Below are 71,625 nucleotides of genomic sequence, written 5' to 3'. Positions count from 1 at the left end.
CCATACATGCAAAGTAAATTACAATTTAATTGCGATATCAGCTAATCACTTGAGATACCATTTTCCACCAAATACCACTTTGTATCAGTAGTCCTAATGATGCATGACTCACGTGGCCAAAGCAATACCACAAAAGAAAAACATATTCTCCAGTGTCCTATTTTGCATGCCTACTCTTTGTGCTCTAGATGACATTTAGATAATTTTAATATCTCGTTTAAGAGATAAATATATGATTTAAAAATCATAATTTTATCCTTTAAATAATAATTAAATATTATCTTAGCAAATCCAACAGTTTAAAATTCACTCATTCAACAGCCTTGAATGCCTACGCCTGTATTGTAAAATCGGGTCCAAATATTGTCTTCCAATTTCCTTGAGCTTCGACTTGCTCAGTCGAATGGTTGAGGAAATTAAAGTTTTAAAGCTGGGTCGCAAAACTTTTAAATTCATTTTTCGACTTTGGTTCTTCAAGCTTCTCGGTCAAAAAGGACAAGACCGAAAAAATAATATCACTGAGCTTGGTAAAAGAACAAATAACCCTCGGTCATCGAATTCATATCCTAAGCAATGCATCAAACTATCATAACTTTCTCGGCCTGGTGCAATTAGAAAATTTCTTGGACCAAGTGACTAGCTCTCTAGTCACCACTTCGCAAAGCTGATCGGCGCCAGTTGTAAGAGTTGAAAATAGTGATGGAAAATAATGATCAATAGTCTGAGGTAACCCAGCCTAATCCTGCAGTTCAACTCAAGAAGTGTGATCAAATTAACTTATGCATGCTCACAGCAGTTAAGTATATCAGCTTCCACCAGCACGATATCATCAATCATGATGACAACATCCCATGCAATTCAATGATGAAATCTAAGCCCCGGAGGAAATCGCAGAATTAGTTATTGTAATTTAGGCCTTGAATCGAGTTGACTGTAGGACAAAAAATTAAAATTCGAATAACTGATATCCACAGTGAACATTCAAGATTGAGATTGACGCCACCGAATGGTCTGACACCACCGAACTCGGCACATCTCTGTCCAACACCAAAACTCTATGTGCATACTGTGTGTCGGCAAGCCCAAAAGTCAAAGAGGACATATACATATGAACATATATTATCTTGGCCCTCCAACCGAATGAGAAATTACTTTTTCCTCTCAACAAGTGCAGCCATTCGCAAAGACCCAATAATCAAGTTTCCAAACGTGTAGGACTCGGCTGAACGTAATTTTGAAGATGAGTAACATGATCATTATGGCCGAATACCAACCAACAAACCTCACCTCATTGAGATTCAAGGTCGTGTAGACCCACCAAATGAGAAATCCAACTCCATCGAATTTCTCTTCCTGACTCTCGACCTTTGAAATCCACCACCTTGCTTCACTTACCCTCGGCCTAAACGACCGAAAGTTTTTTTTTTTTTTTTTTTTGTTTTAGTTTTGAACGAGGTCAAGATGTTCGTTGCCCCTCTTATTTTCATATACATCATTGGCTCAAACAACCAGACGGATAAGAATATATATATATATATATATATATATATATATATATAAAATAAAATTATATAAAAAAATAAAAACTGAAATCTAACATACAGGAATAATAGTGGCCGATCCATGAGAAGGAGGAGGCCAACAATGTTTTATTCCTAGTTAAGATCTTTTCATATTAAAATTCTCAATTTGATTTCGCTTTAGGCCGAATAAAGAATAATCTCCAAATACTTTTTGACTTGGCAAAATTTTTTTGAATCTCGGCCACCGAATGTGTTGAACAATTATCAAGCCTCTCAGGCATAATAATTTTGCCAATCTCGACTTTAACTCGAATAACTTAGCCAAACAAGATTGCTCCACATCGGTTTTATCGCCAATAACCATATCAACTGTCATGGTTTCGACGTCTAAGATCACGTCTCCAATTACCATATCAATTGATGTGGTTTTTCTGTCTGAAGCCGTGTATCGGCCTTGTTCGTCATTGGAACACTCCTTTGACGAATCATTTTCTGAGTCAATTTTTGTATTTGGCTCAAAAACTTGAACTTTTTCTTCTAGGCCTACCAAACTTTCAGCCTCGACCTCAAAAATTGGTGGTTTAGGTTTTCTTCAGCCGACTTGACAATTTTCCTAGGCCGAAGTTTGATTGTGGCTGGAGGAAAATTGCCCCTGCCTTTTGATCCAACCATTCTTCAAATTGGATTGATTTGTATCCAAAACCTAAAATTATTTTCTTATCAAACCACTCATAAAATCGAGTTCTATCTTCATTTAAACATTGATCATGTAAGCTATGATGAACTTTCACCTTTATAATTTGAGAGAAAGATTTTTGCCTTTCTTCACATCCTTTAAGAATCTGTTTTGCATGAAGTTGAACTAGGAATGCGTCCAATCGGCTGAACGGAGCCGGATTGACATCTTGATATATCATATGAACTTCATAGTTTTTGCACGGGGTCCCACTGGGCATGCCAAAATGTTGACACTAAAAACTACCAAGTCTACGTGGCGCGCAGGTCAAGTAATTAATAAGCTAACTAAGCCCTTCGGTTGCATGCAAGGCGTGCCAACTCGTCAGCCGAGTTCGGTCGGGGAGTAAAATATGTTGATGTGATGTTGAGCGCACTGCTAACTTCTTGATCTCGCGACTGAGGCCAAGGAAGGAACACGTATCGGCCTTTGGGTTCTAGAGCCTGAAGATAAGGTTGTTAGTTCTGCGAAGTACAATTTCAAATTCAGCTTTCAATGTGCCAAATGTAGTAACCTGGTAACACCTTACTTCGCCAAGAAGGCTGATGAGATGACTTCTACCAACAAGGACTCAGAAATTCTTGTTGACTGAGACTTGAATAAATAACCAGTCGGTCTCAAAGCAGTGATGTCTATCCAAAATGAAGGTCCTCCTCGGTCGGCTGATTCTACGGCTCCAATGCTGCCTATCCAAACTGAAGATGTCGCAGGTTGCCTTCACAGTGTTGTCTATCCAAACTGAAGATGTGTTGGTGAGAAGAAAAAGGAAGAGGAAAAAATCTCAGGGTTGTTGAGAAGCTTTGCACAGGGCAATTTGTGTGTTGATTTGAAAGGGCGTCCTTTGTTGCATAGCACTTATATTTATAGCATTCATATTCACTGCTTGGCACAACTTGATAATTTTGCAAAGTCCAACTGCAACTCAAACTTGCGGAAAGAAAATTGATCCGTATTAAAGGGTTATCCATCAGACTACTATATGTGCCTTCTCAAACAAAATAAAAGCCTATCAAAGCTTATCACATCAACTCCATCAGTAACCTTGCTTTATCCCATTAAGACTCCCAATGCGACTATAAAGCCTTCTTTTTCCATGATGTTTATCCAGGTGCAACCATACATGCAAAGTAAATTACAATTAATTGCAATATCAGCTAATCACTTGAGATACTATCTTCCACCAAATACCACTTTGTACCAAGAATCTTAATGATGCATGACTCACGTGGCCAAAGCAATACCACAAAAGAAAAACAAATTCTTCAGTATCCTATTTTGCATGCCTACTCGCTGTGCTCTAGATGACATAAAGATAATTTTAATATCTCATTTAAAAGCTAAATATATGATTAAAAAATCATAATGTTATCCTTTAAATAATAATTAAAAATTATCTTAGCAAATCCAATAAATTAAAATTCGCTCATTCAACGGCCTCGAATGTGACATCCCACATCGCCCAGGGGAGTGATCCTTAAATGTATATTCCCATCATTACCTAGCACGAGGTCTTTTGGGAGCTCACTGGCTTCGGGTTCCATAGGAACTCCGAAGTTAAGCGAGTAGCGCGCGAGAGCATTCCCAGGATGGGTGACCCATTGGGAAGTTCTCGTGTGAGTTCCCAAAAACAAAACTGTGAGGACGTGGTCGGGGCCCAAAGCGGACAATATCGTGCTACGGTGGTGGAGCGGGCCCGGGAAGTGATCCGCCCCGGGCCGGGATATGACAAATTGGTATCAGAGCCAATCCCTGGTTGGAAATGTGCCGACGAGGACGTCGAGCCCCTAAGAGGGGTGGATTGTAACATCCCACATCGCCCAGGGGAGTGATCCTTAAATGTATATTCCCATCCCTACCTAGCACGAGGCCTTTCGGGAGCTCACTGGCTTCGGGTTCCATAGGAACTCCGAAGTTAAGCGAGTAGCGCGCGAGAGCATTCCCAGGATGGGTGACCCACTGGGAAGTTGATCGTGAGTTCCCAAAAACAAAACCGTGAGGGAATGGTAAGCCCAAAGCGGACAATATCGTGCTACAGTGGTGGAGCGGGCCCGGGAAGTGATCCGCCCCGGGCCGGGATGTGACAATTGGTATCAGAGCCAATCCCTGGTCGGAAATGTGCCGACGAGGACGTCGGGCCCCTAAGGGGGGTGGATTGTAACATCCCACATCGCCCAGGGGAGTGATCCTTAAATGTATATTCCCATCCCTACCTAGCACGAGGCCTTTTGGGAGCTCACTGGCTTCAGGTTCCGTAGGAACTCCGAAGTTAAGCGAGAAGGGGGCTAGAGCAATCCCATGATGGGTGACCCACTGGGAAGTTGCTCGTGAGTTCCCAAAGACAAAACCGTGAGGGAATGGTAAGCCCAAAGCGGACAATATCGTGCTACGATGGTAGAGCGGGCCAGGGAAGTGATCCGCCCTGGGCCGGGATGTGACAAATTGGTATCAGAGCCTAACCCTGGTCGCGTGTGTGCCGACGAGGACGTCGAGCCCCTAAGGGGGGTGGATTGTGACATCCCACATCGTCCAGGGGAGTGATCCTTAAATGTATATTCCCATCATTACGTAGCACGAGGCCTTTTGGGAGCTCACTGGCTTCGGGTTCCATAGGAACTCCGAAGTTAAGCGAGTAGCGCGCGAGAGCATTTCCAGGATGGGTGACCCATCGGGAAGTTCTCGTGTGAGTTCCCAAAAACAAAACCGTGAGGACGTGGTCGGGGCCCAAAGCGGACAATATCGTGCTACGGTGGTGGAGCGGGCCCGGGAAGTGATCCGCCCCGGGCCGAGATGTGACATCGAATGCCTAGGCCGATATTGTAAAATCGGGCCCAAACAAGATCATATGTGCAAAAAATGATTCAATTTGAAGATCGTTTAGCTATTCACATGTATAAAAAAATGGACGATTCATCATATGAGGATGCTACTTGATAACAAATTTGTCGATCAATTTGACATGGATGACTAGCTAAATGATCTCCAAATTTTTTTGCATATAATCTTCAAAAGATAATAAAAAGAATAAGCAGCTCTAATAATAATATTTGTATAATAAAAATACATTAATTATAAATGGAAGACAAGTAAATTCCACCGTTGAACACAATCAGTATCCTTATGGAAAATTCTGGAACAAAGTTAGCACTTTATAAGGGAACGTGCTATCAGTCATCTTCTACTATGGTCAAAGAAAAGAAAGGAGACAAAACACTTTTTGTTAGTGGACAATTAATCAAAAATTATAATAGTAGATTCTAACTAAGTGGGCATCATATTCTAGAGAAATATTAATATAATCTGAATAATTAACTGCATATATGTTTAGGACATGCATTGCAACAGAATTAATGGTTTAGACCACACAGTGACTCGGAAAAATAAATAATTTTTCTTTCCTTTCCTAATAATCTAATAAACTTGCATTATTGAGCACCCTAGTAGGAAATAAACAGTTACAAGCCAAAATTATCAATAATTCCCAGAGCCACATCAAAAATATGCTTCAATCCCTCCTCTCTTCTTGCAAGTTCTGGAGGATAAGCCAAACCTGGGTACCTTTTGAAAGCATTGTGGCAGGCATTTGGGTAGTCAGCTGCTGCAGTGATGTGCATGTAAGCATAATCATAAGACTCTGAACCTAAATCCTGCACTGAAGCTTGAAGGGCATCACCGACGTAGCCGTACTTGTCGGCACACTCCTTGAGGACCTTCTTCAAGTTTGTGTCATTGATGCTTGAGCTGATTAGCTGAGAGGACAAGTACGATGAGGTGGCAGTTGCGTTTGCCATTCCAATCCCAACCATAATAACTGCCAACCCCCTTGTGTCTGCATTTATGCTTGTGGGAACAGATTTGAGGGATGAGACACAAAGGCCATAGTACTTGGTGTTTTTGCATGTGTTCTGGATCAGGGTTGAGTCAGCTTGGATGAGAAAATTAGGGTTTTGGCGAGGAAATGCAACTGTGAGAAGAAAGAGCAAGAAAATAGTAGAAGAACTCATCTGAGAGGATTAATGTAATTTTCTTTGACTCTAGATTTTGCTATGGAGGAAGAAAAAGGGGTGGAAAGCCAGATAAAAGGATTCAAAGGAATTTTAATGTTTTGCTTATTTTTCTATGGTTGCAAATTGCAATGTGAGAGTTCAGAGATGTAGGTGTTTTCACTTTGGGTGTCGAATGAGCTGTGTATATAATTAAAGAGGAAGGGGCACTATTTGACAGGAGGCTATGAAACCATGCTATGCATTGAGGCCTTATTTGGCAGAAACCTAAATGCCAAAACATGAGTCACGGGTCACAGATGAACAACAGTTGAGGCTCTCAATCCAATCTTCTTTTTTGGTAGCGTATGGTACGTGGGAAGGGACGGAATGCAGTGGGATAAGGTGTTCCGTCCTACGTTTGGTGAGTCAAAAACAGTGGAACCCGCTGTCCCACAGAATAAGTTTTGGCTGAATTTTTGTTCCATCTCACCTCCTGGAACGACTCGTTCCACCTTCGTAAAACACAAAATTATAACATTTTTGATAAAAATGCCCCTTATCTTTTTCAATATTTACACCATCTAAAACAAACCCTAATGCATTCTCTTTCGCTGCCTTTCTTTTCCCGAAGCCTTCCTCCTCATCCTCTCCCACAGCCACCGACTGCACCCAGCCAGCAGGCAGCAGCACGGAGCCACTTCCACCCGTAGCCTTCTCTCTTTTCCTCGCACGCCCCCACCCTCCGCCGTCTCTTTTCTCCCTCTCCTCCCACCTGTCCCTGCTGCCTTTCTTCTGCTGCATTGCTTCCTTAGCAACTCCTCTCCCTCACCGCCATACGACATTTCACCACCCCCCCCCCCCCCCCGGGAGGCCGCTTCATCCTTATCACGAAACCCTGGAGCAGGAGATCTATAAATCGATTCGTCGTCCTGGCACCATCTCCAAGGCTAGGACTTACGCCGATGTCAACGTGATCCGACCCAAGGACTACTGGGACTACGAGTCCCTCACTGTCCAATGGGGGTAATAAACTGATGAAATTCTCTTGTTCTTGTTTGGATTGTGAGAAAATTGAGGAAAATCTGGTTTATGGTGGGAAAATTGAATTTTGATGGATAAATGTTTTTGCTTTTTGAATTAATTGTGATTAATGTATAGGGAGCAGGGTGATTACGAGGTGGTGAAGAAGGTTGGGAGAGGAAAGTATAGTGAAGTGTTTGAAGGGGTTTACCGTACCGATAACGAAAAATGTATTATCAAGATTCTCAAACTTGTTAAAAGAAGAAGGTAAGTTCTGAATTGCATTACTTTTACCTTCTTATGTGAAAAAATTGACAATTTGTTGTTCTTATCAGTTGGGTAATTCTATTTGTTTCGTTCTTGCTTCCATGTATGCCGGACTAATATTTCATGTAATCGCTAATTCTGTACTTGTATACGGCTGTTGTTTTCATAGAATTAAGTTTCCTAGAGTGGAATGTTAGTGTTCTTTCATTTATTAGATACCTAATGAATGAGGATAGTGTATTGGAAGAGTTTGAGTGAAATCCTATCATGATTTTTTTCATGAAGTGTCGGTGCAACCTATTCATTGGAAACTGAAAAAAAAAAAAAAAACTTTAATTTGAAGGTTTAACCAACCCCAAGAAACAATTTTGACTGCCCCTGGCATATGAAGTAAAAGTTTTCTTTTGTACAAGAGCTTTGTTTTGAATCATTGCAGTGACGCTTACTTTTCTGTTTGGTTCGAAATGCAGATTAAGAGGGAGATAAAAATATTGCAGAATCTCTGGGGGGGGGTGGGGGGGGGGGGGGGTGGTGTCAAGTCAGACGTGGACTCAAAGGAGGGATGATCTTGGAAGAGAAATATATGATGAACGGAGAGGAAGGAGGGCTTGAAAATTGGTTGAAATAGTAGTTGTTGTAATTGTCTTTTATTGTTTGATGACAGTTTGTTGAGATGATTGTTGTAATTATTTTTTATTGTTTGAAGACTACTGAGATGTAGACATGTATGTAAGCCTACTTCCGGAAAATAGAGACTCATAATTTTTACACTTATACTATATATATTGTTTGAATGTTGCCTCTTCACATCATTGATCCAATAAGCTTCAAACATGTTGAAACTAATCATGGTATTGTTATAAAATATAGAATTCATGGCATAACATATCTTCAGCCATATGCTAGTGTAAAAAAATATATCGTAGATAAGTATATGTGTTCAAAATATGAACAAGTTCAAAAAAAAAAATATATATATATATATATATATATGTTCCGTCCCGTTCCATGTATAAATATTGTACCAAAAAATAGACGGAATAGGGGTAAGTTAATCATTTAATCTTTTGGTTCCGTTCTGTCCAACGAATACCAAATGCAAAACGGAACAATCATCCTGTTTCGTCCTGCGCGTATCAAACATAACATGAAACCTCCATTCCGTCCCATCCCATCCTGTCTGCGTACCAAACGGTACTTTTGAGTACTGGAATGATTTGGTTTTATATTGGGAATCTTGATGAAATGTTTTGGCCAATAAACAATGAAGAAAAAAAGCTTGGAATTTTTTGTGATCCAAAATAATTAATGTATTTTGTCATATTTTGGAAAGAGACCAAATTTTGTTAAAAGATAGATCTTTATCTCCTTATTTATACTTTTTGTCTCTGCCCTCCTTTTTCTTCTTCGTTATTTTCTCTCTCCTCTCCTCATAGGCTCCTCCTTCGTCCTCCTCTCCCTCTTCCTTCCTACCTTCTTTTCTTTCTTTCTTTCTTTTTCTCTCTTCTCTTTCTTCTTCACCACTCTCTCATATATTTATTCTTCATACTTCTCTCTCTCCATCATCTTCTTCTTTTTCATATTGTTTCATATATTTATATGAAACGAATTTACCATCATCATAACATTTTGTTTCAATAATACAATATCATCACCGCATGATATTTTAATTTTGGATTGAGACGTAATATAATGGTAAATCCATTCCTTGTAAATTCCTCTCTTTTTAAAAAAAAATCATTGTTTTGAATATTTATGGATGAGTCATGAGTGAGTGGGTTAGAGATTGAAGGTTAATTATAATTGTAAGGCCATTTAATACTACGGTCTGGTAGTATTCTTCTTTATTTGTAAATGAGAGATCTTAAGTTCGAATCTTATGGATGGCGAATTCGATACCAAATTAGGTTATCCATTGTAAGACTTAGCCAAACTTATCTCTGTACTAAAAAAAAAATAATTTATAATTGGAAGCTGATTGGTAATGGTGGAAACGTGCTCACTAGCTTCCTAAATAATACGGTGAGACTCCTATCTTAACAAACTCGAACATCAGTCAAATGATCTTAATTTAGGAGAAGATTGACTTAACCGTGTTATTAAACGATTCTGTTCATTTTAATACCAAAGATTTATTTGGGACCATGACCAAAACAACACGGTTCAATTGAAGTATACTAGTTAAGCGTTTTCAGTTAAGGTTTAGTGTGTAAAGTTTAAAACAATGTCATTAGAGAAGTCGGATCCGATATTGATACTTACGTATGGTAATTAAAATCCTAATTAGGGTTGAGGGATCTTGTGGATCGCAGACATTAAAAGCGCTCGTAATCATAGCATTTGTTGGTTATTGTACAGATTTTGACTTGTTAATCATGAAAATAAAACGGATTAGCGCTTTTCCATTCTTTTTCTTTCTTTGACTAGGAGTAGATATTCATAGCATACGCATGGATTGGAGTCATTTAACTACGATTACTCCTTTCTTCTGTTTTCAATTATGCAACAGTCCGATTTATCAATGACAAAGGGAGCATAGTAATCCAAAACAAAAAGAGATGGCTAATACGAGCTTTAACTGAAGTCGACGGACAAGTGCTGCTAATTTCTCACCAAGTATATATATGACTCCAAATACCATAGCCTTCAATGATTCAATCATTTGAATTGACCACCTTAATAAGCATATTATGAAACACGCTACCCAACAGACCAAGAAGCAACACAGCAGAAAGTTTGACAACACCCAACTTCTGAAATGGAATATCAACCTAGACTTGACACAACTGATCCAACAGCACCACAGTGCAATAGACAACATAAACGAGTATTGCAGTGCTAAACTCTAAACTTGCACCCAAGTCCATAAAACAAGCAATGGAGCATTTCTTTTCACTATAAAGAAAGACTCAGGTGGACAATCGGCTTTCAAGATTTAAGTTAATATTGCATTCCAACTAATTTAATCAATAAACTTCCCGAACAAAGCTGCAGATGTTTTAGATTTTTTCCCGTACACTCTTCTTTAACTGTTGCCAATGATTGCTTCCAAAATGTATGTGCCGGTCTCAAAAAGCTTCGCTGTGAAATGTCTATACCAGCTAAGCCACTGTTTCAGCGCTTATAGAACACTAATTCTCGGCTACAATTGTTTTTGATAGCTTCCTCCAATTTCTCAATACGGTCAAAATCAACTTGGTAAGTAACCATGGTGATACCATCTTTACCAGTCTCATAATCTTGCTTGATGTCTTCAACGTGAAAAGATTGTAGCTGTAAACATCGCATCTTAATATAAGATATGGATACACTTTAGAAATTTGACCATCAAAATGCAAAAGGGAGAGTTATCATAGTGCATCCAAACCAGCTCACCTGATGGTATAGAACGCCCAAAAGATCAAAGGGAACCTCGACCCCCATTCTTACCTAGAAGAGAGAAAGGATAAAATCATATAATTAAACGTTCTAATGATACAGAAAATGAAATGATTTACGGGTGCAAAAAAATAATACAGACTTAACTCAAATTAATTGAAACTTATTCGGACATTTGTGAGCTTTGGTCCCAAGGTTTTGAAGTGAAAGTCTACGAGTCCCAAATATGTGGCAAAGGAATAAAACCCGCGTTCATTTTATTATACCGATAAAAGTAGATTGCGACCAAGAATGGACGAGTATAGGGAAGTTCTTTCCTTTCCTGGTCCCGTTGCTTTCTGAAGCAGTAATTAAACAGGACATCTTGCATAAAAGAAAAAGGAGCTAATACCCTTGATTTCACAAGACAAGTTGGGGCATTTTTCAAGCATTCAGAGGCAACTCCTCCGTAAGCCCTGACGAGTCCTCCGGTTCCCAATTTAATACCACCAAAATATCTATAAAAATAGAATCAAATACAACACTCAATGGAAAGAGCAATAGCAATAAGCGTAAAGCAGACAACAGAGAACAATGTGCACACTTTGAAGAACAAATTCGTAAAACAAACGGAAGCGAATGCATATCATTGAAGAAAGAAATGCAGTTACCTGATGACAACCACCATAACTCTGTCAATTCCTGAAGATTCAATAGCAGAATGGATTGGTTTTCCGGCCGTTCCGGAAGGTTCACCGTCATCATTAGACCGGAATTGATCTCCAACCTGATCGGTACCTCATTTGATTAATTAAAAAAACAATACAAACAGATTACCAAATAACAAGCAAAGAAAAAGAAATGGACGATTTCAAAACCCAAACCCTAACCTTGTACGCCCAGCAATTGTGAGTAGCGCGTTGCTCTCGTACCTAAAGCACCAAAACTTCATTTGCCACGGTTTTTCCTTTTGTGACGAAATCAAAGAACAAAAGTAGAATTAGCTTACCTGGGATAGGAACGATTGAGCGGATTGTTCGTCGGAGATGGGACCAGCGACGGCGATGAATTTGCTCTTCTTGATCTCTTTTTCGAATCTCACTATCTCCTTGATGCCCGTATACGCGCCGCCTCCACCACTCCTGTTGCTATTGCTGCTGGTTGCGGCGGCGGTGGTGACCATGGCTTTATTGGCTCCGGTGGCGACGCAGCAGCCTACGCCTGCAATTGAAACGAAGATCCGAATGCCTTGGTGGAACTTGATCGGCGCTACCTTCTGGTAGTATTTCTGGAAACTGAGATTGAAATTACGTGGCGTTATTGCTGCTACTGGCATTTGTCTTACCCAAACCCAAACACTGCTTTCTTCTTCTGCTAACATGTGTATTGGGCCTTTTGGGTTGTGGTGGAAACCTTTAATGCCCGGTGTCGTTTCGCTTGGCGCTTAATCTTTTCCTTCCTTTATCTTCATGACCATGTTCTATCGCATTAGATGCATTTGTTTAACCGAAGTATCTCGGACTGAATTAATTTTAAGAACTAAATTGAATTGGATTAGAATAAACTAAGCTGAACTTAGTGAAGTATTTGGTCTAGTCTCCAACTAAAAGTAGATAACAAAATTTTTTTTTTTCCCCAAAAAAAGAAAAAAATAAATAAATAAAACTCTCTATGTCTCTCCCTTTTCTTTGGGCAAACTCTCTATCCTCCTTTTTCTCCATCTCTTTCATTTTCCTTTCTCGTCCAACTCCTCCTCCCCCACCCTCTCACCCTCTTCATTTCTTCTCACAACTTCATAATCCACTGTATATCTTCATAATCGACACCATTTTCCTATGTAATTGGCTCGAAGGTGAAAGATAAAAAAAGGTCTGCGATCAGGGATTTTTATGTTTTCTGGGGTTTGTGCTCCACATCAATCTCATCGTTGATTCAAGCTCATCCCACAATATTTTTTTTTTTCTAGGTTCAAATTTTTCTAGGTTTTCTGGTTGTTGAAAGCGAGGAAGAAGGAGATGGGAAGGGCAAAGTGGAGCAGAGATAGCAAAAGACCCGTCTTTGCCGTTGTTCGGGTCAACCCAGATGCCAAAAAGGCGATGGGTTTGTGGGATGATGGAGATCCACGACAACCGTTTCTTATTTGGTCATTGGAGAAGAAGGGCTGATGCTGCTCATGTGGGTCACTGTTATGATCCAATTCTGTGATTGCTTTGATCACAAGGAAGAAGACGAAAATGCAAATGGGAAAAAGTAGTTTTGATAGGAGCATATTTATGTTACTTAGTTATGTTGTTTCCTTGCATTTAGTTAGCTAAGTACTACTTATTATAGTGTTTTAAGCCATTTTCATGTGTTTGTAGGTCCTAATGACAAAGTTGGCAAGAAAAGACAATTTTGAGCCTTTTAGAGCAGTTTTGGGCTTATTATGGATAGCTTGTATATGGAGCAAGGTGGATGGACGAATTTGGAGTCAAAAGAGGCTAGGAACATGCTACAAATCAGAAAAGACAAGTTCAAGACAAAGAAGATAAGGAAAGAGCAAGAAATATGGAAACTTATCCTAACAACCTTATCTTATACAAACCTTATCCTATCTTATCCTAACCTAATCTTGTTCCACCTTAATTCTAGCTGCAAGTGGACCTAAATACATGATTTCTAGAAGCCTTATCTGATCCTAAAAGAGTGCCGCACCCTTCTGATGCGAGAATTATACGCACACAAATTAAACCCTCTTTTTGACAATTGTAGTATAAGTATAAGTAGGGATCGTTCTGGACCGGGGATTAGGAGGGATTGCAAATCTCTTGGAAACTGACTCAAAAACGTAAAATAAAGTTTAAAACACTATACTAGACTCAAAGAATGCAAAACTAAACTTTAAATCACTAAGACAAACCAAAGACTCAAAATGCTTTAAAACATAAACTAAATTGAACAATAAGGAAAAAGGGGGGAAGAGTTTTGATTTGACGAAAATTGAAATAACAAAACAAGTTAATAAACTAAGCAGAATGTAAATGTGAATATGGATGATGGAATAAATGGAATGAAGGCTAGCTAAGGGGTTCTTCTCCACACATGTTATACTTGCATACAAGATTGATTCTCAGTTGGTCTTTCGATAAATTATGAAACTCAACACTCCGGGTTAATTAGGTCCGCTTAAATTAACCGTCAAGTTTTCCTTAAGTTAATGAATTGGATGGGTTTGCGCAACGCAATTCACAACATTCTCCAAAAGTCCTTTACGTGAACAGCACAATAAAGATACAATCAAAGATCATTAAGCATTATGAAAACTATAAGTGTTGACGAGGCCTTCGTTACTATGGAATACGCATGAAACTAGTGCCAAGAATTCATTTAACGCGATTGTTTATAAGCAACCTCCACTACTTGTGAATATAAGTTCATAACGATTAGGTGAAATTCACTTATATTCTAGCGTCATATTTATGCATGAAAATTAAGCGCGCATTCTTAATAAACATTCATAAATAAATTATCAATCAAACGGTTAAACACATTGAATCCACAACTTATGAAATTCCAACGAAAGTTAATCAATTCATATTGCAAATATAAACATAGTTTCGAATCACCCCCTAGCTAAAGGGGGGTTTATTTCCTCATAACTTTGAAATTAAAGAAACACCTAAACATTCCAACAACTCAAACTTGAATTGTATGAACGTTTAGGCACTCTTCTCTTCCATTCCTCATACGTACAAAACAAAGAGAATTGAATTTAAACTTTGAAATCAAAGAAACACCTAAACATTCCAACAACTCAAACTTGAATTGTATGAACGTTTAGGCACTCTTCTCTTCCTCGTTGTTGTAGCACAAGGTCTAAGGTGAGGTTTGGGGGATTATGGAAATGGATGAGGAGTGGTGTAGAAGTGGAAGGGAAATGGAAAAATGGTGTTTGGATTATAAGGGGAGAGATGGGAAGCTCACGGCTAGGGAAGGGAGAATGTGTTTGTAATGTGTTGTGTATGAAATTGAGATGTCAATTGAATGAATGAATGCAAGGGTATTTATAGGAGTAGTGAAGGGAACATATGGCTATGTCATTTGTAGGTGAAGTAGGTGGATGTTGTAGGTGAAGTGGATGTTGTAGGTGAAGTGGGTGGATGTTGTAGGTGAAGTAGGTGGATGTTGTAGGTGAAGTGGGTGGATGTTGTAGGTGAAGTAGGTGGATGTTGTAGGTGAAGTGGATGTTGTAGGTGAAGTAGGTGGATGTTATGTTAAGTGATAAGTGATAAGTGATATGATATGTGGTGATGATAAGTGATAAGTGCATGTGGGTTAACTAATTAAGGAAATGCATGTGCAATGACAATGTGTTAGAATGGATGTGTGTTATGCATGGCATGATTGGGATTAGGAAAGGTTTAAATGTCCTAAAACTAAAGAGAACAAGGTTCCAACACTTTGGCTCCAATTAGGTCTTCAATTTCGTCCAACACTTTGGCTTCAAGCATAAGCTATCCGTCCTTAGCCCAAAAGTGCTCCAAAAGTCTCCAAAATGCATCTTTTTGCTCCTTTAGCCCTTTGGACCTACAAACACACGAAAATAGCTTAAAGTACTAAAATAACTAAAGAAACATAACGTAAATGTACGAGAACAAGCCATTTAAGTCGCATAAATATGCTCCTATCAAATACCCCCACACTTAGCTTTTGCTAGTCCTCGAGCAAAACAGAAAAACAAAACAAAAAGAACAAAACACAACCTACACCTTCCAACAATCGTATCAGGGACTTCCAATGCACATGACAAGTTAAAAATCATTATTCTCACAGATTTGAGCCATCTTTACACTTAAGTACATTCTTAATCATAGTCACCACATACTAGTTCACAATTAAGCAATTAAAACACATTTCAAATGTAGTAACATGCCTTTAGAGAATTCCCTCAATTTCTTACTAGATGTACTCTCGTTTTTCACACAGATTTTCTGACTACACACCCTACACTAGGTATATGTGAGAAGATTGATGTAAACATGTAGACGAACACTCACATATGTTATAATAAGGAAAGCATTTTCTGGAGTTAATAAGCATGTTTAGATATGATCTCATGAATGGAATGCTACTACTTAGACGCGAGAACCAGTGACACCATAAGCTCATACCAAGTTCAAACTCCACAATTGAAATACATAACACTCAATATAGAAGTCAAAGGGTAGTAACGGGGCTAGGGTATTGGCTAACAATGAAAGGTGAAGGATAAACAAACATTCTTAAAGCAATAGTGAGCAAAGTATTGAATTAGACACTTAGAATTCCCTTAAGAACGCAGAAGTCAACTTTGAACACCCAAGGGAAAATCACACAAAACTTAGGGCCATATTCAACTTTTTGGACCCTTTCTTCAACCATCAACGCTCGTGAGTTCATTCTTACTTATTTTCACTCTTTTTTTTTTTTTTTTTTCTTTTCTTCTTTTTCTTTTGAATCTCAAAACATACATATAAACGTAAGAACAAACTTTTACTCCCCCACACTCATTTTCTTGCATAATGTAACTCAAAAGGAATTCATTTAAGTCATGCTCACTAAACTTTAAGAACAAGGGTATAGGAAAGTCCTACTCTAAGCTAGGTAAGGGGTGATGTGGGTAAACAAGGAATAAAGGCAAAACGAGGCTCAACGGGGTTAAAACTTACAACATATACGAAGTATGGGAAGTAAGGCTATTTGGCTATGGTGGTGGTCACTACACAACTTCTTCTTGAATATGTGTTATGCAAATCAATAACATGCTTTGAATGAAATGGGCATGAGTTCTAGCATTTGGAACTATATGATGAAACGCCTTCTAAGTAGTAACCAAGCAAAGAATAATGAGATCATGCAATGACTTTAGAAAACAAGAAATCACAGATTATACTCTCCAAAGAACGTTATAGGCTCAAGTCTCTCAGGGTTGTAGCGTTTGTTTGAGTTCCTTCCTTCAAGCATGTTACAAAAACGAATTTTTTTCTTTTATGATTGCATGTGAAGTCATACATTATAACCATAACCAAGCATATACCAAGAGTAAATCAAACTTTTCTCTATGTTTATAACTCTTTCTAACCGTCATGCAATTATAAACCAAATCCTTATCATTGTGTTGGAAGGTACCCTAAGACACAAACACACAAAAACGACTCAAAACACTCTTTTTAGGGTTTTTAAAACAAGTTTTTCAAATTTTTATGTGATTTTCGGAGTTATAAAACAAAACACACTAAAACACTCTAAAACAACTTAAAAACACCTTAAAACAGCAAGGAACAACATTTGAAGTTATGGGTGATAAAATCCCACGAATTTGCATTAAATAAACTTAGTTACCCCCCCACACTTAAATCAAACATTGTCCTCAATGTTTTAAGCATATGGTTCACACAAAACATAAGTAAACACAAAAAACATTTAAACATACTAAACATGGCAGAATGTAATTAACAAAGAGAAGAGTTTAGGGACGCAAATCTGGTTATGGAGTGTAAATTCCCTCTTCTCCTTGGTGATTGCATTGAGGCTTTGATCTTTGTGATTCCACAGGCTTACTCTTGAACTGGTTTCCGCCCATCGTTGATTTTCCTTTGTGCTACTCTTGAACTGGGCAGCAGGATTCCTTTTAGGGTCTCCCCCGAAGGTCTGAGCTTCCTCCTGTTATCTGTTTCTTTGTTCAATCTTTGCAGGAGTGGTCCCTTCTCTGGAAGTGTATCAACCGTTGAAGATGACTACTCGAGAGCAACGCTAGGTAAGCAATCAGGAATAGATTCCGGGCAGTTGGCTCCAGATCGGTAGACTGACTCCAAGTGCCGGCTGATTACTTCTTTTACTTTGCCATGCAAGTAAGAACAAGGACAAAGAAAAAGACAGGGAAAGAGCATGATATGAGATATTTTTGCTTTTGACCTTGATGATATGAGATACCTTTGCTTTGAAGAAACGGTGAATGAATCAGCACATGCTTCAATCCGCCGTTTCCTCCTGGGTCATATGTACTCCAGGCATCTGGTATCATCTTTGGGGAAGAAGAAAGAATTGAGTATTTCGAAAGGCTTTGCTTGGAGTGCGCCCTCAGAGGTGAGGGAGAGTTGGGCATTTTCTTCAGGTTTGCCCTGCCATAAAAGACGAAGGTCGACATATATAGAGATAATATCAAGTGGTGGTACTTTTTACCCTTGTCGACAAACGTTTTGATCCCGCAAATCCGGCTTTTTGAAATAGTGGCGCCGCTTCGATCTTTGAATACGCCTCTTCGATTTCTGAGCAGGCGCCCCTTCGATTTCTGAACGACGCCCCTTCGCTTTCTGAACGACACGTGGTAGTGCAGATGCGGCTCCTTTTGACAAAGCTGCACACGTCTTCTGAAAAGCAGAGAAAGCGTCGCCGAACTTTGCGCTTTGTCGGCTAAAGATGTGTAGTTGCGATGATGGCCTCCACGTGTTTTCAGCTTTGTCAGAAATCTTTTGACAAAGTTGAACGCGTCTTCTGAAAAGCAGAGAACGCGTCGCCTAAATTACGCCGGAAATTCCGGCTTTTCGAATTGGTGGACGCGTCGCCTTGGCTTCTTATAGAGCTATCGATCACCACAACAAACACACTCTGAAGAATTCCCATTCTTGAAAATCGACTCCGGCCCTTTGAGAATTAACTCCATCCACCCCATCTCTTTGAACACTTTTGAAAAATGGCAAACCCATCGAACCTTAGCTTAGAATTGAGTCTCAGCAGTGATACGGCCGCGCCGCGTCAAGGTAACGTATGGCGCCCTTCTTTCTTATCTTCTAACGGTCCTCTTTCAGGTGAAGACTCTGTGATGCAGGACGCCACAACAGCTACAATAGTAGCTAGGAACCTCCTTACTCCAAAAGATAGTAGGCTGCTGTCAGGACGGTCCGATGAGTTGGCCGTTCAAGAATCCCTCGCACTTAGTGTTCAGTGTGCGAGTTCTGTGTCCAACATGGGCCAACGCCTGCTTGCCCGCTCCCGTCAGGTGGAATCTTTGATGGCAGAGGTGGAAAGTCTCAAGCAGGAGATCAAACTGCTTAAGTACGAGAATAGAAGTTTGCACGTGCTTGCCAACAACTATTCGACGGGTATGAAGAGGAAGCTTGATGAGCTACAAGAATCCAATGGTCGGATGCAAAGTGACCGTCAAACTGACCGTCAAAGGCTTGCGGCTTACTTCCAGAGGCACATTTTTCCGGGCTCATCCAGCGTTTGGCCAAGTATTGAGGCCTCTTCTTTGATGCCTCCCGCTCCGATACCTTCCGCCCCGATGCCTTCCGCCTCGATGCCTTCTGCTCCGATGCCTTCCGCATCTATGCCTCCTGCTTATAGAGTTTTGCCCAGTAGTGGGGCTTCAAGTAAATGCCCTTTGTGAAGCTCCATCATTCTGCCATGTTTTTTTTTTTTTTTTTTTTTTTTTTTTTTTTTTTTTTTATAAATAAAATCAAACGGCATGGAATTGGTCCTTGAATGGAAGGTGATACTTGAAGTGAACCGGCATTGGTTCAAATTCTAAAGTGGGTGCCTGGATCATTAACCACATGTTAGTATAAAAGAAAATTGAAATTCGGGGAGGCGGCTTACCTGTGTGCTCCAAAATGAACTCCAAAATAAACACCCCTTCGAAAGTTATGACTTGTCCCGTGTCATAAAATCCAACTTCCTTGGGAATTGTGGTTTCAAATATGTCCTCTTTGATGCCTTCTACATCTTCTCCAGCCACTACCTTCTCTTGAATCATTCTTCTTGGTGTACAAAGTCCTTTGAAGAATTCAACACCATCTAAAACTTGCTGTGTTGCACCAAGAATTTGAATAGCATTTTGCACCTTTGGGAAGGCTTCCACGATGTCCTTTTTACTCTCTTCTTGGTTGGGAATCAAAAACCTGCTAGGAAAAGGGACATTGGGTGGAATAACATCAGAATAACATGGAATTGGGACGTCCTTACTGGTGGTGGGTGGTTTAGAGGGCTTAGGGGGCTGCGGCAAGGGTTGTTCTACCCTTGCCGTGTGCATGTCTTCTTCCTCCTCCTCAATTAGCAGCTCTTCATCCACTTCTAGGCTATGTTTGGACATTTTTAGGTCAGCTCCAACCTCCATAGCACTTCCCAAAGTGATAGCATTATGGATTTCAAAATCTTCCTTCGAGTTTTCAATAGTTGAGTTGGAGAGTTCACTTTGCTCTTGAATTTGTTTCATGAACTCCATAATCTGCCCAAATTGCTCGTCCAATTTACCCAACTCCTTGGCTTGATTTTGTGACCCCTGCGCCAAAGAGGTTAGTAATTGAAAATTTTTATCATTATCCATGGACATACTTGAACTTGATTGGAATTGTTGTGGGGGAGGTTGTGGTGGCTGCATAGGTGTTGTATTGAACTCCTCATATGGTTGCCAATATGCTTCTTGTTGAGCCTCCTTGGCTTGATTTTGTGACCCCTGCGCCAAAGAATTTATTTCATTAAGAATTTGATTATAATCTATTGGCGAACTTGAATTTAATTGAGCATATTGCATATGAAGTTGTGGTGGCTGCATAGGTCTTGAATAGAACTCCTCATATGGTTGCCAATATGCTTCACGTTGAACTTGTTGATCTTCCCACCATATAGAGTTTGAATGATCCCTCCAATCTCTTTGTGGACATTGATTGGCTTGAAATCCTTGCCTATATGAAGCACCAAATGTAGGGACACTCTGCATTGTGGTCCTTTCGGCATACGGCGACAATTTAGAAGTAAGATTTGCCAATTGAGCTTGAATGCTAGCAAAATCCATATCTTACTTCTCTAGTACCTAAAATCAAAGAAAGAGAACTAAATCAAATATCAAAAGTAACAACAAACAAAGAAAACAACATTAAGTTAGAAACTAAAACGAAAACAACTAAACCAAAAAAAAAGAAAAGAACCAAGGGATTAGCAAAGTTGCTAATCCCCGGCAACGGCGCCAAAATTTGATGCGAAAATTATACGCACACAAATTAAACCCTCTTTTTGACAATTGTAGTATAAGTATAAGTAGGGATCGTTCTGGACCGGGGATTAGGAGGGATTGCAAATCTCTTGGAAACTGACTCAAAAACGTAAAATAAAGTTTAAAACACTATACTAGACTCAAAGAATGCAAAACTAAACTTTAAATCACTAAGACAAACCAAAGACTCAAAATGCTTTAAAACATAAACTAAATTGAACAATAAGGAAAAAGGGGGGAAGAGTTTTGATTTGACGAAAATTGAAATAACAAAACAAGTTAATAAACTAAGCAGAATGTAAATGTGAATATGGATGATGGAATAAATGGAATGAAGGCTAGCTAAGGGGTTCTTCTCCACACATGTTATACTTGCATACAAGATTGATTCTCAGTTGGTCTTTCGATAAATTATGAAACTCAACACTCCGGGTTAATTAGGTCCGCTGATGCGTGAATTTATACGCGCATAAATTAAACCCTCTTTTTATCAATTGTAGTATATGTATAAGTAGGGATCGTTCTGGACCGGGGATTAAGAGGGATTGTTAATCACTTGGATTTGACTCAAAAACGTAAAATAAAGTTTAAAACACTATACTAGACTCAAAGAATGCAAAACTAAACTTTAAATCACTAAGACAAACCAAAGACTCAAAATGCTTTAAAACATAAACTAAATTGAACAATAAGGAAAAAGGGGGGAAGAGTTTTGATTTGACGAAAATTGAAATAACAAAACAAGTTAATAAACTAAGCAGAATGTAAATGTGAATATGGATGATGGAATAAATGGAATGAAGGCTAGCTAAGGGGTTCTTCTCCACACATGTTATACTTGCATACAAGATTGATTCTCAGTTGGTCTTTCGATAAATTATGAAACTCAACACTCCGGGTTAATTAGGTCCGCTTAAATTAACCGTCAAGTTTTCCTTAAGTTAATGAATTGGATGGGTTTGCGCAACGCAATTCACAACATTCTCCAAAAGTCCTTTACGTGAACAGCACAATAAAGATACAATCAAAGATCATTAAGCATTATGAAAACTATAAGTGTTGACGAGGCCTTCGTTACTATGGAATACGCATGAAACTAGTGCCAAGAATTCATTTAACGCGATTGTTTATAAGCAACCTCCACTACTTGTGAATATAAGTTCATAACGATTAGGTGAAATTCACTTATATTCTAGCGTCATATTTATGCATGAAAATTAAGCGCGCATTCTTAATAAACATTCATAAATAAATTATCAATCAAACGGTTAAACAAATTGAATCCACAACTTATGAAATTCCAACGAAAGTTAATCAATTCATATTGCAAATATAAACATAGTTTCGAATCACCCCCTAGCTAAAGGGGGGTTTATTTCCTCATAACTTTGAAATTAAAGAAACACCTAAACATTCCAACAACTCAAACTTGAATTGTATGAACGTTTAGGCACTCTTCTCTTCCATTCCTCATACGTACAAAACAAAGAGAATTGAATTTAAACTTTGAAATCAAAGAAACACCTAAACATTCCAACAACTCAAACTTGAATTGTATGAACGTTTAGGCCCTCTTATCTTCCTCGTTATTGTAGCACAAGGTCTAAGGTGAGGTTTGGGGGATTATGGAAATGGTAGAGGAGTGGTTTGGAGGGTTGGGAAGTGGTGGAAATAGAAGGGAATGATGCTGGAAATGAAGAGAACCCACGGCAACAAGGTTGCTGTTTTTGTGTTTGTTGTTGTGTTGTGAAATGGAATGAGATGTCCATGAATGAATGAATGCAAGGGTATTTATAGGAGTAGTGGAGGGAACATATGGCTATGTCATTTGTAGGTGAAGTAGGTGGATGTTGTAGGTGAGTAGGTGGATGTTGTAGGTGAAGTAGGTGGATGTTGTAGGTGATTATGAGTGATAAGTGATAAGTGTATGATATGTTAAGTGATAAGTGAATGATTATGATAAGTGATAAATGAATGTATGATATGATAAGTGGTGAATGATATGTGGTGAATGATAAGTGGTAGTGTTTAAGTATTTAAAATAGGGAACAAAGCCCTTCCTTGCATGGCAAGGAAGGGAGACACAAGGAAACACACGACAATGTCCTAAGGTTGCTAGGAATGTTGTTTTTGTGTTCTAAAATGCGTAGGAGTTTTCAATGATGCTCAAACATGAGGTCTTTTTAGGATTTAACTTTCCTACTTCAAGTCTTCAATTTCGTCCAAACTTTGGCTCCATGGATAAGCTATCCAATCCATGCCCAAAAATGCTCCAAATAGCCTCAAAATGCACTTTCTTGCTCCCTAAGCCCTTAGAACCTGAAAACACACAAAAGAAGCATAAAGAACTAAAATAACTAAAGAAACATAACGTAAATGTACGAGAACAAGCCATTTAAGTCGCATAAATATGCTGCTATCAAATACCCCCACACTTAGCTTTTGCTAGTCCTCGAGCAAAACAGAAAAACAAAAAAGAACAAAACACAACCTACACCTTCCAACAATCGTATCAGGGACTTCCAATGCACATGACAAGTTAAAAATCATTATTCTCACAGATTTGAGCCATCTTTACACTTAAGTACATTCTTACTCATAGTCACCACATACTAGTTCACAATTAAGCATTTAAAACCATGTTTTGAATGTAGTAACATGCCTTAGAGAATTCCCTCAATTTCTTACTAGATGTACTCTCGTTTTTCACACAGATTTTCTGACTACACACCCTACACTAGGTATATGTGAGAAGATTGATGTAAACATGTAGACGAACACTCACATATGTTATAACAAGGAAAGCATTTTCTGGAATTATTAACATGTATATGATCTCATGAATGGAATGCTACTACTTAGAATGATAACCAGTGATTCCATAAGCTCATATCAATTCCAAACTCCACATATTGAATACATAACATCAAGATAGAAGTTGAGGGTTGTAACGGGGCTAAGGTTAATGGTTTAACAAAGAAAGGTAAAGTGAAACAAAGGTAATAGAAAGCGAAGTAATGAAATTGACACTTAAACTCACTTTTAATGGCAGAAATCAACTTTTAAACACAAGGGAAGATTCATGCAACAACTAGGGTCAAATTCACTCTTTTGGACCCTAGTTTCAATAACCAATGCTTGTCAGATCATTCTCACTTATTTTTCAACTCTTTTTTTTTTTTTTTTTTTTTTTTTCTTTCTTTTCAACAATTTTTTTCTTTATTTCATTCTTTGGCCGTGCCCTATTATCTTCCCCCACACTTATTTTCTGCAGTATATTGATCAAAAGGAGTTCATTCTAAGTCATGCTTCACTATCCTTTAAGAACAAGGGGTTAATAAAGAAAATAAGCTTGAAAAGGCTCAAAAGGGCTAATCCTACAATACATGTGAAAAGGGATAGGCTTTTTGGCTTTGGCTTGACTAACAACTTCATCTTATTGTATGTTATGCAATCAATATCATGCTTTGAATGAAACGGATATAAGTTCTAGCATTTAGTTCTATCATGATACAATTGCATTCTAAGTAGTAACCAAGCAAGGAATAATGAGATCATGCAACGACTTTAGAAAACAAGAAATCACAGATTATACTCTCCAAAGAACGTTATAGGCTCAAGTCTCTCTAGGTTGTAGCGTTTGTTTGAGTTCCTTCCTTCAAGCATGTTACAAAAACGAATTTTTCTTTTATGATTGCATGTGAAGTCATACATTATAACCATAACCAAGCATATACCAAGAGTAAATCAAACTTTCATCCATGTTTATAACTCTTTTTAACAGTCATGCAATTACAAACCAAATCCTTATTATTGTGTTGGAAGGTACCCTAAGACACAAACACCCAAAAACGACTCAAAACACTCTTTTTAGGCTTTTCAAAACAATTTTTTCAAATTTTTATGGTATTTTCGGAGTTATAAAAACAAAACATACTAAAACACTCTAAAACAACTTAAAAACACCTTAAAACAGTAAGGAACAACATTTGAAGTTATGGGCGATAAAATCCCACGAATTTGCATTAACAACATTAGTTACCCCCCCACACTTAAATCAAACATTGTCCTCAATGTTTTAAGCTTAAAATCATACAAAGCATAAGTAAACACACAAAAAGCATTTAAACATACTAAACATGGCAGAATGTAATTAACAAAGAGAAGAGTTTAGAGACGCAAATCTGGTTATAGAGTGTAAATTCCATCTTCTCCTTGGTAATTGCATTGAGGCTTTGATCTTTGTGATTCCACAGGCTTACTCTTGAACTGCGCTGCTCCCATCGTTGATTTTCCTTTGTGCTACTCTTGGACTGGGCAACAGGCTTCTTTTGGTCTCCCCCGGAGGTCTGAGCTTTCCCCTTTTATCTGTTTCTTTGTTCAATCTTTGCAGGAGTGGTCCCTTCTCTGGAAGTGTATCAACCGTTGAAGATGACTACTCGAGAGCAACGCTAGGTAAGCAATCAGGAATAAATTCCAGGCAGTCGGATCCAGATCGGAAGACTGACTCCAAGTGCCGGCTGATTGCTTCTTTCACTTTGCCATGCGAGTAAGAACAAGGACAAAGAAAAGGAAAGGGAAAGAGCATGATATGAGACACTTTTGCTTTTGACCTTGATGATATGAGATACCTTTGCTTTTGAAGAAGCGGTGAATGAATCAGCACATGTATTTGTTGTGCTGTTTCCTCCTGGGTCATATGTACTCCAGGCATCTGGTATCATCTTTGGGGAAGAAGAAAGAATTGAGTATTTCGAAAGGCTTTGCTGGGAGTGCGCCCTCAGAGGTGAGGGAGAGTTGGGCATTTTCTTCAGGTTTGCCTTGCCATAAAAGACGAAGGTCGACATATATAGAGATAATATCAAGTGGTGGTATTGTTCTTTTACCCGTGTCGACAAACGTCTCTTCGATTTTTGAACGGACGCCTCTTCGATTTCTGCACGACGCCCCTTCGATTTCTGAACGACACGTAGTAGTGCGTACGCGGCTCTGTCTGAGCTCTTTTGACAAAGTCGCACGCGTTTTCCGAAAAGCAGAGAAAGCGTCGCCGAAATTTACGCTTGTCGGCAAAAGTGTAGCTGCGATGATGACCTCCACGTGAACTTTTGACAAAGTTGCACACGTCTTCTGAAAAGCCGAGAAAGCGTCGCCAAAATTACGCCGGAAATTCCGGCTTTTTGAATCGGTGGACGCGTCGCCTTGGCTTCTTATAGATGTATCAATCACCGCAACAAACACACTCTGAAGATTTCCCATTCTTTGAAAATCGACTCCGGCCCTTTGAGAATTAACTCCATCCACCCCATCTCTTTGAAAACTTTTGAAAATGGCAAACCCATCGAACCTTAGCTTAGATTTGAGTCTCAGCAGCGATCCGGTTACGCCCCGTCAAGGTAATGTATGGCGTCCTTCTTTTTTATCTTCTAACGGTCTTCTTACAGGTGAAGACTCCGTGATGCAGGACGCCACAACGGCTACAATAGTAGCTAGAAACCTCCTTACTCCAAAAGATAGTAGGCTGCTGTCAGGACGGTCCGATGAGTTGGCCGTTCAAGAGTCCCTCGCACTTAGTGTTCAGTGTGCGAGTTCTGTGTCCAACATGGGCCAACGCCTGCTTGCCCGCTCCCGTCAGGTGGAATCATTGATGGCGGAGGTGGAAAGTCTTAAGCAAGAGATCAAACTGCTTAAGTACGAGAATAGAAGTTTGCATGTGCTTGCAAATAACTATTCATCGGGCATGAAGAGGAAGCTTGATGAGCTGCAAGAATCCAATGGTCGAATGCAAAGTGACCGTCAAAGTGACCGTCAAAGGCTTGCAGCTTTCTTCCAAAGGCACATTTTTCCTGGGTCATCCAGCGCTTGGCCAAGTATTGAGGCCTGGAATGCTCTAGCTCCGATGCCTTCCGCTCCGATGGCTTCCGCTCCGATGCCTCCCGCTTCTATGCCTTCCGCTCCTATGCCTTCCGCTCCTATGCCTTCCGCTCCGACGCCTCGTAGTGGGGCTTCACGCAAACATCCTTTGTGAAGCTCTACCTTTCTCCATGTTTAGTATTTTTTTTTTTTTTTTTTTTTTTTACATAAATAAAATCAAACGGCATGGAATTGGTCCTTGAATGGAAGGTGATACTTGAAGTGAACCGGCATTGGTTCAAATTCTAAAGTGGGTGCCTGGATCATTAACAACATATTAGTATAAAAGAAAATTGAAATTCGGGGAGGCGGCTTACCTGTGTGCTCCGACATAAACTCAAGAATAAACACCACTCCCTGGAAAGTTTCAGGGATATTGGACTTGGCCAGATTGCATGTGAGTATTGGTCCTTGTCTTGTGTCATAAAATTCAATTTCTTTGGGGTTGTTTGCCTCAAGTATATCCTCTTCTAGACATTCCCCAGTCACATCTTGCTCTTGATTCTTTGGAAAGGATTTGAAGATGCCTTTCTCACCCTCTTCTTCCTTGGATTGCATAATCCTGCAAGGAATAGGGACATTCAGTGGAACGGGGTTAGAAATAATTAACTTTGGAACAACCTTACCTGAATTGGATGGCATAGGAGCAATAGGTGCCTCCGGTAAAGGTGTTTCCACCCTTTCCGTGGGTTGGGTGTATTCCTCTTCCTTGTGATTTGATTTTGATGGTTGAGGGTCCGTTCCAACCTCCTTGTCACTTCTCAACATGATAGCATTGGTGGTTTCAAATTCTCCCTTCTGATTTGCAATGGTTGAACTAGGGAGTTCGCCTTGGTCGCAAAATTGTCCTTCGAACTCCGCTATCTGCCCAATTTGCTTTTCCAGAGTAGTAAGTAATTGAAAAATCGTATCATTATCATTTGAATTACCTACATTACTTTGGGCAGGTTGTGGTGGCTGCATAGGCGTTGAATAGAACTCCTCATACGGCTGCCAATATCCTTCTTGTTGAGCCTCATTGTCTTGATTTTGTATGCCCTGCACCAAACAAATTAATTCATCAAGCTTTTGATTATAATCTATTGACGAACTTAAATTTGGTTGGGCATATTGAATATGAGGTTGTGGTGGGAGCATAGGTCTTGAATAGAACTCCTCATATGGCTGCCAATTTTCTTGAACATGTTGAGGTTCCCACCATATAGAGTTTGAATGATCACTCCAATCGGAATTGTAAGTATTGGAAAACACGTCGTTCCTTGATTGATTATGATCAAATGTACCAACTCTTTGCGTTTGGTACTCTTCCATAAGCTGTGACAAAAGAGAAGCATTATCAAGTGCCATGTCTTGCGTCTAAAATAAAACTAAAAAAAAATATATATACACAAACGAAAATAAAACAATCCAAGAGATTAGCAAAGTTGCTAATCCCCAGCAACGGCGCCAAAATTTGATGCGTGAATTTATACGCGCATAAATTAAACCCTCTTTTTATCAATTGTAGTATATGTATAAGTAGGGATCGTTCTGGACCGGGGATTAGGAGGGATTGTTAATCACTTGGATTTGACTCAAAAACGTAAAATAAAGTTTAAAACACTATACTAGACTCAAAGAATGCAAAACTAAACTTTAAATCACTAAGACAAACCAAAGACTCAAAATGCTTTAAAACATAAACTAAATTGAACAATAAGGAAAAAGGGGGGAAGAGTTTTGATTTGACGAAAATTGAAATAACAAAACAAGTTAATAAACTAAGCAGAATGTAAATGTGAATATGGATGATGGAATAAATGGAATGAAGGCTAGCTAAGGGGTTCTTCTCCACACATGTTATACTTGCATACAAGATTGATTCTCAGTTGGTCTTTCGATAAATTATGAAACTCAACACTCCGGGTTAATTAGGTCCGCTTAAATTAACCGTCAAGTTTTCCTTAAGTTAATGAATTGGATGGGTTTGCGCAACGCAATTCACAACATTCTCCAAAAGTCCTTTACGTGAACAGCACAATAAAGATACAATCAAAGATCATTAAGCATTATGAAAACTATAAGTGTTGACGAGGCCTTCGTTACTATGGAATACGCATGAAACTAGTGCCAAGAATTCATTTAACGCGATTGTTTATAAGCAACCTCCACTACTTGTGAATATAAGTTCATAACGATTAGGTGAAATTCACTTATATTCTAGCGTCATATTTATGCATGAAAATTAAGCGCGCATTCTTAATAAACATTCATAAATAAATTATCAATCAAACGGTTAAACAAATTGAATCCACAACTTATGAAATTCCAACGAAAGTTAATCAATTCATATTGCAAATATAAACATAGTTTCGAATCACCCCCTAGCTAAAGGGGGGTTTATTTCCTCATAACTTTGAAATTAAAGAAACACCTAAACATTCCAACAACTCAAACTTGAATTGTATGAACGTTTAGGCACTCTTCTCTTCCATTCCTCATACGTACAAAACAAAGAGAATTGAATTTAAACTTTGAAATCAAAGAAACACCTAAACATTCCAACAACTCAAACTTGAATTGTATGAACGTTTAGGCCCTCTTATCTTCCTCGTTATTGTAGCACAAGGTCTAAGGTGAGGTTTGGGGGATTATGGAAATGGTAGAGGAGTGGTTTGGAGGGTTGGGAAGTGGTGGAAATAGAAGGGAATGATGCTGGAAATGAAGAGAACCCACGGCAACAAGGTTGCTGTTTTTGTGTTTGTTGTTGTGTTGTGAAATGGAATGAGATGTCCATGAATGAATGAATGCAAGGGTATTTATAGGAGTAGTGGAGGGAACATATGGCTATGTCATTTGTAGGTGAAGTAGGTGGATGTTGTAGGTGAGTAGGTGGATGTTGTAGGTGAAGTAGGTGGATGTTGTAGGTGATTATGAGTGATAAGTGATAAGTGTATGATATGTTAAGTGATAAGTGAATGATTATGATAAGTGATAAATGAATGTATGATATGATAAGTGGTGAATGATATGTGGTGAATGATAAGTGGTAGTGTTTAAGTATTTAAAATAGGGAACAAAGCCCTTCCTTGCATGGCAAGGAAGGGAGACACAAGGAAACACACGACAATGTCCTAAGGTTGCTAGGAATGTTGTTTTTGTGTTCTAAAATGCGTAGGAGTTTTCAATGATGCTCAAACATGAGGTCTTTTTAGGATTTAACTTTCCTACTTCAAGTCTTCAATTTCGTCCAAACTTTGGCTCCATGGATAAGCTATCCAATCTATGCCCAAAAATGCTCCAAATAGCCTCAAAATGCACTTTCTTGCTCCCTAAGCCCTTAGAACCTGAAAACACACAAAAGAAGCATAAAGAACTAAAATAACTAAAGAAACATAACGTAAATGTACGAGAACAAGCCATTTAAGTCGCATAAATATGCTGCTATCATCCGCTTAAATTAACCGTCAAGTTTTCCTTAAGTTAATGAATTGGATGGGTTTGCGCAACGCAATTCACAACATTCTCCAAAAGTCCTTTACGTGAACAGCACAATAAAGATACAATCAAAGATCATTAAGCATTATGAAAACTATAAGTGTTGACGAGGCCTTCGTTACTATGGAATACGCATGAAACTAGTGCCAAGAATTCATTTAACGCGATTGTTTATAAACAACCTCCACTACTTGTGAATATAAGTTCATAATGATTAGGTGAAATTCACTTATATTCTAGCGTCATATTTATGCATGAAAATTAAGCGCGCATTCTTAATAAACATTCATAAATAAATTATCAATCAAACGGTTAAACACATTGAATCCACAACTTATGAAATTCCAACGAAAGTTAATCAATTCATATTGCAAATATAAACATAGTTTCGAATCACCCCCTAGCTAAAGGGGGGTTTATTTCCTCATAACTTTGAAATTAAAGAAACACCTAAACATTCCAACAACTCAAACTTGAATTGTATGAACGTTTAGACACTCTTCTCTTCCATTCCTCATACGTACAAAACAAAGAGAATTGAATTTAAACTTTGAAATCAAAGAAACACCTAAACATTCCAACAACTCAAACTTGAATTGTATGAACGTTTAGGCACTCTTCTCTTCCTCGTTGTTGTAGCACAAGGTCTAAGGTGAGGTTTGGGGGATTATGGAAATGGATGAGGAGTGGTGTAGAAGTGGAAGGGAAATGGAAAAATGGTGTTTGGATTATAAGGGGAGAGATGGGAAGCTCACGGCTAGGGAAGGGAGAATGTGTTTGTAATGTGTTGTGTATGAAATTGAGATGTCAATTGAATGAATGAATGCAAGGGTATTTATAGGAGTAGTGAAGGGAACATATGGCTATGTCATTTGTAGGTGAAGTAGGTGGATGTTGTAGGTGAAGTGGATGTTGTAGGTGAAGTGGGTGGATGTTGTAGGTGAAGTAGGTGGATGTTGTAGGTGAAGTGGGTGGATGTTGTAGGTGAAGTAGGTGGATGTTGTAGGTGAAGTGGATGTTGTAGGTGAAGTAGGTGGATGTTATGTTAAGTGATAAGTGATAAGTGATATGATATGTGGTGATGATAAGTGATAAGTGCATGTGGGTTAACTAATGAAGGAAATGCATGTGCAATGACAATGTGTTAGAATGGATGTGTGTTATGCATGGCATGATTGGGATTAGGAAAGGTTTAAATGTCCTAAAACTAAAGAGAACAAGGTTCCAACACTTTGGCTCCAATTAGGTCTTCAATTTCGTCCAACACTTTGGCTTCAAGCATAAGCTATCCGTCCTTAGCCCAAAAGTGCTCCAAAAGTCTCCAAAATGCATCTTTTTGCTCCTTTAGCCCTTTGGACCTACAAACACACGAAAATAGCTTAAAGTACTAAAATAACTAAAGAAACATAACGTAAATGTACGAGAACAAGCCATTTAAGTCGCATAAATATGCTCCTATCACCTTCCCCCTTTAATTTCTTCTAGAAACACCCAAAATCAGCCACAAAACACATTGTTTCTAAAAGGCCTAATTTTGGGCGAATTTCCCTAACCTTTTTCCTCTTGGATTTTGATTTGAATTGGCCCTTTTCCTATTGGATTTGGATTGTATAAGTCCATATCATAAATTAATTGGGCTATGAATTAATTCCCAAGCCTTGTGCCGCACCCTAGGAGCCCTAATCCTTTGTTTCTGCTAAGTCTAACCTTAATTCTGATTTCCTAGGGTTTTGCCGTGCACTATATATATGTATTTCACTTTTTTGCCGCACCCCTTACATTGATTCATTCATTCACACCAGACCCCATACATTCAGAACATAACTTGTGCCGCAACCTTGGGAGAAGAAGGAGTGTGTCGTGGCTTCCATAGGAGAAAGAGGACCTTGTGCCGCAAGCGATTTGCATCCATTGGAGACTTTCAGAGTTCTTTCTTCCCTCGTTTCATTTCCATGTTTATTTTAATTTGCTTTTCAATTGTTATGAATATATGTAACTAAATTTTATGCACAAGGCGTATGACAAAGTGGAGTAGGACTTCTTAGTGGCCGTCGTGCAGGGTCTGGGATTCGATCAAGATTGGTGTCCGCTGGTTCTTCAGTGCATCTTTTCGGTCAATTTTTCCATCATTCTAAATGGTACCCCAGGAAAAAAGTTTGCTACATCGCGTGTCTTATGTCAAGGGATCCGTTATCACCTTATCTTTTCTTGTTCGTTAGTGAGGTTTTTTCTCTACTCATTTCGCAGGCGTGTGAGCAGCATGCTCTGTTCGGAGTTCAACTTAATCTATATGGCCCTACTATCTCACATATTTTCTTTGTTGATGATACCCTCCTGTTTCTTAAAGCAGATAAGGAGAATTGCCACAATTTGGTGAAATTAATTGAGATATATTGTGAGGCTTCGGGACAACAGGTTAATCTTCAAAAGTCTAGTGTTTTCTTTGGGTCGAATGTTCCCGCGGGTTTATCGGAGGAGTTTGGGGCTATCCTGCGAATACCAATTGTGGATGATCTTGGGACGTATCTGGGTGTGCCAGCTATGTGGGGAAGATCCAAATCTAAGCGGTTGGCTTATGTGAAGGATCGGATTATGAGGAAAATTCAAGGTTGGCAACATGCTCTTCTATCGCAGGCAGGGAAAGAGGTTTTGATTAAAGCGATGGTTCAGGCAATCCCGGTTTATTAGATGAATTTGTTCAAGTTTCCTGAGACTAGTTGTAAGAAAATGGATTCTTTGATTACAGATTTCTGGTGGGGGCATGCTACGGGGGAACGGCATATCCATTGGGTTTCTAAGGATAATCTTAAACTTCTGAAAGCTCAAGAGGGGTTGGGTTTTCGCAGCTTTATGGAGTTTAATGATGCCCTCTTAACAAAATAATGATGGCGATTAATTCAGGAACTGGAATCATTGTGGGCGAAGGTATTGAAGGCTCGATATTTTCCTCATTGTTCTTTTTTAGAGGCTAAGCAGGGAGGCAAAGCTTCTTGGGCTTGGCCGAGCTTGTTACGGGGTAGAGATCTTCTGCTAAATGGAGCCCACTGGTACGTGATGAGTGGCCATCAGATTAGGCTTTGGCGGGATCATTGGTTGCCCTTGCTTCCAGATGGTCACCCTATCCCTTTAAGAGATGTGCAGGTTTGCTATAATACCACTATGGATTTCATTATTAATCCAGCAACTGGGGACTGGAATGTTGAGTTTATTAGACCGTTTATCTCAGTGGATGCGCTTGATGCTATTTTGGCAACTCCAATTGGTGATACTATGTTAAAGGATCAGTTGGTGTGGCCTCTTGTTTAGACTGGTGTTTATTCTGTCAAATCTAGTTATCATTGGCAACGTTCTCAAGTCACTCACAAACTTCCCCGACACTCCTCATCGGCTGTATCTAATTTAGCGATCTTATGGAAGCGGGTGTGGCAACTCAAGACTCACCCTAAACTAAGATGTTTCATGTGGAAGACTTTGCATTGTGCACTGCCTATAATGGCAGCTCTATATAACCGGAAATCAGCGCCTTCACCGCTTTGCCTTTTATGTCATACTCATGAGGAGTCGATTGAACACTTGTTTCTCTTCTATCCATAGGTGATAGCTATTTGGTTTAGGGGTGCTTTAACATATCAAGTGAACAGAAGGGAAATTACTTTGTGGGGAAATTTGCTTCTTACTATTATCCAGGATAATGCTCACTAGAAGGAAGATTTGGAGCGCGTTATGTCTCTCATTGCATTTTCTTGTTGGCATATTTGGAAAGCAAGGTGTAGTTTCCTATTCTAACATGCATCTCTTAACCCATTACAGGTCCTCTCCATTATTTCCACCAGTGTTGCTGTTTTCCTTGATGCTACGCAGGTTACCTTAAGTTGCATGGGACAACATCCATCTCGTCGGGAGGGACAGGTTCGATGACTACCACCAAATCTTCCTTTTGTCAAAATAAATGTTGATGCAAGTTGGAATATTGCTACGGGGTTTGGTTATACAAGAGTTGTGGTTCAGGGTTCTTTGGAAATTTTTCTTGCGGCTTGTAGAATAAGGATTCATGCGACTTGTGTGGCTAGTGTGAAAGCGTTGGCTTTGCACGCTGGCTATGAGCTGGGTCTCTATTTGAATTTGACTCATGTGGTGGTTGAATCTAATTCTCAAGGAACAATTTCATGCATGCGAGGTTTAATCTTTGAGGGCAGATAATAGGCTTATCCTATTTCAGCAAAGAGTTTGAAGCTTGGGGAAGCCTTTCAGGACTATCGCTGGTCTTGGGTTCCAAGATTAGCCAATTTAGAGGTGGGCCATTTGGCGTCGTGCAGATGTGCGGAGATGTGTGATGTGTCTTGGGTCGATTGACCCCCATCCTCGCTAGTGTATGTTTTGAATAAAGATGGTTTACCTTGACCACCTTAATTTTGTGTGGGAGGTGCAAGGGGGGAACATTGAGTGTTGGGTCTTCTACCCCCTTGTTCTTCTTGTTTATTTTTTGGTTGATTGCCTATGTTTTGGCTTTTGTTGTATTGTTGGGCATCTTTTGCCTAGTTTACATAGTTCCAGTTTGCCAAAAAAGAAAGAAAAAAAAAATCGGTAATTTATAACAAAATTCATTCAACCACGTCCCTCCTTCGAACCTAATTTCTCATGGTAATACTAGGACACATGTTCGGTAGTTAAAGCCCCCATGACCATAAAGGCCAATTTGTCTTTTAAGTGGGAATCCTAGTCCAGTCAATAAGATCCCATTGATTTTTGAAAAGCCATATGAATGTTTGAATTAATTTCCCAAATGCAACCTCTAAACTTGGAAAAGATCTTTGCAAGATCCTTCTAGGGATCCTAGAGATTCCGTGTTTCGGACTGGCCATCATATATTATATGGTCATTTTTCGTAAAATGCTATTCATATTAAATTTTAAAATTTAAAATAATTTTTAACGACATAATATATAATAAACGGTTCAGATTACAAGTTTCATAAAATCCCCAAAAAAACGATCTCCACCCTTTATAAAATAAATAAAATAAAATTCAACACTAACCGCCGCAAAAGGAGATGATTGATGAGTGATGAGCCCAGGTAGACAACCAAATCAAGTAGTTGCAGATTTCAAGATTGCAATTTGCATACCCTTCAGGACTCTACGGTCTAATGTTATTTTATTTTATTGGTAGAGACGAGTCTACGGTGTCTTTAACATCATTGAATGTCACTGCTTTGACTTGTCTAAGCTTTCAAATATAATAATTCATTGACTTACTACTTAGTACTACATTTTAGTTGTATTCTTTTTTATTTGTAAGTGTGAGGTCTTAGGTTCAATTTTAGTCAAATGCGAATTTGAACTATATTATTGCTAGCTCATTATGAGGTTTAGCCAACTTCCCTACTCCCTTAGTGTAAATAATATCGTTTGTTAAAAATAATAATAATAATAATAATAATAATGCATTCACTTAAGGCTATTTCCAACTCAAGGGTGAGATATCTTAAAATGGTTTTTTATCACAAAAAAGTTCTGAAATTGGGATGTTTCCTGAAATTGAAAATTGATCAATATAGTCCTTGAAAAATGGGATCGCAAATCAATATGGTCATTCCGTCATAAATCAGTTAAAAGTTCTGTTATGGGTGTGACACATAAGTGGATGCCACAACTCTAACTAAATATTTCCATGTGAATAAAAAATGTTTAAATTATGTTTAATTAGCTTAAAATAGGTATTTAAGTAGCTTAAAAATTGACATTTCCTTTTCCATATAATTATTTTTTTATTCTTATTTTCTGTGATTCAATAATTTTATTTTTAATCATTTTAACAATTAAGCAAAAGAGAAAATGGCAAAACGTCCTCTCGACTCTCACATTCGTCGTTTGCCAGGCTTCCCAATGTTGTTCGAGTTCTAGTGCAGTTAGTACGACACCCAGAAGGTCAAGACTTTGGCGGTTCACATCCGGTCTTCTTGCCCTTCGCATCGCTTACAGGCACCGTTGGGCTATATGCCTACGCATCTACCATAAGTAACTGTGGGTTGAGTAGTTTGAGAGGAATGAGGATCCTCTCCGGAATTTTATTTTTTTTTAGGATTTTGGAGATCTTCAAATCGTGCCCGTTCATAGTACATTATGCGATAATAAATTATTTTAAATACTTTTATTTAAAATTAGACATGACAGTATTTGACGAAAACTAATCACACGATATACGATAAAGGACATGATTCGAAGATCCTTGAGATCCTCATAAAGAGGATTCGGAGAGGATCCTCACCAGTTTGAGAGCAGGGGTCTGAAATTTTTTTATAGATGAAGTGGGAAAAAAAATGAAAAGAATTGAGTTATGTGACAAATTTTCATTATTTAAATATTTTTAATCCACGTGACAATATTCAAGTAGACCTGTGGGATTTTATTATGTGCCGCATACATAACATAATTTTTGACATAATTGTGATGGAAGGACTTAATTTGCAACACACATTTTCAGGGACTAAATTGATCAACTTTCAATTTTAGGGGCCATCTTGATGGGGTGGGTCAATTTTAGAGATCATTTGTGATATAAACTCTCTTAAAATTTAGCTCTATATTTTTAACTTTTCATCTATACGTATAAGGTTAGTGAGTTTTTTTTCCTCCAAAGGTAAGAGCCCTATAATTCCCACCCCAACTTTATCAATTATTAAAATTTTGTATTTCTTTGATTTTATTTTATTTTATTATTTTGCTAACAATTTTTAGAATTAGTTTCTGTATAATCTATCTTGCTTTATTTTAAGACTTTTTGGTGCTTTGGTGTTGGATCTGATTTCGATTAATTAATAATATATTTTTGAACATTAAATTTAAATTTGAGTCATTGGATTTTTTTTTTTTTTTTTGATCATTAAAACTAATTTAATTAGGTTTGAATTGTTGGAATTAAAAAGTTACCATTGAAAAATTTTCAAAACTAACCGTTGGATTGCAACGGTCAATAAATATGGGCCGCACAATATAGTACTGTTGGAAATGGATTTAGCTAGGTGCCTTACTAGATCATATTCCAGGATGCACGACAGCTAATAGATGACAACGGTTCGCGATCTCAGCCATAGAAGTCTGACAAAATATATTAAATGTTATGAGGGCAAGTGAATTTAGTTACATTAGCAATGAGCCAAAAATAAAAACAAAACAAAACAAAATGAATTATGTTTATGTGCTAGCAGGCGTCAAATGCTTTAACATACCAAAGTGAAAGTAGATCATCCAAGACGCATTCGTGAAAGTTAAACCCTTTGTGGCACAATAATTTTATTTTTGTTGAAACGCAAGAATTTTATAGACACTGAAAATTTGACTCGAAGAATAGCATGTACATTTGCTTGAATAATTTAGATCAACAAAACAAACATCAACATGAAAGTAAGAACCACGAGCTGATGATCCAGTGATAAATGACGGATTACGAGGGTTTCCTTAAAACTAAAAACTGGAGGTCTCGGGTTCAAAACCCGTTGTTGGTGTGGAAGCCAGACTTGTGGCCAAGGGGAGGCTGAAATGCCTCTATGAGTCTTCCCGGCCCCTGAAAATGGTGGATAACCATGACTTGCCACCAGTTGTTCCTCTTTAAAAAAGAAACAAAAACACACATGAAAGTAGGAATATTCCTTGGTTATTATTGGGGTTGAGTTGTTAGGTCCCGTTTGGTGGGCAGGATAGAATGAGTTATTTTCAATTAAAATGGGCTAGCTCAGCCAATTTTTTGTGAGAAAAATTGTAAAACAAATTCAATTGGCTACAAATCCGAAATAAGAGAAAATATGATGGGTTATGTAACCCAACCATACACTTGAGTTATGTAACTCATTCCTACCAATCTTATTCATCCCACCAAACCGACCCATAGGGGTACAACTTATACGTTGTATGCTATGAAGCACATGTTCGGGAGTGGGACCGGCGATTCGGGAGTGGGAGATTTGGCAATTGTGAAAATGTGAAGAATCATAAATCGGGAGCGACCAATTAGAATTGGTAACTAATATAAATATATTTATTTAGGAGTTTGTAGTTTGGTTGGTTAAGAATATTCACTTCTACACTCGAGATCTTGAGTTTGATTAAACTCCCGAAAATTAAAGAATTAGATCAATTAGGGGAGACTAGTCGATCCCATCGTCATTCTTTTTCCTTCTTCGATTCATTACTTCCCCATTTCAAATAAGTAAATATGCCATGATTCATTTGTTTGATAAAAGAAAACTCAATTCATTTAGGGTCTTAATCAAATAGAATTGTAAACTTGTGTATAAATATAATTAATTGTATACAATTCTGTATTTATCTCATCGCAATCACGTAACAAGAAATAGAGAAATTAAGGCTTTATACAAATCGTCGGTGGCAAAGCAAATTTGACTTGGGTTAAACCACAATTCAGAAACGGAATTTAAGAGTCGGAATGCATGCATGAGGTAGCAGGCAGGGCCCACAACCGCGTAAACAAAAAAAAAATGTAATTACAATTGAGGGCCTTTCCTTTCTTCTTAAATTCTTTCCTAACCGGCACTTGCCTTGTCCTATAAATATTCTGAATTCCCTGGATTGTCTGCAAACCAGTCCACCTGTTTAATCCTTTCCGTTTATTTCGTGTGAGTCTGCGGATAGCATATGTCTCAGAGGCCTTCCGTCCCCCACTCTTCCTCCATCGCCTTTCGCCTCCATTCCCATCTTCTCGTCTCCAGTGACATGAACCCTAATTCCAACTGGCCCTCTTAATCTATATTTTTCTTTTTAATTATTTCTTTTCATTGGATTTTAGGAACCAGAAACAAAAACCACCCATTCATTATTCTTTTCTGTTTGTTTCCCGAGAAAATTCGACATGGGTATCAAAGGTTTTGTCGAAGGAGGCATCGCTTCTGTCATTGCCGGCTGCTCCACCCACCCTCTTGACCTCGTCAAGGTCCGAATGCAGCTCCAGGGCGAAACCCACGCCCCGAAAACCCCTCCGCAGACAGTCCGCCCGGATTTTGCTGCCGTCCATACCGCCGCCCGACGCGGCTCCATCCCTCTCCCTCCATCACCACCTCCTGCGGTCCGTGCGGGTCCTATCACCGTTGGGATTCGTATAATTCAGCAAGAAGGCGTCGCCGCCGTGTTCTCCGGCATCTCCGCAACCATGCTCCGGCAAAGTCTCTACTCCACAACCCGAATGGGCCTCTACGACATTCTAAAGCAAAAATGGACAGACCCGACAACCCGAAACATGCCGCTCCCACGAAAAATCACAGCCGGGTTGATCGCTGGAGCCGTCGGCGCCGCCGTTGGAAACCCTGCTGACGTGGCCATGGTCCGAATGCAAGCCGACGGGAGGCTCCCGGCGGCGCAGCGTCGCAACTACAAAAGCGTGGTGGACGCCATCGTCCGCATGGTCAAGCAGGAAGGGGTGACGAGCCTTTGGCGCGGGTCGTCGCTGACGATCAACCGTGCGATGCTTGTCACGGCGTCGCAGCTGGCGTCGTACGATCAGATCAAGGAGACGATCGTGGACAATGGGATTATGCGCGACGGGCTTGGGACCCACGTGACGGCGAGCTTCGCCGCGGGGTTCGTGGCTGCGGTGGCGTCGAACCCGGTGGACGTGATCAAGACTCGGGTGATGAACATGAAAGTGGAGGCCGGGGCTGAGCCGCCGTACTCGGGGGCGTTGGATTGCGCTCTCAAAACGGTGCGTTCGGAGGGCCCCATGGCGCTTTATAAAGGCTTTGTGCCAACGATTTCGCGGCAGGGGCCTTTTACCGTTGTGCTGTTTGTGACGCTGGAGCAGGTTCGCAAGCTGCTCAAGGATTTCTGAACGTCAGATTCAGAAAGTGGACGGTGGTGATTCGATTCGATGTGATGACGAAAATAAGTACTTTTCTGAATATATATGCATGTGCCTTTATTTTAATTTTTTAAATTACTGCTTAGGCTCGTTGAGATTGGGAAGGAATTAATTCGATCCAATATTCTTAGCAATATGCCATAGAATATGCCTATGTAATTGCTAGATTTGCTATATAGATTGGTGGTGTGATTCCATGGCCTGGACAAACCCTAATTTTGTTTGGAATGTGTTTTTATATCTCAAATGTGTGTGTGAGAGTTAAAATACGACTGATTTATCAAAATGAACTTTACATCGTGTCTCATATTTGATGAACTTATAAATGTTGAGACTGAATTTTTAACTTGTCAACCAAAAGCTTTGCCATATCTTTAAGGAAATTACAACGATGATCTCCGAAATATCACTTAATTAGAGATAGGATCCCTGTACTACGATTCTGATGATGAAAATTCAGAAATCAAATCTAATAAATTTTTAATTTAATGACCATTATTTCAGTTAAGTCATAACTTAAAAATACAATTTTTATAAACTCCTCTCATACCTTTCACCAACTAGCCGTTGGTTGCCCACCAAAGAAAACAAAGAAAATGAGGAAACGAAAATAGAATGAGGGGATGCATCATCATACATGAGAATTTGGATGTATCGAAAAAGTCCAAAATACCCAATCATATCAAGCAATAACATTTGGCATTCCGTCTGGGGCCGTGCAGCTTGGTTCTCAAGTCTCACTCCACAGTTCACACATCTCACTTCTCACTTCTGACACCGCGACTGGTTCATGTGTAAGGGTCCCACAAAACTCAGCTACACTATTTCAACACCCGCCACACTATTTTCCGTGTGGGTTTGAAAAATAAAAATTTGAAAAAAGCTTAAACCGAAATTGAAGAAATCGAAATTAAACTGAAATTTATTGGTTAGATTTTAATTGTATTAGTTTAGATATCAAATCAAACCAAATCAAATTGAAATTAAAAAAGCAACGTTGTTTTACAGTACTTGCTTTCAAATCAGACCTAGCCCTATTTATTTTTATAATTAAAATCAACGATGAATTAAGGACAATAACGAGCACATGAGCTAAGAGGACACAACAAATGAAAAAGAATTATTGAAAATTTGCATCGTACAAAGGGGCTAGGAGGCTTAGAAATTTCCAGAAAAGCCCTAGGGATCCAACAACTTGACAATTTGGCAGATATTAAATAGACCATTCATTGTTTATGCACTATTCCTAATCATTCACAATTTGAAAGAATTAATAACATTAATGTTAGGAATACCACATTTTATAAATAGTTTTTAAACTCTCTTTCACACACAGCAAGTGTGCTAGCGACTGACCCAACGGTGGTTGCTAGCATTACTCTCTTATATTTGTTTAGGTATTGACATAGGGTAAATAAGTCATTTTCTTGTTTTCAATTGGTAAATTACATTGTAGATGTTGTAACAGTAACACAAATGTTATGTATGTCGAGCATACACAAAACTTCCTCTACCCAATGATTAGAAATCAAAATAAAAATCTTGTGTGGTGGGTAGGTGTTTGGGCCCAAAATATTATTTTGGGCTGAGTTAGGAGTTGTTCTCAACCCAGTATTCTTCTTCTAGAATTATCATATGTCATTTAGTCATTGCGGGCCGTCCAGTCAGGATTGGCCGAATCCTATTGCAGGATGAATTGGTTTAAGATAAGGATGGATGAGTAGAGAACTAGTGCAATGAGGAGTCTTAAGAGGCCAAGGACGTTGAGACTCAGGAGATGAATCTGGTTTGATGATTAGCTCAGTTCAAAGTCTTTTTGGAGTTAGGATTGACCGAAACCTAATCAGATTAGGTTGAGAAGTTCTAATTCGAGTATGATTTTAGCCCGGCTATGAAGGGTTTCACCACTATAAATAGAGGAGGGAGCATATATTCAAGGCTTTCCAATTCAACACACAAACTGTCCTGCACAAACTCTCACTCTACACGAAACTTCTCAACAACCTTGAGATATTTATTTTCTTTTTTTCCTCCAACACATATTTAGTTTGGATAAACAACACTGTGAAGGTAACCGGTGATATCTTTAGTTTAGATAAACAACATTGTTGCCGTAGAGTCAGTTGGTCGCGAAGCACCTTTAGTTTGGATAAACAACAGTGCTTCGAAGTCGACTGATTACTTATCCAAATCTCGGTTGACGAGGATTTACGAGTCCTTGTTGGTAGAGGTCATCTCATCAGCCTTCTCGGGGAAATGAGATGTTACCAGGTTACTACATTCGGCATATTAAAAGCCGAATCTAATATTGAACTTCACAAAACTAGCAACTTTGTCTTTAGGCTCTAGAACCCAAAGGCCGAGACATGTTCCTTCCTCAGCCGCAGTTGCAAGATCAAGAAGTCAGCAGTGCGCTCAACGCAACATCAACGCATTTTACTCCCCAACCGAGCTTGCCTGTCGAGTTGGCATACCCTGCACATAATTGAAGGACGTAGTTAACTTGTTAGTCAATCGGCCTACGCACCACGTAGGCTTAGTAGTTTTTAGGGTCAATATTTTGGCACGCCCATGGGACTCAGTGCTAACTACAAAGTTTATAACCATTGAGACACGGTCAGTAAAAAAGAAAACAATCATGGGAAAGTCAACGACCAACTTTTCAATCTAGAACCCAGGACAAGATAACTTGTCACAGGCACAGAATCCTCCTGTTACCATGACACTTGAGGCCACAAACGCGACATGCCAAGAAAAATAAATTAGTCTCGACGGTCAGCCTCGTTGTGCAGAAATCCCTAACAAAACCAAAGGCATTTTCATTGAAGGGATAATAGAGGATTGTGATGAGGATGATGGTGAAGGCTCTGATCCACCAACTGGGTTGTTTCTTCATAGACGACTTGAAAAGCAATCTCGGCAATTTGAATAGATATTCAGCCGAGAAGTAAAAAGCATACTCGAGGAGATGCGTGATAATAGCGTTATACAAAAAAGATGGCTTGAACTATTGGTTAATAAAGTCCATATTTGTGGACCCGCTGATCGTTCCCGACAACCTCCACTTAAGAACAATTTGTTACCAACGACATAGGCCGAGGCAGGACCTGCTCGGCTCAAAACGATTGACTTGGAAAAAAGAGGAGAATCAAGTAGTAGATCAGACAAATCCGACCAGAGAACAGAAATGACGTCTGTTAATGTGGTCGAGATTGAAAGAATGATTAATTCGGCCTTAATGAAGGGGCCGAAGTTTCCAAAATTCATTCACCCATATCCAACCTTCGTGGAGAAATTCGAGTACCCCAAAGGATTCAAAATTCTGGACTTCAGCCTTTTTGCTGGAGAATCATCCCTATCGTCATTAGAACACGTAGCTCGATTCTTTGCTCAATATGGGGATGCTAATAGCGATTTCCATAAGTTACGATTATTCAACTTCTCGTTAACCAGCTTAGCCTTTGCGTGGTATATCAACCTTTTGCCCAACTCCATCCAAAGTTGGGAGGAATTAGTCGAGAAGTTTCATGAGTAGTTTTATTGACCAAGGATATATGTATAGTGTCTTCCTTGGCCAAGATGGCTCAAGCCTCTAATGAATCACCAATGGAATATTTTACGAGGTTTAAATCGGCCAGAAATTGATGCTGAATACCTCTCCCTGAAGTAAAGTTCGTTAGGCTCGCTCTAAACGACCTAGATATGGAGTACAAAAAGAAATTCTTGGGGGCAAACTTCTGAGACATGTACAAACTGGCTCAACATGTCGAGCAATACGATTATTAGCTTCGAGAAGAAAAGATCTCAAAGCTCCCATCCCAAGGAACGATTTACAAAAACCCTATAGTCAGTTATGCAACGGCCAAAGGCGAAGAATCTCAATATACCAGTCTTAACGTGGTCGAAATAGTAATCAATAATTATATGTACGCAAAGAATTGGCCCATGATAATATCAAAGATGCCAAAACCCGTTCGGCCTCTGAGGAAGCTGCCTTTAAAACAGCAAAAGTCTATACTTTCGACATCACTAAGGCCGATGCCATCTTCGACCAATTGTTGCTCGTGAAAATCGTTAAGCTTCAACCAGGGCATAATATTCCCAAGGCTGAAGACTTGAAAGGAAAAAATTAGCAAATACCACAACTCGAACAAGCATATGACAAACAACTGTGTCATATTTCGCGATGCCATTCAAAGCTGGATCAATAATGGTAAGCTCAAGTTTCCCGAGAAACAAATGGGTGTTGACACCGATCCTTTCCCTATAGCAACGGTAAGCATGGTAGATGCTCATCTACCCAAAACAAAGGAAAAGGAAAGGTCAAGTTCATTCCAATGCAATTCATCCCAAAACAAAACTCTCGGCTACAATTAAAGATTGATTTGTTTTCAAATGAACCGCCCAAAGACTTTTAAGGACTGGCTATCGTCGAGTCCATATCAGACTCTAGCGCTGAGGAAGGGGACAGGGCGATGGTTTTGTGTAGTCGGTGCAAAGCAAACATTATCTTAACCAAGCCAAAGGAGAAGCCATTTCAGGCTACAATACCACAATAGTCATCCATGGTCGCAACGATACCTCAAAAGGTGTTCTGCGCAGGCCAACACTAGAAAGTTTTCGATAATCTAGGCCCTCAAACATGAAATTGCAAGCCACATTCAGCCAGACAGTGACTTGACTTTAATGCATCGTTTTATAATAAGGATTATTATTCGCGCAACTCTAGTAGTTCGAGCTCATCCGCGAATCAGAGAACCTTCAAGCCACTAAAGCCACATGACCAACGTTGGTATAGCTATAACTCTCCTACCGGAGTATATAACACACTGTCTAAATCGCAAAAAGGCCAATGTTAACGAATAGACTACATGGCTCGCTGACAAGTGGCCCCGGCTACCTTGACTACTAAATGGCAGCCAAAAGAAACAACATGTAGCGAAGATGATCGACAACCTCCTGCAATCATAGCCGAGTTACTTCAAGGAAAAAATGTGATTGATTGTGACTTTGAAACCACAATTGATGAATCTGAGAAGCACATCAAACTTCTCCTTTGACATGGGGAGATGAAAGCCCGTTTCGAACATTTCAGGAAGAAAGCAAAAAGTAAACTTCCTCCATTTCCCTCACAAAAGCCATTAATTAAAGTCTGACAAAATCTTCCCCCCATCATATCTCGGTGAAGCTTTGGAATACATGCAGGAGTTTCACAAGAAACATTCTGCTAATGACCCATATGGCCTACCAAAAACATGTCAATAGGCTCTTGACATGGCACCAACTTGTCTTGATGCCGAACAGATCATCCAAAAGACAACAGATCCAGGGATGAAGGCCAGGTTCCAACATATATATGAGGCTCGAGTTGTCGGCTTCGAGGTTGAACCATATACTGATATAGATACCACTAAGCTCATTTTCTTTCTTGATGACCTCTAATATATGCGATATCATTTTGAAGTTTTTTCAACTGTGTCCCTCTTCAGCCTTACGGCCAACGAAAAAGAGCATGTAGCACAATTAGATACTTACCTCGACACAAGGGATGTATGCATCACCTATCAGAAGTGGACCTGTAAGGCTTCACAAGAATATAACCAAATCCCAATGTTAAGCAAGCTCGGGGATGATGATCAGGATGAAACAGGTCTGGTGGATGTACCATAGGAACAACTACTCGCTGAAGCAGAAGATGAACAAGCAGAGGATACTCAAGACTAGGATGGCTCGTATGAAAATCCAAAAGATGAAAATCATGACCCAATGGGCCTTTCAGTCCTCGAAAATATGGAAATCAACATGGTCTACGTTTTACCTGCTAAGTTTCAGCAAACCGCGTCCCAACCAAATTTCTTAGATAGCGACGTGGTTGCCGAGGAAGCAACACAAGTCGACTTCGTCACCATTAAAGAAACCGAGCAAGTAATCAAAGAAGATAAACTTAAGGCAGCTTTTGCCAAACTGTCCCCCGCTCTTCTTCCGTTAATCCTCAACATTTAAAGCCGTTATATGTTACGACTCATATTGAAGGCTATCTGGTCTCCAAAATCTTTGTTGACTGTGGAGCGGTCAACATCATGCCCGTTGCTATCATGAAGGCATTACATTGTTTCAATGACGAACTTATTCCATCAGAGGTCACCATGAGTAGCTTTGTCGATGACAAATCCCAGACCAAATGAGTGTTTCCGCTGGAAGTAAATATTACAGGTCGTAATCACGTGACCACATTTTTCATAGTCGATTCGAAGACCAAGTATAATGCATTGCTCGATCATGACTGGATCCATTAAATGAGTTCCCTCGTCGTTATGTCAAGTCCTCATCTTTTGGGACGACAAATCGATCGTGGTTCATCCAACCGATAATCAACCGTTCAAGGCTAATATGATTCAGGCTCGCTATTACGACGACCACGTCGGCTACATCACCTTGCAAGGTTTTAACGAGGAATGACGGTTGACTCGGATCTCAATTCAGAAAGCCATCGAGGTAGGCGCCGAGACTGTTCTCTAGGATTCCATAAGACTCAGGTCGGCCAACCTGATTGCTGACCTTGATGTTTGATACCAAACACCACAGGAGCTAGGCCACGATTTCATCCACCATGGAACGACTGCTGGCCCATTGGTATGCTATTTCCAAGCAACCAAATTCGGGCGTAAACTTAGTAGAGTTTCTGGCCGTAGGAGATAACGGTCCAGTTGTATCACTAGACAAGGTTCAAGTTGCCCCAACCGAGATCAAAGACAGTTGGCCTCAAGTCAAAGATCCTTTAGAGGAAATAAATGTTGGAACAACCGAAGAACCGCGGCCTTTATTTATTAGTGCTTTGTTACCTTAACCTATGAAAACCGAGCTTTGTAATTTACTCAAAGAATTTAAGGATTGTTTTGCTTTGAGTTACCATGAGATGCCTGGTTTAGATCGTATGCCCGTCGAGCACAAATTACACATCAAACCTAGTTATAAACCATTCCTCCAAACCCCCCAACAATTCTCAACGACAGTACAACTCAGTGTAAAAGATGAACTCATTCGACATTTAAAAGTTGGGTTTATTCGGATAACTCGATACATCAAATGGTTGGCAAACATTGTCCCAGTTTTAAAGAAAAGTGGTACTCTACATATTTGTATCAATTTTCGAAATTTGAATTTGGCAACCTTTGAAGATGAATATACAATGCCAATTTCAGATTTGTTAATCGACGCAACAGCAAACCACGAGATGTTATCCACCAGGTTTTTATGAATGAGGCGAACATCCACAAAGCTGTTTTTCATTGCCCGGGCGCATTCGGGACTTACGAATGGGTCGTCATGTCATTCGGCCTGAAAAATGTTGATGCCACATACCGACGCGCTATGAATACTATTTTTCATGATTTAATTGGCACCATCATCGAAGTCTACATTGATAATGTTGTAGTCAAATCAAAACGTCGCTGAACACATTTAGATGATCTTTGGTAGACTTTCGTTCGTATACGCCAACATAACCTTAAAATGAATCCTGCCAAATGCGCATTTCGTGTATCAGCGGGCAACTTCTTAGGTTTTCTCATACATCATCATGGCATTGAGGTGGGCGCCAACAATTACAATCATTACTCAGTAAAATCAATTTTCTCCACCGTTTAATTTCTAACTCGATAGGGAAGATGAGAGCTTTCTCCACGGTCTTGAAACTTAAAGATTTGGAAAAATTCGAATGGCGTGAGGAGCACCAAGATGCTTTCACACAAATTAAAGTCTCCCTCACCACTCCACCTGTCATTGTGCCACCTTGGTGCGATAAACCACTTAAGTTGTATATTTGAGCCATCGAGGAATCTGTTGGTTGTCTTCTTGCACAAGACAATAACACGGGACGGGAACAGGCCATTTTCTATCTTAGGCGAAATCTTAACTCAGTCGAGATAAATTATTCACCTGTCGAGAAACTTTGTTTGGCATTATTTTTTGCTAAATCTAAGCTACGGCATTACATGCTTCTTTCTGTTACGCATGTCATTGCTCAAACAGACGTTATTCGCTATATCACATAGTTGCCAGCTATTTGGCTGAGTCATTTGAAGGCATCACATTTAAGCACATCTCACGAGTTTCAAACACTGACGCAAACGAATTGGCTCAAATAGCCTCCAAAGCACAACTCTTTGGGGCAAGCTAGGCCAGGTTATACCAGTGGTGCGACGACCACACCTGGCCTTGGTTAATCAACAAGTTCTCCAATATGACCATGTGATATGTACACAAATTATGTCCCTACCCTTGTTGTTGGAACGAGAAGATCCTATAGATGTGTGCGCGGTCGAGACATTACCCGACGACTAGAGAAGGTCAATTGTGCAATATCTTGGTAATCCTAGTGGCAACCATGACCGCAAAACAAGGGTACATGCCACAAATTACGTAATGTACCAGAACGAGTTGTATCAAAAGGACGAGGACGGTCTATTTTATTATGCCTTGGCCTGTAAGGGGCCACCCAAGCGATTACAGAGGTACATGAAGGAATATGCGGAACTCATCAATCCGGACGCAAGATGCGTTGGTTGCTCCACCGACACCACTATTTCTAACTGAAAGATTGTATTGAGTACGCACGAGGATGTGTAAAATGTCAAATTCATGGACCTATACAGAGAGTCCCGGCCAAATTACTTTACTCGGTCACCAACCCATGGCCATTTAGAGGATGGGGCATAGACGTGATTGGCAAAATTACGCTGTCTTCTGGGTCAGCGAAGCATGCATGGATACTTCTTGTGACGAACTATTTCACTAAGTGGGTCGATGCAAAGTCATACGCCGAGTTAACTTCTAAAGAAGTTTGTAATTTTTTGGAAGAAAACATTGTGACCAGATTCGACGTACCATAAACAATTATATAACAGACAACAGTATGATCTTTACATTCGACAAATTCAAGGAATACATGGCGAGTTTGAAAATTTGACTCGATCAATCGACGCCGTATTACCTACAGGCGAATAGACAAGCCGAAGCAAGTAATAAAGTTTTGATCGGTATTCTTGAAAAAATGATAAAAGAAAAGCCTAGTATGTGGCATTTGAAGTTAAACGAAGCATTATGGGCATATCGAACTTCCAATCAACAACCGGGATGACCCCATATGCGTTCACTTATGGGCATGATGTGATGCTACCAGTCGAGCTAAGCATAAAGTCATTGCGAGTAATCGATTGTTCAGTGACGAGTATAGTCAGGCCATGAGGCAAGATTTGGAAGACTTGGAAGAAGTTCTGCTTGATGCCTACAATATATTAATGGCACAGAAAAAGATTACCGAGCGAGCTTATAATCGACGAGTTAGACAAACAACGTTTGGCGAATGAGAATTAGTTTGGTTAAACCGTGTTGCCATTAGGAATTAAGGATCCTAGATTCGGGAAATGGTGGCCGAGTTGGGAAGGACCATTCATCGTCCATAAAGTTCTCGACAAGGGGGCATACCAACTCAAGGATCGGACTGGTTTAATTAATAAATTACCAATCAACGGGAAATTCTTAAAGAAAAATTATCCGTTCAGTTGGGAAATGAAAGTGTAAAAAGTTCGTTAATTTTGCAAAAGGGCGTACAAGTAGAATTACATACACAAAAAAAAAAAAAAAAAAAAAAATCCAACAGCATACTACTAAAAACAAAGTCTTAAGGGGTCAAAGGAAGGAAGGCTTCAAGAGCAGCTTTCAATTCCAACCACCTTACTTCGCCCATCGTGACTTCAGCCTGCCTTGTTCTCTTCTTGAGCTGTAGTTGTTGTATCAGCTTTGAGCCAGCTGCGTAGTCCGTCAGTCGAGACCTATTCACTTCAAAATCCTTTTTGAGCTCCAAAGCAATGATCAACCTCTGACGTTGAAGTTCGGCGATTTAATAATCAAGGTCGACCAGCTGTGTCTTCTTTGCTTTTATTGCCTCGACCTTTGACCGAATAACTTCATGAATGACCATTGCAACCTTAAGATCGTCATTTTCCTGAAGAGCCCTTTCAAAAAAGTATTGCTGAGTTCACTCTAGGACGTTGGATAAATGAACAACACTTTTGGTGCTCAGCAAGCCACCGGCTGCAAGGTCGTTTAGGCACTCTTCTATAGAGTCGAGGCCTTTGCGTTGAAGGACTTATGAGGCCAAAAGGGATAGAAGCTCCTGCAATTTGATGAAGGCGTCAAACTCAGCCGTAGTCACAGAAGGCTCGGCAATGGTGGCAGAAGGCCCAACCACTCCAGAAGTATTGGAGAGTAAGGCATCAAGCTCAACCTCCCATAAAGGCTGCACAAAAAGAAAAATTGTTAGAAAAAATTCTAAGTTAAAAGGCAGTAGAAAAAGGGGAATATGTTAGACCTGCCAAAAAGAGATTTTGACCATGTCTACTAGTTCGTTGCTCAAACCCAGAGAGCTTAATGGCTGAGCCTAGTGTTTAAGGCAACCTTTTAGTTCATGCGGCCGGTTGAGGTTATCTATGTTTAATGGTCATTGGGGCGGCCAAGAAATATAAATAATGCCCTTTGGCGCATAAAATTTTTGGTGAAATAAGCGGTTGGGCACCTGGCATTTAATATTTTCTTGGTTTAGAGTTCTAAGGCAGAAAATTAATAAGAGAATGATAAATAAGTCTTACAAAGGCTGAAGTAGCCTCCTAAGGAGGAATGCCGAGATTTTGGTCTTGGGGATGGACCAGCGTTTCCACTGTCGGTTCGAGCTGAACATGAGGCACCGTTCCATGTCATGCACCTTCTTCGACTGCATGAGTGTCAACTTGGTCAGACGCCTCGACCATCAATTGAGGATTGGTGGATGGAAGTTCAGCTGATCGAAGGCGCCTCACCAGTGAGGGTCATTTGCTTTCGTCCTCCTAGACAAAGAAAGATTAGTTGTTAGTTAGAAAATATAGTTTAAATAAAAAGACAAAAGGAGAATGGTCGTACCTCTTCTTCCAGGACGATCATTGCTTTCTTTGGATTAAGGGGATAGGTCTTCTTGGTCATGGTGGCCAAGGCAACAGTTGTTAGGCTAACTTTAGGAGCAACTGCCAGCCCTAAAGTCGCAAGACCCTCGGCTAATGGTGCAATAACTGGTTCGACCATGATTTTATGATTTTTGTGGTGGGATGAACTTACAACACTCTCATTGAGGCTTGGACAACAAGAGAAGGGACATGGTTGTTCCCATGGTCTGACTTAATATGACGTGAATTTCCTGTTCCTTCTTCTTTGCCTTCTTCTTGATGTGCTTTTAAGGCCTGGCAAAGCTGCTTGTTGTTTGGACCTTCGAGCGAGGCCGTTTGCTAGACACAACCGGTGCAGCAGGGGCTGCTGTTGGAGTTAATTTGGCTGCAGGATGAGCGATGGTTGCAGCCTTCTTAAGAAGAGGGGCGAGTTTTTTTTTTGCCGCAGCCATTGCCACCACATCGGCCCGTTTTATTATACGACTACTTGGAAAAACTAAGCTCGAGTCAGAATGGAGTTTGAATAAATGAACAAAAGGAAATAATATAAGCAGATGTATATCTTGGACTGTTTCTTTGGATTTTGGAGTAGGAGTTTTTTTGGGTCGATATCCAAAAAATTTTGTTAAGATTTCCTCGGCCGAAGTATTGAAGAAATCCTTGGTCTAAACATCCCCCCAGTCAGCAAAGGTGCTTACACATCGAGATTCTGCAGTACTCGGCTGAAGGCGGAATCTGGAGTACCGTTCTTTGAACTCCTTCTCGGCTACCTCGCATTCCCTTTCTAAGGAGCCAAAGAGGCGCTCTCAGCTCAAAAGTGAGCGACAAGCAAGGAATGGCATAAGGCACCCCTAGAGATAGCCTAGTTGACGAGTTAGGAAATTGGGATGCTAGACTTCCCAGCTTCCTCATCGAGCTTCACAACCATAGGGTAGGTCAAGTGATGATAAATGATCCCCAGGATTTTCGAATATCAGCTTCCTTGGCCTCTTCCCATGCCAATTGTGGAATGATGATGAAAGATGGATAGTCGACAGATTTGGAATTCATCCTCTGATAAGTTCTATATACCGAAGAAATATTTGAAAATTTCCTCAGCCGAGTGAGTAGGGATAGTGCGTGAAGCCAGCTTAAGACCCATTCCTTCAAAGGAGTTGAAGCTTAGGACTTCTAGCCGTAGTGTTGAGAAATAAACTTGCAGCCAGAGCTGGAAGACCCAGAGTTGGCCATTTTGGTGGAGGTTGATTTTCCCTATGGTAGCTGCAGCCAAGCACCTGGTAAGGTTGGCAAGGACAGTCGGGCTAAGGGCCAGGACATGACCGCTGGCCAGGGCTTCTACGACTGGCATGTTCTTAGTCAGTCATTTATTTGATTTGGTGCAAAAGATGTACTTGTTGTACCAGTAGAATAAGAAAGCCCCGTGTTCACCTTTCTTAAGATATTCCCTTTCTGAGCCAACGAAGTGGGTAAGGTGTTGTAGTTGAAAAAGTTCTTGTGCAATTTTTACACATCCTTTTTCGACGGCCTTTGGTTTCCCTTCATTAGGCTTCAATGACACATTCCTCGAATATGTACCCGGATAGCGAAGTGTCCATTAGGAGGCCAGTAGGAGAGGTACCAAGTATGGTTGTAATTTCCAGCACTGTTGGACCAAGGGGGCCGAAGGGAAGGTCTATCGTGTTGGTGGCTAAACATCATAAGTTGAAGCCAACCATCACAAGCTATCGATCGAAGTTCATCTCGATAGTCGAGAGTTTGATGGCATCAAAAATGCCGAGAGATCTCAACTCGTCGCCAAAGTATAGCTCCACTCAAGTGACCCAGGCAGCCTAGGTCGCAGTGGTCAAAGGCTAGACACCTTGGGGTTTGGCCAATTCCCATTTTGACCAATCATACCCTTGGAACAAACGTTTCAGGCAGTAAACCTTCAGCATTTCGGTGATGGCTTCTAGGACGTCATCCTTGAAAAATGGGCAGAAGGTTTGGTGGGAAACATTTGGCTCATCCTTGAATCGGATGGTTTTAATAGTATTCCAATCAGTGATGCTGCGACACTTATCACATTCCTTAATCAATTTGGAAATAAAAGTATTGGCAGCCATTGATGAAGATGAAGGTTTTCTAGGTTTCAAAGTATGGTTTCTTTTCTGGGTTTAGGAACAAATGGCAAGAAATTCGAGGGATTTGAAAGCGTGAAAAACTGAATTGCCTTATGTAAAGCTGGTGCCTTTTAATCAAACCCTATATACTGTGTGGCTTTCAAATGGGTAACAAAAGGCCAAACCAATTTGGGTTGCTGGAATTACAAATGACAAAGGCTCAAATTAATTGAGCCACAAAACCAACAATCTCCACCATGATGAAATTCACATAGCATCACAAAGATTCGAATCAACAATCACTATAAGAACCCAAAGTACGAACTAGAGACAACGGAAGCTAAATCAAATTCCCCAACCTCTCGGTGCTTAGAAAAATTTCCACCTCAACTCAAATTGTATCAAAGCCAACAAAAATAGATCATTTATCCACCATCTCCTCCAAATTTGCAAACCATGCCTTGATCAAAACAAAAGTTATTCAAATGAAGAAACTGAATTTCTTCAGTATCACCAACAAAAATCAAGCACATCATACCAAAGTTGGACACACAACGAACTCCACCTGCTCACAAATACCATGGTCTGAAACTGCACCAATAGACTCATTCACATAGCATGGCACATTCTCCAAGTCAAAAATGATTACAAATTTGGCAACAAGGTCTAACATACCACATACAAATCCTTTCACCCAAATTCATATCTTAGGAATACCAATATTATGCCCTCCACTCAAGTTTACCATCATCACTTAAGCACCAACAGGACAACCAAATATGTCAAATTCAAATAATCAGCAGGAGATCCAAAACCATACCTCAACTGGAGTATTCAAGAAAGCTTATTGCAGATGATGGAGACCAACAAACCAAATAGCAGTGGCAAAAAAATCCAACCAAATGTCCATAGACCAAAGTTAGAAAGCATATAACTTGCCTTCTACAAGAGGGTTCCAAATAAATGTTCTGCAGTGCACGTGGTATATCCAAAATAGTGTGGTGTCTCACCTCCAAACTTTGCAAAACTCAACAAATTGACCCTCACTGAATACAACTCTACCAAAAGGCAAAACCATACCAATAAAGATCCTAGTTAGAGTTCAGTTCATAGATGAGATTTTGGCCTGTGGCATATCCATCGCGGATGCAAAAACTCCGAGACATCAACTGGCTTTCGATCTGAGGCCACATGATCAGGCATCCTCTTCATGGAATTTAAAAGAATTCCTAACTGAAAGATGATACATAGTAGTGACGAGAATTAAAAAGAAAGATCAAAGTTCCATTTTGGGACCGAATAGGTGCTAACACTTTGTCTGGATAATTTTTGGACATATTTGAAGCCTGGTATTTGGCGGGGGTGGGTCGTTGAATAACCATACCCACATCTGGAAGCATAATTAAGAAATTTGAAGGTTGAGAGTTCATGAAGTCTAGTTGCAAATTTTTTCTTGGACTTGGTAGCTATGTTTTATTATCAAGCAGCGAGAATTTACGGTAATATCACACCTGTCACTTTCTCTAATAATGACAAATATTACAAGGATGCTAAACATAACATAAAGAACAGAAAAAAAATATATATATATATCTTGTCATTATAAAGGAGATTCAGAAACAATGAGTGTTTGCAATGACAAAACTTATGCTTGCAACCCATTAAGAATTAGATTATGACCGTAGACATAAACAAAATATGTTGAAAGAATCGTGGGTATAATCATGATAGTGCTAATGATTGAGTGTGTTGCACGATGTTTAGTTCCTCTAAATTGACACTTTGAGCTCAATGATTGGTTTTATTTCTAATATTTCTTGTTTTTCAATATTTGCATACATGAGAATGGATGTATGATAACAACATTAGTCTCTGGTAAATACTTTATTGGACCTTTGTATTTAGGGGTGTGATATCCACACACCTCTTTTTACTTCTCACACACTCTTTTAATTTTCCACTGTTGGATTGGATGAATTGAAGAAAAACAAAAGACAAAATTTAATATGGGGTGTGTGGATATGTAACGACCCAAAAATTATTCGGAAGCTAATCACAGTGATAGGCCAAAATAAAGTCGTGGTTAACCTTTACGTTATAAATCATAATAAATTTCCTTACTTGACAATTATTCACAAAATTTATTTTGGTTATTTTATGGCTGCATCTAACCTCTTTGTTAGACTGTCTACGTACCCTTAACTTGGATCAACTCATTCGTAGTTCACCATCATAATTAAACCATTTACTAACAATATTCGAGTGGTGGGTATATTCAATACTAGATTCAAACAATCAAATCACATCAAATGAATATCAAATATGAAATCATAATATTGAAATTAGCTTAAAAAGGTCAAGTAGGCCCACAGGCCACACTCCGCCGAAGCCTACAGGTGGAGATTTCCGGCTATCAGAAACCAAATTTTTTCAGGAAGGTTATCCCATGGGAAGGTTCTCCAGCTTTCCTGGAGCTTTCTAGATATAAGGATAATTACCATTTTACCCCTATATTTAACCGTTAATTTTTCTTTCGTTAAAACTCTGTTTCGTAAATGGTTTTCACCTACGCACTTGTAGGATAGACCTCTATCCAATTATGCCAAGAAATACAACAAAGCATATAAGGATAAAATATATCCTCTTATAATTATGTTTAGCCAACTAGGGCATTTTCATCTTTTCACTTATCAAAAAATTATACACCGTAAATATTAATGTGTCATAACTCTGAATACGACTATAAAATATGTAATTAATAATAAAGTCTAGGAAAGGGATTTCACATTCCCCCATTTGAATTTCATAACCATAAATATATTTATCTTCGATTTCCTCCCCATAGATATAAAATGAAAATTCATGTTATGTTTCTAAAATATTCAGGGTATTACATCAAAAGATGAAAATGCCCCTAGTTGGCTAAACATAATTATACGAGGATGTATTTTATCTTTACATGCTTTGTTGTATTTCTTGGCATATTTGGATAGAGGTCCATCGTACGAGCACGTAGGCGAAAACTGTTTACAAAACGAAATTTTAACGATGGAGAAATTAACGGTTAAATACAAGGGTAAAATGGTAATTATCCCTATATCTCTTAAATTGGTACCTTGCAGAATATCCTGCAAATAAAAATTTAATTTTTCACAATAGACTAATCAAATGAGCTAGTCAACTAGTTACAAGTTAGTTAGTGATATAAAGAGTACTTGCAATAACAAATCCTAATTGACCACTATGTCCAACTAATCAGAGTCTGCCTAGATTAGTTTCACAAAAATAATTCATAAACTTGAACACATTTACATACCAGTTCATTATACAAACAGCAATGACAAAGCAATTATGAAACAAAGTATACTGGATTGACTAGTCAACTAAGTACAGATTCGTCAGTTAATCAAATGAAAATTGACGAATCAAACTTAGTTCACTATAAGTTATCCTAGTCAACAACAATTCAGTTCATTACTCATAATATGCAGTGTAAACTTGGTAGCTAACACCTATCAAAGAACAACTCATAGGATGCATGAAACATATGCAAGCAAGTAAGTTATGTGGACAAATTTAAGAGACAAAGAGTGCAAAAAGTTTTTGGCCAGAAAAACCCACCTCTGGGTTAAAAAATTGGAGACTCTCCACTGAGTCCAATCTATTAGTGTAAACAAGGTTCAAACAAAGACCACACAAGCTCAATTCCTAGATCCCTATCTACGAAGCACCTTTGTGCAACCTTGCCTTACACGAGATGAACTCCTTCGGTCTTCACGAAGTGGCGGCTCCTTCTGAGCTCATCACCTTATAGCACCGAGAACCAACACAACCAATGCAAATGATATGATAATGATGGTTATGAAAAATCTGGATTTAATGACCAATCAGTTTATAGACAAATACTTGAAAGAAGAAACTGATGAGAATCCAAAACGGGTCAGTTTAAAGATTTGAAACTTGAAGAAATTGACCACAAAATTAAAACAAAACCATGAAGACAAGCTATCCTAATATGCAATGATTGGGTGTTTGATGCATGAACATTCTTTTGTGGCTAGGGTTTCAATGAAGAACACAAGAGTTAGCTCAAAGCTAAAATCAACTCTTTTCTGAAAATGGAAAACTCTTAGCCAAAACAAATAAGCATATAAGAAAATCCGAACAAGCATTTTCAAAGATAGATTCATAAATATTCAAAGAAAAACATTACCCAGAAAAATATTTGATGCTCCTAAGAGGTTTGAGATGGAGATGAAAAACTATGTCCCTCTCTAAAGTTAATATATCTCGACCAAAGAGGATGAAAACCTTAGCTAAGGTTATATAGACAAATGTAATTTTTGCACATCCAACAAGAACAAAAATCATTTGTCAACCCAGCAAACAATCTGAGCAGATCAAGGGCCAAAAACAAACCACCAGCAAAAAGGTGTCAGTCAACCCATGTAGGATGTCCTAATTTGTGTGCCTAAACAGCTGGAAGTCAGTGCGCAAAACTGACTAGACAATCAAACTACACAAAATGCAACACAAATAGATATATGAAATGCAAATGCATGAATGAACCTTTCGTGATGATAATTGTCCTCAACCAATGCCTTTGGACACAAAATCCAGCAAGATACACTCATAATAGAGTTGAATATTCAAAGAATATCTAAGAGCATGTGTGGTATCACATTTAGACTTTACAGCTTGGAAGGCTCCAAGAAAGCTGGAGAACCTTCCCATGAGAGATAAGTCATGTGGGTGGCTGTGATTGTTGGGGGGGGGAGAAGAAAGGAGGGGGAAACTAGGAATCGGGGAGAAAAGAAATAAGGGAAAGGAAAGAGAGGGTGGAACCTGCCAACCAGGGATCCCACGCGACCTGGTTTCTAACCTGACTACAAACCCGGTTTTTGGGCAAGAAATTCGATGGCTTTTTCGGTATTTCTCTAGTGAATCAAGGCAAGCCACCACCTAGAAACAACTACACATCCCTCCTTCTTCCATTTCCACCCAACCCGACGAGCTTTGGCTCCCATTTCACGAAGAACAGCACTGGTGGGTACAATGACTCCACGGTGGCGATCCGCCATTCCTAAAGCCAATTCCATCAACCACCACCACCAATAGACTCCCCTCAACCTCAGGAGCAAAGCCCAAGCAGTGGTTGAGGCATCATAGTTCTTTCTAGGGTTCCCGTTGGATCGAGGGTAATTTGAGGTACTTCCCAGCCAAATTGGACTTTAGGCCATGTGTGAAAGTTCTTCTCCTAGTTGTGTTCTACAATCTTGTAAAATTTGGTAATTTTTGGAGTTAATCTAAAAAATTTGGTTTCTATTTGCCGGAAACCACCACCTGCGGCAGCGGCACATAGCCAGTTGGCAAACTTGGCCTTTTTAAGCTAATTTCGATATTATTATTTCATATTTGATACTCGTTTGGTGCGATTTCATTGTTTGAATCTAGTATTGAATATACCCATCACTCCAATATTATTAGTAAACGATTTAATTATGACGGTGAACTACGAATGACTTGATCCGTTTGAGGATACATAGGCAGCCTAACAAAGAGGTTAGATGCAGCCATAAAATAACTTAAATAAATTTTGTGAATAATTGTCAAGTAAGGAAATTTATTATGGTTTATAGTGTAAAGGTTAACCACGACTTTATTTTGGCCTATCACTGTGATTAGCTTCCGAATAATTTTCAAGATAGCACACACCTTGTATTTACTTCTCACTAAATGACCTTTTGAGTGATTTATTGGTGTTGTGGTATATGGAAGGGATTATGTCGCATATAGATTTAAAACCTCCATGATTCTCATTAGTGAAATACATAAAATCGATATTTATGTTGATCATTTAATAGTGAGGGTGCTTTGTTTTGCAGCTAAAAATTAAGATAATGCAGAATTTTGGTTTGTATTACCTATTTCGTTATGGAATCCTATTTAGGCGAATTGTGTCTTATTTGGGTTTGGATTTGACTTCTTGGTTGGATTCCTAGCTAGGTGGAGAAATATTGTTATTTACCTATTTGATCAGGATTTGAATTTACTTCCAATTAAGATTGAGATTCACATTATAACCTAAGTCCTATGCACTATAATAGGACCTTAAGATTAGTTTATTTAGTGTCCCTCACCATGGTTTAGAGAGTTTTATCTTTTGGGTTTTGGGTGAAGGTCACCGTCATGAGTTTGACAAATTAATGGCTCATTCGTTCGGCAATTTGGTGAGACTCGATTTATGAGTTTGTGTGTTACAGAGCAATTCAGGAGAGTATCCTCCATTTGTTCGAGCTCTATACTTGTTTGGTTTAGGGTTTGCAGTTTGTGAGATTTGGGTTGGGAGCGTTAAACTTGTTTGTAATATCAGTTTGTTTGTTGAAATTCATCTACGAGCAAACCCTGTAGAGGTAGACTTTGCGATGAATTAATATCTTATATTCTTATTTCAAAATTTTTGTTTCTTCGTTTTCGCCTACGATGTTAATATTTGGTCCTTTGTTAGTATTCACTTTTGTTTGCGTATAAAAGTACAACAGATGGTCTTTTCAAATGAATGAGTGCTAATGTTTATTTATTAAACCATTAGGCATATGTGTCATATGGTCCAAGTGAGAGAATGTAAGAATAATTTCAATATTCTAGAGTGACCCAGTTGACATGGTTTATGTGTGATACGTTCGGTTTAATGAATATTGTTTTGGAAGCAAACCTTATTGGTCAAATTATGAGAACTGGTTTTCTATTTTATTGATGTGATGGGTGGTAATTAATTATAGGCTTCATTAGGAAACGGGTCCTCTCAGCCTATAATAATGCATATACTCATCTAATGTGTACATTAATGAAAAATATGTACAACTCGTCTACAAATTACTCAAGATAGAGGTTTGTACATGACATTTAACAACTAATTACCAAGGTATGTGATTACGTATTTCGCATTAATTGTTTGTGAAAATCATGAAATTCAAAATCTTGCCTCATGAATTGGGACTTATGACTTTACTCAATTTCAAGTTTACAAAAAGAAAAGAGTGGCTTCCGGTTGTTTTTTTGCGACTTAGTACTACGGTCTAGTGGTATTCCTCTTCACTTGTAAATGAGAAAATTTAAGTTCGATTATCGCTAAAAGCGAATTTGAGCCCCTTTAATGTGGATAATATCATCTTTTCTATATATAAAAATAAAAAATAAAAAATAAAAAGTGGTACTTTGAGATCAGATTTAGGATTTGATTTGACAGACATATCAGTATGGCTAGATTTAAAGAAAATTAATAATTCAATTTGAAAATGATGATAAAAAAGACGAAAAATTGCTATAAAACATGAAATTTAAGGATCGTCTACTATGTAGACTTTATAAAATCGGGGAGGCACAACACTACACTAAAATGCATTTTATCTATCATCTTTCGTTGTTTATGCTTTATAAAATCACATGAAATTTAATGGAAAAAAAAATACAGAGACATGGCAGCTGCAAAAACTATTTGTGCTGCATTCCAATTTCAAATAACAATTATGAGATAATAACTAGAAACTAAAAGGAACCTTAAGGTAGAATTTTCAATGACATTCACCGAAAGATCTTGCAACATTATGTCATTGTTTTACCAAAATTATCGATATCGCTAAGATATCTCCAAGTTTTTGGAGAAATCTTACAAGAATATTGATTCACCAAAATATCGATATCATTAAGATATCTCCAAATTTTTGGAGAAATCCTACAAAGATATTGCTCCACCCCCTTTACAATTCTATTTTTTGGACCTTTCGAGAGAGATATCAATAATATCATACCTAGTTTGGGATGGTAAAAAGGGTAGGGATAAGAGAAAAATAGATTAAGCTCTTTCCTTCCCGTTATTGTTTGGTAATTGTGAGTTTGGCACTTGACCAAAGAAAAGGAATGAAATTTCGAGAAGCGAATTTTAGTTTGTATTAACATTCAAACTTTAGTCTATAGCTTTAGAACCTTAATTATTTCTTACTTCACATTTTTTTTCTTAAATTGTACGTACCCTATAAACGGGTCGGGTTCAACCCGACTCATTAATTTAACGGATCACCAAAACCCAACCCGTTAAGCTAATGGATCACCCGTTAACAATTTTTTTTTTTTTTTAAACATTAGGCAATATTCCAAAGCACATATACAAATATATTAGGCAATATTCCAAGTGAGAAACATGACAATTGATTACAGGTACAAATTAAAGTAAATTACTGCTAAAACTGATTATGGTAATGATCATTATTGAAAAGTGACACCGGAAATCATCTCAAATTCTCTCTCGGTTAAACTTGTCGTCAATCGCGAGATTCTGTTCCATCTTGGTGAGAGCAAGAAGAGCAGCTTCGCGATCTCTTTGTTGTTGCTTTCTTATAAACTCTTTCACTTTGGCCATCTCAGCAGCTCTGAACTTGGCAATATTGGCCTCGGTTTCAACCTTGTTAACCTTCTTATTATTACATTCAGTCGCCTTCTTTGCCTAAATTATGGTTCCCACAAACCTCGACATTAACATTGCTATACGAGCTGCATCTTCTGTCGACACTTCACCATCATCTACTGGGAGTACCAATTTAGGGCGTTGTCAAGTCGCTAGAATGTCGGGATTATATCGATCATCGATGCAACATTAACACAAGTAGTCTCACAGAGAGATGAAGAGAGATCACCAACTTCAGCAACATCGAACTTCACTCTCATCTTGATATGTCACTGATAAAAGAGAAACGAGAGAGAAGGAGAGCAAGAGGGAAACAAAAAGAAGGAAACTATTGAAATTACACAAAAGTCCTCAATACACGTTAACCACCCGATCCGTTTATCACTCACCCAAATACTAATTTTAACGGGTTGGGTCAGGTAGGATTGAAAATGCCAGGATTAGGCAATAGGATTAAGAATTTTGTCCTTGTGTATTGGGTGTGATTCATTAATCGGTTTAAGAAATGATCAACCTCCTTTTTGACAAACAATGTATAATCTGTACTAAATTCATCTAAACTATGAAAAGAGGAGAGAGTTTGAACCCGAGACGCATTGAGTTGAAAAGTACCACTGAGTTATCCAAAAAATTTTACCTGAGCAATAGGATTAAGAATTTTATCCTTGTGTATTGAAGATGATTCATTAATCGGTTTAAGAAATGATCAACCTCCTTTTTGATAAAAGATGTATAATCTATACTAAATTCATCCAAACTATGGAAAAAAAAAGAGTTTGAACCCGAGACGCATTGGGTTGAAATGGAAAACTCTATCCACCAAAACAATTCCACCACTTGCAAAATGATCTACCTTCTTAAGACTGCTTGCAAGTATAACTGATATACAAAATTGCTATAGAAATTCAAAGCTCAAGAGTTACGACATTGGCTAGGACAACATGGTTGACGATGAGCAATTGAGCATAGAACGTGTTGTTTAGTCGTAAAAACTACAAATATATAAAAGCTTAGGCCACAGTTGCACTTGCACAACCAGAAGGGAGCAGAAAAACATGTCGGATCGGATAATCAAAGTGTTTTAAGTTTAGTATTATCTTTTCTGTAGTTTTATTTCTTTTATACTTATTTTACATTTTCTAAAATTATTGGAAATAGATTAAAATCTTCTAGTTTCATGCATTTGCAAATTTTTGGCATCTTATAATAAAAAACTAATGTACTAACATAAATTCATCTACAGAACATATGACCCTAACTCAAGTAACAAATATATAAATGTATAATACATACACGTAAGACACATTAATAAGTGATTCATGTTGATCATAAAAAATAAAAATAAAAAAAACAATCTGTCATGTCAGTTGATAAATAAAATGAACTTTTAATATAAGATGATTATAAAAAAAAAAAAATCCATAAATGAGGCTTAGAGCAGGAAGATGAAGAACACGAATAACAAAAAGAATACATATATATACATATATATATATATATGAAGAAATAATCAAAGAGATAATTAAGAAGAAATTTAATTTTTACTGTAAACCTTATCTGATAATAAAATGATCCTAACTTAAGAGATTGGACTTATATTAATAAAGTGGACTATTCCTAATATTGGCTAAAAGAAATCCCTATATATTTTTCCTTAAACTCCACATTCATGGTTTTATGCAGCAACAATCTGCACAACGTAACGAGTCCTCCATATCAGTCATCGTCCGAACCCAGAACCTGCTGTTTAAGGACTTGAACTTTAGCAACCAACTCATCTCTGTTTTTCTGCACAACAATAATCAAAATTATGTATATATTTTATTTTTAACATGTCTGCCAGCTAATATGGTGACATTTGAAGCTAAAAGTTTATAATTACCTTGAATATCAGATAACGAGAGCTAAACCAGACGGTGTATCCAAGACCGACGACTTCCAGCAACTTCGGGAACTGATTGATATGGCGAGCAACATCAATACCCAGAAAAAGGGCATTAATTCATAGTTGTAAGTCAAGAAATTCACATGGAAAGTATGTTTTGTGACATACCAACGGAATAGAATCAATAGCTCCAACAACAGCTGATGCTAACCACAGGGCAAACAAGGCACCACCACCGTATAGCAAAAGGCTGTATGTATCCTCACTATCCAACTGCAATTAGTCAAAAGAGCAAGCCATCAGTACAGCTTTTTTATTTTCTTTTGGTCGGAAGTAAATCGTTTTTATTGATAGGGTATTTGTAGTTGTATTTAGAAACATGGTTCTACCAGCAGTATATACATAATACATGCGTGGGACAATATTATAACTAGTAAAATCATATTCCATACTGTGAATATTAACACTAATTTATGTTCATCGTAAGCCGCTACTTTTTTACATATTATAGACCAACCAAAGACAACAAATGAAACAAATACTTCTACCAAATCAAATATCGAGTTGCTCAGGTAACCGCTCAGAATCGACATGATTGTCGAAGTTCCACTGAGCATTCTTAGACACTCTAAACTAGTACTGAATCATCATCGCAACCATTCACAAGCAACCAAAGACAAAACAAATGAAAGAAAGGCAGTCGAGACACAACAAAGATACCAAATTTGAATACTGAACAAAATCAACATGCCAAGTTGCTCAGGTAACCGCTCAGAATCAACATGATTGTCAAAGTTCCATTGAGCATCCTTAGATACTCTGAACTAGTTACTGAATCATCATCACAACCAAAGATCACATACAATTAACACCAAAGAGTTGTAATTTTGAATAGAATAAAGAAACTCGTATAAATAGGGCAAAACTCATACCTGAAATTAGTAGAACAGTAAAACAGAGAAAAGGCTACCACGATTAAAGCAAGTTAGTTTTTCCTTACTAAAATGTAAGGATACTAGGGATCCATTGAACCATATTACCATAGTATTCAGGTTACAAGAAAATTAAATAAAAAGGTAAAACAATCATGTTAAAGAAAACAAATACAAGCAAGCACATCTTTGATTCTGAAATCCAATTTGATGTTTGACAAGAAAGGTCAGTATCAAAAACCAACCTTTTAGTATACTTCTCAAATTTCATATGGGGAAAATAACAAAAACGACGGAAATGCCATTTTTAATGATGAAGAGGTACTGAGGAACATTTCTTGCTGAGGTAAACACTCATGAAATCCCTCACCAAACCACCAAATTTAAATACTTAGTCGCTCAGGTAACCGCTCAGATCGACATAATTGTCGGATTTCCATCGAGTATTGTTAGACACTCTCAAGTAGTTACTGAATCATCATCGCAACCAAGTTTTTCAATTCCACAAAATTAATTTTGACAAAATCAAACCAAACAAAAACAAGTTATTAAGTTGGATGAATCCTAACATGGGTACAAACCTCTACGTATTTACCGCTATAAACAGAACAGGTTTTGCATCCAACCAATTGCTCATACAGACATTGAAATGCATGTACTACTTCTACTTTGATATATGTAGATTCAAATCTACAGAAAATCACAAACCTTTAAGTCGAGGTTACTGAAATAATCGAATATCTGTATTTGGCCATCCGCGTCCGCATTTGCATCTTCTTTAACTTCTTCTTCAGTCCAAGTTTGATTGTACAGATTCTTTTCAGGGGGCACAACATCCTCCACGAATACGCCGCCGCTGCGCTCTTCGGCAGCATAAGGATTGGGCCCACTTGGAGTTTCTTCTGATTTTGCTGCTCTCGCCAAAAGCAATCCTGCAAGAAAAACAGAAAGATAATGCTCCCATAAGCAAGTAGCCACAGTCACTGTCTCTATATCAAACCAAAACGAATAATTTCCAAAAACCCCAATATGGACAAAAAAATATAACCCCCAATTGAAAGAACTTCCAAATTCGAAAGCAGTATAAACGAATAATCGATACATTTGAAATTAAAGCAGCGACAAAAAAAAAAATGAGCCAAAACCCTAAACCCTAGCTGAGAAATGAAAACAGAGGGTGAATTGGGCATAAAAATTACTGGTGTTTGTTGGGATTGGATACCAAAGGTTAAGGGATGGAGAACTTACGAGAGTGAAGCCGGAAAGAGTTGAGTGAGAATGGGATTTGTCCGTGAACGAGTGAGGGTTTCGAGCTGAGGTTGGTGGTGGAGTCTGTGATGAGATGGCGGTTGTCGTGGCCGTGGCCGTGGCTAGGGAGGTTGGAGATAGCTTGGGGAGCGGCTGTACAGAGCTGCATTTTTGTTGTTGACAATCTGAAGGAGTTGGGTCGGATGCTGCGGCTATATAGGAGGGAGTTGTGCTAGGGTTTGGGTATCTGCGCCCAGGCCTGTTTTGGGCTTCTAGCCCACCACCTCGCCAATAACGATGGTAAGATAAATGTACTTGATGCCCCGCCTAAGAAAGAGAATCAAGGCCTCGTAACCCTGCTAAATGGTGATTCAACATAGATTCTATATCTTGGGATCAAGCTAATTTCGGAGCAGCTTTGTGAAAATATTACAAGAAAGAACACTCGGTTATAAATAAAAATCTATCAAAAATAGCCAAAAAACTAACCTTTAATTTCAAAGAAATCAATTTTTATAAAAACTTTCATACATATCTAAAGTCTCGCTTAAATAGACACACCTACTCTTAAGGGGATGTATTCAATTGGGATTTTGAGGGATTTTAATTCTTTTAATGAATCTAGGGGTATTCAATCAAAATTTTAAGTAATTCTCTGAAATTTAAGGTGTATTCAATTAGAATTTTAAGATAATTTATTAAAATCCTTAGAAATCCGGGTGTATTCAATTAGGATTTTAAAGAAGTTTACAACATTATAGGTGTATTCAACTACTCTTAATTTATATGAATAACTAATTGTTAGACTTAAAACTTCTTGTACTGTAATCTCTCACTAAAATTTTCTCTTTTTCTTTTTCTTTTCCAAACAAAAAGCAAACGTTTTCTATCAATTTTATTTCAATAACTAATCAAGGAAACCATTCTTCCTCACATGGTTCCTCGAAAACACTTCAGCATGTTATAAAAGTGAACCATCAAAGCAAAGAAATAAAAGTAATTAACTTTTAATTGTCTGAAATTTAAAGAATTGTACGTACAACCAAAATAAACAATAAAATGATCAAAAGAAAATATTTATTCATCGCACCCCAATTTAAAAAGAGTTCTACAAAATAGGATGAATTGGAATAGGATTCCTATAGGTTTGTTTACAATGGTCATTTGAACTACATTTTGAACATTTCGAAGCTGATTTTGTTTTCTCCAAATAATGGGATCTTTTTTTCTTTGAGTCTACCATATCTTCTTGGTGTAATTGGTGGTAGGACAATTCTTTCACACACATCATCATGTACTATTCAATCGGTCTAATCACCAACTGGCCATATAGCTTCTGCATACGCAATGATCAAAGAGTTCATAGTAAAATAATGGAAATATATAATATGAAATGAAAATCGTCAACTTTAATAAATATTCAACCGAAGGAGAAACTACAAAATCCATTTCCTAGTCAAGTTACAACCAAAACTTAAATTTCTTTGTTTTCATGTATTGTACTAAAAAATAATGATCTACATCATTCAAATTCTCAGCAATAAGGACAATCCCGAGGTTGGAGGTTTATTATGTACAATATTAGCAGGGGACATGAACGTTTGCACAAACAAGTAATTATAGAAATAAATAATTGCACTAACAAGGAACAATAAAAAACAAAACTGTGATGCACGAACTGCTTTCATATATAGAAGATTCTCAGTATATGAAGAAATGCATATATGTCAATATGAGACAAGTAGAATTGAAGACTTTAGAGATTCCAAAAAGAGTGCTTCATACCAAAGAAAAATTGAGATAAATAACATTACAAAGATTGACAGTACATTTTTTCATAAATATTCAATTGAAGAAGAAACTACAAAAGCAAAGAGAAAGCATAGACAGGGAACAATGCCAAAAAAATAAAAAAAATAAAAATAAAAATAAAAAAAATAAAGCCCATTTACACTCACCGTCATTTTGAGTTGCACAAGCCTCCACCACTTCCTACTAGCAACTGATACCTTCACTCTCCTATGCACAAATCTCCACCATTTCTTTATGGAGGTGTATTCAATTGGGAATTTGAGATATTTTAATGAATTTATAAATCCATAGATTTCTATGGAGTTTAACTGATTTGTAGAGATTCTATGTAAAATTTTAATTCAATTCCCTCGAAATCTCATGGGGAAATGTGAGATTTGTGGATGCTTAAAATACACTACAAAATCTCTCCAATTCTCTCTAATTCCTCAACTTTTCCAAATTCTTTAAATTCTAATTCTAATTGAATACACCTGGAATGTTATAAACTTCTTTAAATTTCTTATTGAATGCACTCAGATTTCTAAGGATTTTAATAAACTATCTTAAAAACTTGATTGAATACACATTGAATTTCAAAGAATCACTTAAAATCTTGATTGAATACCTCTAGATTCATTAAAATAATTAAAATCCCTTAAAATCCCAATTGAATACACCCCCTTAGTCTAATGTTTTCTCTAATCTTTCATCTAATAGGGTTTTTACTTTTTAGTTAATTGGATATTAAATTTGAGGGTATTTGTATCTACTTAAATGAGACTTGGATATATTTGAAAGTTTTTATAAAAACTGACATTTTTTAAATTAAGAGTTAATTTTTTGCTATATTTGATAAATACAGTTAGAAATAGTATATATGACCAACTCGGTTATTCCTCCATCCCTTTAATGTAGATAATATCATTTGTTAAAAAAAAAAAAAAAAAAAGACCAATTCAGTACCTACACTAATTATTCTTCCGTTGTAAGTAAAATGTAGGAATGACAATAGTTCAATTTGGGAACAGAAATGCTATATTCATCTCCATAACCACGCAAATTAACCATATCCATAACCGCAAATTAACCATTGATGATTATCCATAACCATACGTACCGGGTAACAGATTATTGGTTAATGGTTATATCTATCTTCGTCAATACAAAAAATATATCAATTGACACATTATAATTTAATAGATATTAATTTCGTCATTAAACATTTGATGTATAAAATGATTCAATGAAAGATCTTGTTAAGTATAAAAATTAAAGCATTTAACTTAAAACATTGATGATGTTAGTTGATCTTTGATATCTCCCATAAGCACCATTGAATTCTTATTGATTTTGATTTAAAACTTTAAAACTTTTTCACAAATTGCAACTTTTGTATTTTCAAGGAATGTGTTCGATGATGAATATACAAATATATATATGTATATATATTGTAACGTCTGCTAGGGGTGGGTTCGAAAAATCAAAAACCGAAAAAAGGGGATCGAAAACCAAACCAAGGCCTAAAAAAACGGAACCAAAACTGTCAAATTGAACCAAACTGAATCTAGTTGGTTCGGTTTGATTTTTGGGGTTCAGAAACCAAACCGAATCGAAATGTTGTCAAAATGACATCGTTTTATAATTAATTATAAATTAATTCTTTTATTACTAGAAACGGCGTCGTTTGTTCTCCTTTCAGTCTGAAACACTTGCGTTTGTATTGGTAACCCTAAACATCGATCCCTATATAGCCTCTGCCCTCTAGACCCTCTTCTTCCTAGTTCCCAGCCTTTGCTGCTCCACGCACCCTCTCTCAACTCAGTCAATCTCACATCTCGTAGATTTGCAAGTGTTGCCATCTCACTCTCAGTCTCTCACCCCCCGTGACCTGTGACCCGCGACTCGCGACTTCCTTTCGCCGTTTCGAGTCTTGACCCACGACTTCCTTTGCAAGGCTAGTCTCATGGTAATTTCTCTCATGTTCTACATATTTTCTTTTCAGTTGTTCCTATGATAGTAATGCTTACTATTGTTGTCAATTAGAAGAATCTGATTGAAATGTTGTCATTGCCGTTTCTACTTTCAATTATCACTCTTTTGACTACAATGCGTTTGCTTACAATGTTGTCATTGCTGGGTTTATAGCAAATGGGCTGGGTAGAGATGGGTTTGAGTTTTATAGAAGAATACGGTTTGCCAATGTTGTTCCAGATAAGTTTACGTTTCTGTGTGTGATTAGGGGGTGCAGTGGGGTTCTGGAGTTGAGGAAGATTCATGGGTTGGTGGTGAAATTTGGGTTAAGAGGAAGATTCATGCGATTTGCCGATGGTTAATGGGTTTGTCCAGATTGGGCAGCTTGAGAGGCTTTGGCGGTGTTTAGGATGATGGGTGAGGAAAGGGTTGTGCAGAGTAGGTTTACCGTGATTGGGGTTTTTGCTATAAACCCAGCAATGACAGCATTTCAAGGCATAGTCGCACAACAAGCAACATAATGAAAGTTTGAATTTTATGTATTCAAGAGGTTTTGGTTGAAGTTATAATCTAAGATGCATGAATGACGCTATAAGTATAATATACTGAGGAGGTGTTTGACAGATAATGACTGGTTGTTTATAGTGTCGAGATATGAGGGCTCCGCATTTTTTTTTTATGATATGTTGGTTGCGTCTAGATGGATTAGTAGCTCATTTAATTGAAATTCATCAAAGTGTGGATTTTTCTATCCTGTTAAGTTGCTTCCCCCGTCCCTAATATCACTTTTGTATCAAAAGAATGCTTGTTACAATCAATTTTGCTCAAATAACTTTTACATATATGGTTAAAAGTACCTTTGTAGGTTTGATTCTGAAACATAACTTTTAGGGACATTTTCTTGATCAGTGACGTATTCTTGGTCTTATTATTTGTGTTAGTGGATGTCATATTGTCATGTACAGTTTTATTGTAACGCCCCAAAATTTATAATTCGAAAGCTAATTACTAAGGTAGGCCTGAAATGTATCATGGTTGATCAATGTACTATTAACCACCAAAAATTCAATTCATGGTTGCATCTAACATCCTGGTTAGACTGCCTACGTACCCTAAACAAGGGGATCAAGTCATTCGTAGTTCACCATACGCTTATAGAATAACATACTAAAATTTCATTAAGATCCAACAGTAAAATCTCTGCCAATCACAAAATTCGAGTGGCGGTCGACGTTTTAATTTACTAACTTGCAAATCCAATTCGAGAAGATCCATACATCGGATTCCCGATCCGTAAGTTCCTAAAGTCCTCAAATATTATGTACTATAATGTCTCAAAGTTTGGTGACGATCTAACGGTTGAATGGTGAAAAATCGTACGACGATACAATTATTCGAAAAAAATTGAATATTCGAATCATCGTATCAAATTTCAACGAACAGACCTTGGATATGGGCTCAGGACATCAAGGATGTCCCGTTATCCAAAATTCATGAAAACAGATTCTCCCCCACACACAGCCGTGCGTGGTGGTTTCCGGTGACTGGAAACCCACTTTTATGTCTAACTGCAAATTCTACCAAAATTTATAGGAAGATAAAGCTCAACAAGAGAAACAAGTTTTATACCTGCCACGAAGTCCAAAAGTGGACGGAAGAGGGTCAATTCCGCTGATAAAGCCCTTCCCGGTGCTGATTCATCACCCATGGTGGTCCAATGGGATCAAAGCTGGTCGGGATTTACTCCTAGGATGGTGGGCTACAAAACCCAAGTGGTGACATCGACCATCGCTTTGCCGATTCACCGGAAAAATGAAAAGGTTGGTTTTCATCGGTTTTTATGGCCTCACACCGCCACATACGGTGGCTAATCAAGGTGGTTCTTGGCTGGATTTTGTAGAGGGGAGTGAGAGATTCAAGACGGTGGTGGTGGCGTCGAAAAATTCCACCGGAGTTGATTGGAATCGACCTCAGAAAATGGGAGGTCGCGGGAGGTCAAATGGGGGTTTTTCTGGACTCCCTAGGCCTTTGAATCTGGTTTCTATATATGGGAACCTGCTAATTTTAGGCAGATAGACTTTGGAAACTTACTACTAATAGTAAGTCC

At 38.5% G+C, this 71,625-nt stretch overlaps 5 protein-coding genes, 1 long non-coding RNA gene and 3 other non-coding genes across 10 annotated transcripts; 3 read left to right on the top strand and 6 right to left on the bottom strand.

Moving 5' to 3' along the window:
• Positions 1–5,533: 5,533 nt before the first annotated feature.
• LOC137728354 (cell wall / vacuolar inhibitor of fructosidase 2) lies at positions 5,534–6,588 on the bottom strand. The gene has a single exon (XM_068467167.2). It carries the CDS (start codon positions 6,258–6,260, stop codon positions 5,712–5,714), a length of 549 nt encoding a protein of 182 aa, XP_068323268.2. The 5' UTR covers positions 6,261–6,588; the 3' UTR covers positions 5,534–5,711.
• Positions 6,589–6,727: 139 nt separating this feature from the next.
• On the top strand, positions 6,728–8,323 carry LOC148690629 (uncharacterized). The gene is made up of 3 exons (XR_015956185.1): positions 6,728–7,265; positions 7,401–7,529; positions 7,873–8,323. It is a non-coding gene; the product is annotated as an uncharacterized LOC148690629 (long non-coding RNA).
• A 1,779-nt stretch (positions 8,324–10,102) lies between these two features.
• Positions 10,103–12,351, bottom strand: LOC137747102 (ribosomal protein S5 domain protein). 2 transcript variants are annotated; one of them, XM_068487116.2, is made up of 6 exons: positions 11,896–12,335; positions 11,777–11,818; positions 11,558–11,673; positions 11,299–11,404; positions 10,905–10,958; positions 10,103–10,802 (listed from the first exon to the last, which is right to left on the bottom strand). In XM_068487116.2, exons 1-6 carry the CDS (start codon positions 12,265–12,267, stop codon positions 10,644–10,646), a joined length of 849 nt encoding a protein of 282 aa, XP_068343217.2. In that variant the 5' UTR covers positions 12,268–12,335; the 3' UTR covers positions 10,103–10,643. The 2 variants fall into 2 exon arrangements, 1 of the variants encoding a protein (XP_068343217.2); XR_015957350.1 differs by having other exon boundaries at positions 10,396–10,802; positions 11,055–11,404; positions 11,896–12,351.
• A 20,066-nt stretch (positions 12,352–32,417) lies between these two features.
• LOC137724941 (uncharacterized) lies at positions 32,418–32,970 on the top strand. Its single transcript, XM_088684971.1, has 2 exons — positions 32,418–32,471; positions 32,530–32,970. Exons 1-2 carry the CDS (start codon positions 32,418–32,420, stop codon positions 32,968–32,970), a joined length of 495 nt encoding a protein of 164 aa, XP_088541097.1.
• Positions 32,971–38,747: 5,777 nt separating this feature from the next.
• Positions 38,748–40,359, top strand: LOC137734596 (mitochondrial uncoupling protein 5). The gene has a single exon (XM_068473836.2). The coding sequence runs from the start codon at positions 39,148–39,150 to the stop codon at positions 40,117–40,119; it is 972 nt and encodes a 323-aa protein (XP_068329937.2). The 5' UTR covers positions 38,748–39,147; the 3' UTR covers positions 40,120–40,359.
• A 22,788-nt stretch (positions 40,360–63,147) lies between these two features.
• Positions 63,148–65,965, bottom strand: LOC137709162 (CURVATURE THYLAKOID 1D-like protein). Its single transcript, XM_068448281.2, has 5 exons — positions 65,754–65,965; positions 65,214–65,437; positions 63,742–63,846; positions 63,571–63,642; positions 63,148–63,476 (listed from the first exon to the last, which is right to left on the bottom strand). Exons 1-5 carry the CDS (start codon positions 65,920–65,922, stop codon positions 63,405–63,407), a joined length of 642 nt encoding a protein of 213 aa, XP_068304382.2. The 5' UTR covers positions 65,923–65,965; the 3' UTR covers positions 63,148–63,404.
• LOC137720451 (small nucleolar RNA snoR128) lies at positions 64,138–64,229 on the bottom strand. The gene has a single exon (XR_011066518.1). It is a non-coding gene; the product is annotated as a small nucleolar RNA snoR128 (small nucleolar RNA).
• LOC137720458 (small nucleolar RNA snoR128) lies at positions 64,329–64,421 on the bottom strand. Its single transcript, XR_011066522.2, has one exon. It is a non-coding gene; the product is annotated as a small nucleolar RNA snoR128 (small nucleolar RNA).
• LOC137720465 (small nucleolar RNA snoR128) lies at positions 64,901–64,992 on the bottom strand. Its single transcript, XR_011066523.1, has one exon. It is a non-coding gene; the product is annotated as a small nucleolar RNA snoR128 (small nucleolar RNA).
• Positions 65,966–71,625: the final 5,660 nt, after the last annotated feature.

This window comes from Pyrus communis, chromosome 15 (genome assembly GCF_041283825.1).
Source record: "Pyrus communis isolate YQ-2024b chromosome 15, ASM4128382v1, whole genome shotgun sequence".
Classification (NCBI taxonomy): domain Eukaryota; kingdom Viridiplantae; phylum Streptophyta; class Magnoliopsida; order Rosales; family Rosaceae; genus Pyrus; species Pyrus communis.
The sequence above is the reverse complement of the archived record's forward strand: the minus strand, read 5'-3'. Positions and strand labels throughout refer to the sequence as shown.

What these genes read in the sequence shown, in the direction of transcription:
- LOC137728354 (XM_068467167.2), bottom strand. Translation starts at nt 6,260, where the DNA reads ATGAGTTCTTCTACTATTTTCTTGCTCTTTCTTCTCACAGTTGCATTT.
- LOC137747102 (XM_068487116.2), bottom strand. Translation starts at nt 12,267, where the DNA reads ATGTTAGCAGAAGAAGAAAGCAGTGTTTGGGTTTGGGTAAGACAAATG. An exon ending in CTTGTCTTGTGAAATCAAGG is followed by an intron (nt 10,959 to 11,298) that starts GTATTAGCTCCT and finishes TCTCTCTTCTAG; the next exon opens with GTAAGAATGGGGGTCGAGGT. An exon ending in TGGGCGTTCTATACCATCAG is followed by an intron (nt 10,803 to 10,904) that starts GTGAGCTGGTTT and finishes CGATGTTTACAG; the next exon opens with CTACAATCTTTTCACGTTGA.
- LOC137724941 (XM_088684971.1), top strand. Translation starts at nt 32,418, where the DNA reads ATGGTACCCCAGGAAAAAAGTTTGCTACATCGCGTGTCTTATGTCAAG. An exon ending in TGTCTTATGTCAAGGGATCC is followed by an intron (nt 32,472 to 32,529) that starts GTTATCACCTTA and finishes CTCATTTCGCAG; the next exon opens with GCGTGTGAGCAGCATGCTCT.
- LOC137734596 (XM_068473836.2), top strand. Translation starts at nt 39,148, where the DNA reads ATGGGTATCAAAGGTTTTGTCGAAGGAGGCATCGCTTCTGTCATTGCC.
- LOC137709162 (XM_068448281.2), bottom strand. Translation starts at nt 65,922, where the DNA reads ATGCAGCTCTGTACAGCCGCTCCCCAAGCTATCTCCAACCTCCCTAGC. An exon ending in CTCTTTCCGGCTTCACTCTC is followed by an intron (nt 65,438 to 65,753) that starts GTAAGTTCTCCA and finishes TTTTTCTTGCAG; the next exon opens with GATTGCTTTTGGCGAGAGCA. An exon ending in CTATTGATTCTATTCCGTTG is followed by an intron (nt 63,643 to 63,741) that starts GTATGTCACAAA and finishes CATATCAATCAG; the next exon opens with TTCCCGAAGTTGCTGGAAGT.